Here is a 72,089-nt window from a genome sequence, read left to right as displayed (position 1 = left end):
TAAATTTCAATATCCAATTCTTCATTTATAGCATGTATACACAGACCTGAATTTTTATACATACATGTGTTTTCTAATCCTGCTAAATTCCAACACAAGTTCTAGGAGCTCCTAGAGATTTCTTAGTACTTTCTCTGTAGATGATCATTTCATCTACATAAAAAGATTTTGGTTCTATTTTGCCAAACCTATCCTAATTGTGTCATTTTTTATTGCCAGACTTTTTTTGTTGGGCCTAGGTTTCAAAGTTTAATGGCCAGATAAAGAGTAAGCATATCTGCCCTTGTTCCCCACCTTAAGGAGAAAGCATTGTATCTTCTCCATTCATATAAGGTGTTCTCACTGGAAGTATGGAGTACATGTCTTTAATCTGTTGAGAAGGTTCTGTTCTACTTCTAGTCTCCTGATAGCTTTTACCATGAACAACTGTAGAATTTAGTCCAATACTTTTTCTCCAACTAGTGAAAGGATCATATGGGTTTTTCCTTTCCTCTGTTAAAATGATGACTTTTGGGAGTGGATCTCCCAATGCTGAACCAACACTGCCATCCTAATAAAACCACTTTCTACATACTGCCACATCTGACCTCTAATAGTTTGTTTTGTTAACCAAATTTCTATCTATGTTCATACTTTTTTCTATTACCTTTATCCAATTTTAGGATTAGCACAATGTCAATTTCCTAAAATGAGGGGAGAAGTGTTCCTTCGTTTTTCTGCTTTAATTGTTTGATATAATTTATCAATTAAAATTTATATGAGCCTGCTGTTTTCATATAGGTAGGTTTTCAAGCTAGGAATATAATTTCTTTAATAGGTGCTATTCAAATTTTATATTTCCTCCAGAGTTAGTTTCATTAATTTGTCTTCCAAGATACTTCTTAGAAGTTGTCAAATTTATTTCAAAACAGATTCTTGTAATATGCTTTCTATATCCTTTTAAATTCTGTAAAATCTGTGGTAATGCCCTCTAAAATTTTGATATTGTAATTTTAAAAATGTATAATTGATATGTATAATAGGGAGAAAAGGTCTAAAGGAGCTAGGGAAGTGGGAGGGGTAGGGGAAAGGAGAAAAGGAAAAAGAAAAAATATGAGAAAAGGAAAAAAAGGAAAAAAACTCTTTGGAAATAGAGAAGGGTGGAGAAGGTGAAGGGAGGTCAGGGGAATGGGGAAAAAAATAAGAACCAAGATACTCATGTAATGGTACAACATCCCAATGATGAATGTACCTGTATTTTATACCTAAAATGTACCAATAATCTTAATGGGGAAAAATACAAGAAAACATTTATTATAAGCAATTAAAACTTATAAACAAAGTAAGGGAAGTATAATAGGCTAAGTATAAGATTACAATATTGTTTATTGAGAAGAGAGCTAAATTATTAAGAGATGATACTATAAAGTCAATACTTTAGGATAACATTTCAATGATAAATATTTGAAGAAAAGAACGTGAATATGATCTTTCAAAATAACTGGGGGGATCAGAATTTGAAAAGTAGTTAAATTCAAAGTATGCCATAATTGAGGACAAAAAAAAAAAAAAAAGAAATAGCATGTCAGGAATCACAAAATAAAATGATAGAAATAATAACAAACAGTAGTCCCTATATATAAATCTCTCCCTCTCCATAGATATATGAATATATAAAATATATATGTTTAGAAAGCATAGATTATCAGACTAGTGAACACATACAAATTCCAATATATATATACATGCATTTATATATAATCTCCACATATATTTCCACATATGTATATTTTTAAATCATAAATTATCAGGCTAGTGAACATACAGACATCCACAGCTACACACACACACACACACACACACACACACACACACACATTCAAACATGAAGACATATGCTAAAACCAAAGAGGAAGATTTACATTAAAAGGATGAAAAAATGTACCAGAAAAATGCTTTTAAATCTGTTTTGTTTTATATTTATTTATTATTAGTTTTTTAAAAATTAATTTTATTGGTACATGTTAGGTGTACAATATAATGACATTCATCGATGGAAATTTGTACCTTTATGTAATCTATCTTTGTTCTTATTTTTTTTCCTATTCCTGGCCCTCCCTTCAACCCCTTGTCCTCTCCCTATTTACAAAGATTTTGTTTCCATTTTTTCCTTTTCTCATACTGATTTCATTCCCTTCTTTCCTTTCCCCTAACCCTCCCACTTCCCCTTCCCCTTTGCCCCTTTTCTTCCTATTTCAAGTATCTATTATAACTTAGCCTTTATTTGCACTATCAGTTTCTCACACCAGAGAAACTATTTGGTATTTGCAGATGTACGTCCTATTTATTTCACTTAAAAGTATAGACTCAATGTGCATCCATTTAGCAATAAATGTCTTTAATTTCTCATTCTTTAAGGCTGAGTATTAGTCTATTTGATAAAAAAAGGACTACATTTTCTTTGTCCAGTCTCCAGTTGATGGGAAATTGCACTGTTTCCAAGTTTTAGCTATTATAAACTGTGCTGCTATAAACATGGGTGCACATATATCACTGTGGTATGATTCTTTTAATTCTTTTGGGAAGATACCCAGGAGGGGAATACCTGGGTCAGATGGGACTTCCAATTCTAATTCTTTGAGGTATCTCCATACTGATTTCCACAGTGGTTGCACCAATCTACGCTCTCACCAGGAGTGGAGCAGGGTTCCTTACTCCCCACAGACACACCAGCATTTGTTATTGGTTTATTTTATGATAGTAGTCATTCTTTCTGGGGTGAGGTGGAATCTCAGTGTTGTTTTCATTTGCACCTCTTGAATGACCAGTGATGGTGAAGATTTTTTTCATATGTGTATTTACTGTTTCTACTTTTTTGTCTGAGACATGTCTGTTCATTTCAGATGCCCATTTTGGGATTGGATGTTTAAATTTGGGAGGTCTGATTTTTTTAAGTTCTTTATAGATTCTAGATAACTGGCCTTTGTCTGGGGGGACAGCTGGTGAAAAATTTTTACCACATTGAGGGTTGTCTTTTCACTCTGCTGGTGATTTCTCTTGCTGTACAGAGGCTTTTTAGTAAGAAGAGATCCCACTTGTTGATTGTTTGTGCTACTTCAGGGGCAACTGAGGGTTTGTTCATAAAGTCTTTTCCTACACAAGTATCTTCAAGAGTTCTAGCTAACCTCTCTTCCAGCTGGTTTAGTGTTTCTGTTTTAATATTTAGATCTTTAATCCATTTTGATTTTAGTTAGTGCATGATGAGAGATGTAGGTCTAGTTTTAATCTCTAGCAAGTTGAAATCCAGTTTTTACAGTACCATTTATTAAAGATGCTACTTTTCCTCCAGTGAGGTTGTTTGGCTCCTTTGTCAAAGATGAGGTAGCAGAGTGTGCCTGGAGTTGTTTCTACATCTTTTAATCTGTTCCACTGGTCCTCAGGTCTGTTTCTTTGCCAGTACCATGCTATTTTTATCGCAGTAGCTTTGTAGTGTAGTTTCAAGTTGGGGATTGTGATACCCCCTGCCATGTTTCTATTGCCTAGAATTGCTTTTGCTATCCTAAGTCTCTTCTGGTTCCAAATGAATTTATGGATTGTTTTCCCTTGTTTTTGGAAGTATGGACATTTTCACTATATTGGTTCTTCCTATCCATGAACAAGAGATGTCTTTCCATTTTCTTATATCCTCTTTCTTTTCAGAGTGCTATAGTTTTCAGTGTAGAGGTCTTTGCTTCCTTTGTTAGATTGATTCCTAGATATTTCATTATTTTGGATGCTATTTTAAAAGGAATTGCTTCCCGAATTTCTCTCTCAGTGAGTCTGTTATTTGTGTACAAGAAGGATATTGCTTTTTGAGTGTTGACCTTGTATCCAGCTAGTTTACTGAATTTGGTTATTAAGTCTAGGAGACTGTTGATGGAGTTCTTGGGGTCTTCTATATAGGTATCATGTTGTCTGCAAATAGTGACAATTTAACTTATTCATTTCCTAAATTTCTAAATTTATTCCTTTTATTTCTTTTTTCTTGTCTAATTGCTATGGCTACTGTTTGAAAAAATATTGAACAGGATTGGTGATAGTGGACATCCTTGTTTTGTTCTTGATTTTAGTGTGAAGGATTTCAGATTTTGACCATTTAGTATGATATTGGTGGTTGGTTTTTCATAGATAGCTTTTATCAGTTTGAGGTAGAGACCATTTTTTGCAATTTTTTGTAGGGTTTTTATCATAAATGCATGTTGGATTTTGTCACATGTTTTTTCTGCAATTATGGAGATAATCATATGGTTTTTGTCCTTGGATCTATTGATATATTACAGTATATTACATTGCTTGATTTGCATATGTTGAACCATCCCTGCATCCCTGGAATGAATCCCACTTGATCAGGGTGTATGAGCTTCTTAATGATCTTCTACATTCCATTTGCCAGTATCTTAGTAAGGATTTTTGCATCTATGTTCATTAGGGTGATTTTATTATAGTTCTCTTTTTCAGTCAGGACTTTCTCTGGTTTGGGCATCAAGGTGATGCTTGCTTCCAGGAGTGAATTCGGGAGTATTGCTTCCCTTTCCATTTCATTGAAGAGTTTAAACAGTAGTGGCAGTAGGCCCTCTCTAAGTCTTGTAGAATTCAGCAGTGAAGACATCAGGACTCAGGCTTTTCATAGTTGGTAAGTTTTTAATTCTGTTTTTGATGTCATTGATTGATATTGTGTTCTTTAGAATTTTTAGGTCTTCTTTATTCAACTTCAATAATTCATACATTTTTAGGAATCTGTCCATTTCTTCTGTGTTTTCCATCTTACTGGTATACAGGTTCTCAAAGTAAGCATTGATGATCCTTTGGATTTCTGCCAGGTCCATTGTAATGTCAACATTTTTATTCTTAATTGCATGGATTTGGGCCTTTTCTTTCCTTTTTCTGATAAGGTTGGCTAAGGGTTTGTCAATTTTGTTTATTCTTTTGAAGAACCAAGTTTTTGCTTTATTGATGTTTTGTACTATTCTCTTAGTCTCCCTTGAATTGATTTCTGCTCTGAGCTTTATAATTTTTTCCCTTCTATGAGCTTTGGCTTTGTCCTGCTCTTCTTTCTCTACAGGCTTGAGTTTTAGCATCAGGTTGTTCAATTGAGTTCACTATGTTTTCCTAATATGAGTATTCATTGCTATGAATTTCTTTTGTAAGACTGCTTTCATTGTGTCCCATAAATTCAGATATGTTGTATTGACATTGTAATTTAATGGTAGAAACTGTCTGCTTTCCTCTTTAATTTCCTCTATGACTCATTGCTTATTTAGAAGTGTGTTGTTCAGTTTCCAAGTGTTTATCAAATTCTTGTGGTTTCTTTTGCTATTGATCTCCAATTACATTGCACTAAGATCTGATAACATACAGGGGATAACTTCAACTATTTTGCACTTTATTAAACATGTTCTCAGAGTATGTGGTCTATTTTGGAGAATGATATGTGTGCAGCTGAATAGAATGTGTACTTGGTTGCCATTCCACCACTTCCAGCCAAGAGGAAGGGGCTTCCCGGTCACCATTCCTCTGCTCCCAGCCCAGAGATAGGGGATTCTGGGCCACCTTTCCACCATTCCCAGCCCAGAGGGAGGGTTTTTTGGGTTACCTTTCCACCATTCCAAGCATAGAGGAGGTGAGCCGCATGGCACCAACAGAACACCCCCCCACACACATTGAAATAAGAAGACATATAAACAAATCTCAAAACCAAACTTTCAGATCACCTACAGCAACCCCAAAGAGAAAGGAGACGGAACACTCTGATACTCAACCACCTGGACTCCCTAAACTGGCAACAAAAGAGTATCTGGAAAAAATGAAATCAGAAATAATTTCTTAGGTAACAGCAGAGACTGTTCTCATAGTGCAAAAGATGATTAATAAATCTAGAGAGGAGCTGAGGAACATGACAGAATGCCAACATAGGAAAAAATGCAATCCATAAAACAGATGCAAACAGATTTCCAGGAGATCAAAAACTCCATGGAAAGTCTACACAGCAGAATGAGCCAATCTGAGGACAGAATTTCAGATATAGAAGACAAGATTGAAATTAGTGACCAGGAAAAGAAAAATTGCTTCAACATTGTAAGGGACCATGAAAAATCAATCCAGCAGCTGCTAGATGATGCAAAGGAGAATAACATAAGACTGATCAGAGTCAATGAGGAAACAAGAGAGGGTGCAGACAACATAAAAAAATTCAGAGACGTAATGGCAGAAAACTTCCCAGGTAGGGGAAAAAAACATGACATAGAGATAAATGAGGCATATAGGATTTCAACTAGCATTGATCAAAAAATATCTACACATAGGCATATAATTGTTAAGGTTCCAGAACCCAATAGAAGAACAAAATTCTACAAGCAGTTAGAGAAAAGCAACAAATCACATACAAAGAAAATCCCATTAGAGTCACAGCAGACTTCTCAACAGAAGCCCACAAGGCAAGAAGAGGTTGGAGTGACATATTCCAATCCCTAAGGGAAACTGCCTCCAACCCAGATTGATGTACTCTGAAAAACTTTCAAAACTGATGTAGAAATAAGATATTTTCATGACAAAGAGTACCTCAGGTACTTCATGAATACAAACCATCACTACAAAAAATTACAGACAATATTCTAGGAACAGACAATGTGGATCATAACCCCAGGAAGCACAGCAGAATGAACCCATTGGGCATGACAAGAAATTAAATGGAAAGGGCGATAATCCAACAAAAAGAAAAAGTCATGACAATCATAAGTCAATACATATCAGTTATAACCATCAATGTTAATGGTCTAAATTTACCAAGAAAAAGAAATAGACTGGCAGAATGGGTTAAGAAGCAAAAGCCAACATTATGCTGCATACAAGAAACACACTTAATTCAAAATGAAACTCTTAGACAGAAAGATAAAGAGTGGAAAAAAATACTCCATGTGATGGGAACATGAAAAAAAGCAGGAGTAGCTATCTGTTTTGCAGATGAAATGGATTTCAAACCAACACTGATTAAGGGAGACAAAGGACACTACATCCTTGTGAAGGCAACAATCCAAGAGGAAGAGATGACAATCATAAATATCTATGCACCAAACACTAGTGCGCCCAACTCTATAAAACAAATACTAACAGACATGAAAAGTCATATATGAACTAATGCATTTGCAGTGGGGGACTTCCATACCCAACTGTCACAAATAGATAGATCAACTAGACAAAAAATAAGTAAGGAAATATTAGAAATCAATCTAACTCTTGATCAAATGAACTTAACAGATGTTTAGAGAGTCTTCCACCCCACAAAATCAGAATACACATTCTTTTTAGCTGAACATGGGTTGTTCCCCAAAATAGACCACATACTCGCTCATAGACCATGTTCAAGTAAGTGAAAAGGAATTAAAGTTATCCCCTGTATATTATCAGACCATAGTGCAATGAAATTGGATCCATAGCAAAAGAAACCGCAAAAATTTCATTAAAACATGGAAATTGAACAACACATTTCTGCATAACTCATGGGTCACAGAGGAAATTAAAGAAGAAGTCAGATAGTTCCTTCTATTAAATAACAATAATAATACAACATATTGGAATCTATAGGAAACAAAGCAGTCTTATGAGGGAAATATGAGTGAGTACTCATATTCAGAAAACAGAGCAAGCCCAATTACACAACCTGATGCTGAACGTCAAACTTCTACAAAAAGAAGAGCAGGACAAACACAAAGCTCATAGAAGGGAAAAAATTATAAAGATCAGAGCAGAAATCAATTTAACGGAGACTAAGTGAACAATATACAACATCAATAAAGCAAAAACTTGGTTCTTCAAAAGAATCAACAAAATTGACAAACCCTTAGCCAACCTTATCAGAAAAAGGAAAGAAAAGGCCCAAATCCATGAAATTAGGAATGAAAAGAATGAAATTACAATGAACACAGCAGAAATCCAGAGGATCATCAATACCTACTTTGAGAACCTATATGCCAATATGATGGAAAACACAGAAGAAATGGATAGATTCCTAGAAATGTATGAATTACTGAACTTGAACAAAGAAGACCTAAAAATTCTGAACAGCCCAATATCAACCGATGAAATTGAAAACATAATTAAAAACTTACCAACTAAGAAAAGCCCAGGTCCTGATGGCTTCACCACTGAATTGTACAAGACATTTACAGAGGAACTCCTGATACTGCTGTTTAAACTCTTCAATGAAATGGAAAGAGAAGCAATACTCCTGAATTCACTCCTGGAAGCAAGCATCACCTTCGTCCCCACAGCAGAGAAAGACCCACCCGAAAAAGAGAACTATAGGCCAATAACACTAATGAACACAGATGCAAAAATCCTTAATTAAATACTGGCCAATAGAATGAAGAAGATCATCAAGAAGATCATACACCCTGATCAACTGGGATTCATCCCAGGGATGCAGGGATGGTTCAACATATGCAAATCAATCAATGTAATCAATGTAATACAGTATATCAACAGAGCCAAGGACAAAAACCATATGATCATCTCCATAGATGCAGAAAAAGCATTTGACAAAATCCAACATGCATTTATGATAAAAATCTTACAAAGAATTGGAATAGATGATCTCTACCTCAAACTGATAAAAGCCATCTATGAAAAACCAAAAGCCAATATCCCACTAAATGGTCAAAATCTGAAATCCTTCACACTAAAATCAGGAGCACGACAAGGATGTCCACTATCATGACTCTTGTTCAATATAGTTTTGGAAATATTAGGCATGGCAATTAGACAACAAAAAGCAATAAAAGGAATAATGCTAGGAATTGAAGAAGTCAAATTGTAATTATTTGCAGATGACATGTTACTTTATATAGAAGACCCCAAGAACACCACCAAAAGTCTTCTAGACTTAATAACCAAATTCAGTAAAGTAGCTGGATACAAGGTTATCACACAAAAATCAATAGCTTTTCTCTACATGAACAACAGACTCACTGAGAGAGAAATAGGTCAAACAATTCCTTTCATAATAGCATCCAAAAAAGTGAAATACCTAGGAATCAACCTAACAAAAGAAATCAAAGACCTCTTCTCTGAAAACTATAGCATTTTGAAAAGAGAGATTGAAGAAAATATCAGAAAATGGAAAGACATCCCCTGCTCCTGTGTAGGAAGGATCAACATAGTGAAAATGGCCATACTTCCAAAGCTGCTATATAGATTCAATGAAATCCCAATTGAAATCCCAGAAGCATACTTCACAGACTTTTAGAAAACAATCCACAATTTCATTTGGAACAAGAAGAGACCTAGAATAGCAAAAGCAATCCTAGGTGTCAGAGACATGGCAGGGGGTATCACAATCCCCATCTTGAAATTATACTACAAAGCTACTGTGAAAAAACAGCATGCTACTGGCAAAGAAACAGATCAGAGGATCAGTGGAACAGATTAGAAGATGCAGAAACAATTCTAGACAAACTCAGACATCTCATGTTAGATTAAGGAGCCAAACACCCTCACTGGAGATAAGATAGCCTCTTTAAGAAATAGAGCTGGAAAAATTGGGCTTCAACTTTTCAAAGACTAAAAGTAGACATATATCTCTCACCATCCACTAAAGTAAAATCAAAATGGGTTAAAGATCTAAATTTTAAAATATAAATGCTGAATCAGCTGGACCAGAGGATAGGTAGATCTCTTGAGGACATTGGTGCAGGAAAAATTTCATGAACAAAACCTCAGTTGCCATGAACTAGCACAATAAAGAAGCGGTATCTCTTCTTACTAAAAAACTTCTTCACAGCAAGAGAAACCACCAGCAGTGTGAAGAGACATCCTACAGTGTGGGACAAAAATCTTCACCTGCTCTTCCTCAGAAAAAGACCTACTGTCTCAAATCTCTAAAGAAATTAAAAAGATCAGACCTCCCAAATAAAGACCCAATCCAAAAATGGGCATCTAAAATGAACAGATATTTCTCAGACAAAGAAGTAGAAATAGCAAATAAACATATGAAAAAATTTTCAACATCACTCATCTTTCAAGAGATGCAAATGAAAACAACACTGAGATTCCATCTCACTCCATAAAGAATGGCTGCTATCATGAAATAAACCAATAACAAATGCTGGCAGGGCTGTGGGGAAAGAGGAACCCTGCTCCACTGCTGGTGGGAGTGTAGACTAGTGCAACCACTATCAAAATCAGCATGGAGATACGTCAGAGAACTAGGACTGGAAGTTCCTTTTGATCCAGCTATTTTCCTGCTGGGTATCCTTCCCAAATAATTAAAAGAATCATATCACAGTGATATATGTGCACCTATGTTCATAGCAGCATAATTTGCAGTAGCTAAAACTTGGAAGTAGCCCAAATGCCCATCAACTGGAGACTGCATAAAGAAAATGTGTTTTTTTTAATAAAGTGGAATACTACTCAGTCATAAAAAATGAGAAAATGAGAAACTAGAGACATTTATAGCTAAATGGATGCACATTGAGGTGATACTCTTAAGTGAAACAAATAGGACACACATGTGTAAATACCAAATAGTTTCTCTAGTGTGCAAAACTGAAAGTGTAAATAAGGACTAAAACATATAATAGATAATGTGAAATAGGAAGAAAAGGGGCAAAGCAGAAGTGAAGTAGGAGGGGTAGGGGAAAGGAAAGAAGGGAATGGAATTAATATGAGAGAATGAAAAACTGGAAACAAAGTCTTTGTAAATAGGGAGGCATGGAGGGATTGAAGGAAGGGCAGGGGAAGGGGGAAAAATAAGAACCAAGAGAGATTATGTAAAGGTGCAAATTTCCAATGATGAATGTCATTATATTGTATACTTAAAATGTAGCAATGGTTAAAATGAATAATTGATAATGTTAAATAGGAAGAAAAGTTCCAAAGGGTTAGAGGAAGTGCTAGGGGAAAGGGAAAGTAATGAAGGGAAAGGAAAAAGTATGACAAATAGAAAAAATGGAAACAAAATATTCCTCAATAGGGATGGGTGGAGGGTGTGAAGAGAGGGCAGGGAATGGGGAAAAAATAACAACCAAGTTACATCACTTAAAGGTACACGTTCCCAATGATAAATGTAAATGTATTGTATATCTAAAATGTACCAATAAAAGAATTGAAGGAAAAAAATGTGTGTTCTGATTTTGTGAGGTCAGATACTCTATAAATATCTGTTAAGTACATTTGTTCAAGAGTTTGAGTTCTAGTAATTGTTTATCTTTTGTCTAGTTGATGTATCTGTTTGTCCCCCACTACTACTGTATTAGTGCTTATTTGATTTTTCATGTCTGTTAGTATTTGTTTTATATAGTTGGGTGAACCAGTGTTTGGTGCATATATATTTATGATTGTCGTCTCTTCATCTTGGATTTTTCCCTTTACAAGGATGTAGTGTCCTTCTTTGTCTCTCTCAATCAGTGTTGGTTTGAAATCCATTTGATCTGCAAAGAGGATAGCTACTCCTGCCTTTTTTTTTTTTTTTTTTTTTGGTTTGCCACATGGAGTACATTTTTCCACCCTTTAACTTTAAGTTTATGGGTTTTTAAAAAAAATTAATTGTGTTTCTTATATGCAAAATATTGTTGGATCTTTCTTCTTGTCCCATTCTTCCAGACTATTTCTTTTGATTGGTGAATTGAGACCATTAACATCAACGGTTATAACTTATCCATGTCATACCTTTTTCTTTTTGTTGGATTCTCCCTTAGTGTTTAATTTTTTGTTGTGCTTGATGGATTCATTTTTCTGGTCTTTCTGGGGTTGTGATTCTCATTGTTTTTCCTAGGATACTGTTTTAAATGTTGTGGAGGACTGGTTTGGTATTCACAAAGTTCTTCAGATGCTCTTTGTCATGAAAGTATCTTATTTTTTTCATCAATTCTGATAGACAATTTTGCAGGATACATTAACCTGGGTTGGAAGCTGTTTTCCTTTAGGGCTTGAAATATGTCACTCCAAGCTCTTCTTGCCTTGAGGGTTTGCATTGAAAAGTCTGCTGTGATTCTGATGGGCTTTCCTTTGTATGTGATTTGTTGCTTTTCTCTAACTGCTTGTAGAATTTTGTTTTTCTGTTGGGTTTCTGGAATCTTAACTATTATATGCTTATGTGTAGATATTTTTAATCATGGATATTTGGAGTCCTATATGCCTCATTTATCTCTATGTCAAGTTTTTTTCCCTTATCTGGGAAGTTTTCTACCATTACTTCTCTGAAGTTTTTTTTTTTTTATGTTGTCTGCACTCTCTCTTGTTTCCTCATTGACTCTTATCAGTCTTATGTTATCCTTCTTTGCATCATCTAGCAGCTGCTGGATTGATTTTTCATGGTCCCTTACTGCTTTGTAGAAATTGTTTTTCCTTGTCACTAATTTCAATCTTATCTTCTATATCTGAAATACTGTCCTCACAACAGCTCCTTCTGCTGCATAAACTTTCAATGGAGTTTTTAATCTCCTGGAAATCTGTTTGGATCTGTTTTATGGATTCCATTTGTTTCCTATGTTGGGATTCCATCATGTTTCTCAGCTCCTATATATTTTTTTCTTCTTAAATTCTTTTATTGGTACATTTTAGGTATACAATACATTTACATTTATCATTGGGTTCTTGTACCTGTACATGATGTATCTTGGTTTTTATTTTTTCCCCCATTACCTGTGTGCCCTTCACCCCCTCCATCCTTCCCTATTTACATAGACTTCATTTCCATTTTTTTCTCTTCTTATAATTTTTCCTTTCTCTTCTTTCAGCTCCTCTATTTTTTAAATCTTTGTCTGCTCTAGATTTATTAATCATGTCTTGCACTTTGGGCACAATCTCTGCTGTTATCTGAGAAATTATTTCTGATTTCATTTTTTCCAGATCTTCTTTCATTGCCAGTTCATTGATTCCAGGTGATTGAGAATAAGATTGTTCCATCTTATAGCCCTTTGGGGTTGCCTTAGGTGATCTAGAAGTCCTATTTTGAGACTTGTTTAAGTGTCTTCTCATTTCAACAGATGCAACCTGTTGCACCTTTGTTGAGACAACTTTTTGCTTTTTTCCTGTGGTCTTCAATTTTCAGCAAGCCACCGAGTAGCCTTTTTTCTCCTGCTCAGAAGTGCACCAATTCCTGGGTTCAGAATGGTTGTCTTTTGGATCCCAGAGTTGACCTGTTATCTGGTCAGGCTTCTGGCTGTGGCCTGTGCCCACTTGGGATGGTATCTAGGCTTACCTCTGGCTAGGGCCTGCCTCCCTATGTAGCTGTTGTCTGGGAAAGTCTTTGGCTGGGGGCATGCAACCCAGCCCCTGATGTCTAAGCAGGCTTCTGGAGAGGATCTCCGTGTACTTACTGATGGTATTGGGGTGAGCCTCTGGCTGTTGCTTCTGTGCCTGTGCAGCTCTTTTCCAGGTGGGTTCAGGGTAGGTGCCTGGGTGGAACTGCCTGAAGCCATGCCAGTCTGGTCCACACTGCTGCTTGCTGGGATCTGATCACACTTAACGATGGTATCAAGGCAGGCCTCTCTCTTTGATATTTATTTTTCCACTCAGAAGGTTTCAGTTCAATAGTAGGATATAGTCATTTTATATTTTTATGAATTTAAGTAAGAAAACTTTTCAATATATAAAATATATCAGATAATTACTGTAAAAATGTGATGAACTTGCTGTCATATGTAAACATTTTATGCATGTCTCAGCATTTTATGAAGCAAATACATATTAACTATAACATACAATAATCAACACATGTGATACATTGATATACAGAATCTCCAACAATTACAAAATGCACACTTTAAAAATTTGCACTCTAGAGACGTTGACTATGTCTCATGAATATGAGCCATTTAATTCTAAAGAAGAGATTTTTGTATTCACCAAAGATTATTAACCAAAATGTTTCTGTTATGAAAACCAAAACAGTGGTAAAAATAAATTTTTAAACTCATCCTATCATATACTTTCCTAAATAATATTTGAGTTCAGATGAAATAAAAATGGAAATTAATGATCATAATGAAAATACTAATTATTAAACCTTTGAGGTGATGGTGGAGCCATAGTGGAGGAAAATTTAGCCTAAGATGCAAAAATTGAAAAGAATAAAGATGAAATAAAAAACAAAACACATGCCTTAAGCATTTAGAAAATGAACACCAAAATACACAAGAAAAATAGGAAGTTTAACAGTTCATGAATAGGAGGCAAAGATATTACAAGATTATTTCCCATTCTGTAGGTTGTCTCTTTACTCTGCTGGTTGTTTCTTTTGCTAGACAGAAGTTTTTAATTTAATACAATCCCATTTGTTGTTATTTATTTCTTGTGTATATGAGGTTCTATTCAGAAAGCCTGGACTAAGCCTATGCCTTCAAGGGTTTTACCTGATTTATCTTCCAGCAGATTAAGTGTTTCTGTTTTAAAATTTAGATTTTTCATCCATTTTGACCGTGGTTTAGTACACGGTGAGAGATACAGGTCTAGATGCAATCTTCTGTATGGGGACAGCTAGTTTTCTTGTCACCATTCATTAAGGAAGATATCTTTTCTGTAGTGCATTTTTGATCTCTTTGTCAAATATGAGGTAGTTGAAAGTTCCTTGGGTGATTCCTGCATTCTCTATTCTGTTCCCTTGATCCGTAAGTATGTTTTTGTGCCAGTCCCATGCTGGTTTTATCACTGTATATTTGCAGTATAACTTGAAACCTGGAATTTTGATGTTTAGTGCAGCACAACTCATAATAGCTAAAACTTGGAGGAGGATATATGTCCATCAGAAGATGCATTGGTAAAGAAAATGTGGCATTTATACAAAATGGGGTACTACTTTGTCATAAAAAGTATACACTTGAATCATTTGTAGAAAAATATATGCATCTTGACATCATAATGTTAAGTGAAATAAACGAGACACACAAGTTTAAATCTCACTTTGTTCATCTATATGAGAAATTTAAATTATAAATATAAAACAAATTAAAAAATGGATAATAGGAAATAGATACATTTCTTATAAATGGGAGTGGAATGAAGAGATAGAGGGAGAGGGTGGAAGAGGGGGAAAGATGATAAAAAAGAATTAAGATGTGTTATGTATATGTACCAACTTCCCAAAAGTAATATAATCATTATGTAGCACAAACATGTACTAATAAAATTAAAAATAAATAAAATAAAATATGATAAGATTTAAAAACTCACAAAAGGTGATTCTTTCAAAAGATTAATAAAATAGAGAATGAGTAAAGTTAAATTAAGTAACATAACGCCACAAAAAGTATTATAATTTAAAAGTAGTAACATTAATGATGATTAAAATGTAATAATATAAACTTAGATGATTCATACACTTTCCTTGAAAATATAAGTGACCAGACTTTATAAGGCTAAATACAAGTAATTCCTACAATCAATAAACAATTATTTCAGAAATTTTAAGTTTTCACAGACAGAAAGAACAAGTTGTAGATGCTAGTTATCTCTGGTATTGCTATCAGATAATTAAGAAGTAGATAATGGCTGTGGTATGGATGTTGTTATGTTTCCATGTTCATATGTTGGAACCCAGTGTTCAGTGTAAGGGGATGTGGATGATGGAATTTAGGCAATGATGTGGTCACACTGGCAGAGCCCTTATGAAGGAATTGAGTTCCCTTATCAAGGGGTTTCATGCATGAAGCTGCACACAACAGAGCCACTTGCTGCTCCCTGAGCAAGGCATCTGAGAGAGAAGTACACCTGTGTACAATCAGTATGGAAGTCAAAAGAGTTTTAGAAGTCAATATTTAAAGTGGTACCCTATCATTTTGCAATTTTGTAATTCATTAACAAGTGACAGTCAAGCCCACAGAGAAGAGAATTTTACTAGAAGTCAGACAATTCACTGGAGACCATTTTAAAGGCTGCCTACCATACTTGCTAAAGAATTATGCCTTAAAAAAGAAGGACACAAAATTTCTTAACAAAGTGACAGCACATTAGTGTTTCAAAATAATGCACTTTTACCAAATTGAGCGTATCTATGACTACAAGGTTGTTTGAAGATAGAAAAAAAGACTACATTACAATTAACAATATTTGACAGTCCTGTGGGGGAAAATATGATTAAGTGAATAGATGACACAAAATTATTATGCCAAAACTTAACATCCTTTCATGAGAGAAATAGCAAATTAAGACAAGGAGAGAGCGTCCATAAGTTTACAAACAATGTTCATCAGAAATTTTCAGTAAAAATTATATTGAATGGACTTTTAAACATCATTCTTGTAACATCAAGAAATACAGAGGGATAACCCTTATCACTGCGTTTACTTATTCAACATTTTCTTGAAGATCTTAACCAACTCAATAAGATAAGAAAAATAATTAAAAATACATAAAGACACAAGACAAGAAAAATAATTAAAAATATATAAAGACACAAAAATTAAAAATAGCATTATCATATTATGTGATTATCCATAGATAGAGATAAAATTTTACAGTTAAGAGTTTAGTAATTTTTTGATAGTTTACCAATAGAAATTGCATTTTTAAATCAGAGAGTTCTAGTAAATGTAATAAAAAATAAGATATTCATCACCAAACAATAAATAAAGTGTATAAAAATTAATGTTTGTGAAATATGGAAGAATGCTTAAAAACTTCAGCTTTAATAAAGATTACAGAAAATTATCCATGTAAATGGAGAGACAGTATGTACAAAAAAAGCAAGTTTAAAGAAAAAATTATATCATTTAATGTGGAAACATCACTATTTTCTCTCTTCATTGATTTAGTGTTTAATAACATTAGTGTTAAGCAGTCTAGATTAGAAAAATGCATTCTTTCTTATAAATAAAAAGAGTAAAAATCCAGTTAGTTGAAGAGATAAATTAGAATTAGAAACAGAATGGGTGACATTTTTATGAAAACAAAAATTATTTTCAATGCTGATTTCAAGTATAATAGTAATGAAATATTTAAAAGAAGTCCTGCTGGTCATAAATACTAAAGGAGATCAAATTCTGTGGTATAAAAGACATCTCATTAGTGAAAAGGCTAAATTAAAATACATCTTGATTTTGCTCTTAGTTTTCAATTGCCATCAGTTTCCCCTGTTTGACAATCAAAAGAAAAAAATCTGGAATTGCATTTTCATACCTGTTGCCCTCCATTCAGTGGAAGAAGTTAATAGCCTGCTCTGAATTAGGGCCCATTACTTTCTATCCTCTACTTTCCTCTTTTGTCCTTGCCATTACCTATAATGCTTTGTCATAGACAAGGAAAAAAAGTCTTTTGTGAAGTGGAATGGAAGAGATTTACACTGTTATGTGTTAGGAAGTGTGAACAGGGTGATTTAGCCCTAAGGATTTGTGCAGCGAACCATGACAGATTGACCTCACTTTGAAGGTGGCAAAATATAAAACAGTGCGCTTTTAGATTTATGATAATATCGCATAGCAAATTGATAAAATTAAGTAAAGTATAAACTTCAGCATTGACTCCTTTTAAATTCTGATTTTTATCCTTTTTTATATGGATTTTCTTCTTTATGTACACAACTAACACTGTTTAAACCCAGATGTTACTGTGTGTTAAATGAAGCAAGAACAATTGACTTCTGATAGACACGGACATTTCTACAGAGGATTTTCTTGCAGAGACTAAGTCCCTGTTACACTCTCTTCATACTTATGATAAACTAAGATTGTATGTTACTTCTCTTTGATTTTCCTTGTTATATTATGATAATTGTTAAATGGTAATGAGCAAATTATGTATTTGTTCACCAGTTTTAATTAATTTTGAATTTAAGTGCAAGAACAGGTTAGCCTGTTGTATGACACACAATCCCCATAACAGCATTACTAGGAAAAGGAATTAGATGAATGTGCACATAAAGTTGCTTGGAACACTTAATTTTATTTCAGTTTTTGAGAAGGGGGCAATAATTTATCTTCTCTTGGTAGAGATTTCCATTTCTGAAGGTAAGGTTGAATTAAATTAAACTGACCATTACTATGGAAAGATGTTTAATTTATAGACAGTTTCATGCATTTCAATAGATTTACAATATATACCATAAGAAGATTGTCTTTACTAACATTCTATAAAATCCTTGCCTTTTTTAATGCAGAATATGTCTACACAAATATTTTATTCAATGTACTTGTAGGTTTATCAGCATTTCATTATTATTTTATGTATAAGAATAGAACTGTTAAAAGTTCTGCAGACTAAAACTTCTGTTATTTTACTAAAACTAAATTTTAAGAATAAAACTGGTTTTTTTAACATCTTTATACACAGACAAAAATACCTGGTATGTGGTAGACATGCAATTAGGAAAAAAATAAACACATAAGTGGATGAATGTCATTCTAGGTAACCATAAAGATTCTGTCTGTTTTAGCTATTTGCTGTTGTTTTAGCATGCTTAAATTCCACAGTGTACATAGAATGACAATTTTAGATTGTTTTGAGGTTGAATGTGCTGAAAGAAATGTGTGATCTCTAGGTGACCAGTCACACATTATAATGGGATAGCATAAAATGATGCAAAGAAATAAAGCAAGGGTCTCGGCAACCTGTCCCACTTATCATGCACCAATTCTTTTCCCTTCAGGAAGCCTGTTTTGGGACAGGGCAGTCCAGCTGGCAATGGAGTTTGATTTGTGATGGAAGAGGGGTGCTCATGTTTGGGTACCAACATAATCACCTAGAAGGGAAGTAGATCTGTCATAGAGACACATAACAAAACCTGATGTGTACACAAAGGCCCTTGGCACAGAGGCTCCAGTCCTTACAGCCAAGCAACCTCTGCAGTAAAATGGCATAAGACAGAATGTGATGCTTTTTATTCCTTTGTTTGGCATAATCAAGCTTCTGTCTAAAGGTAATTGATGCCCTTAAAAACATAAATAGCCATTTATCTTGGATTGATTTAGGTCTTTGTTGTAGCTCTCCATTCTTCTTTGAATTTATTTATTAGATTTGATTTTCTTTTTTTCTCCCTTTAACATAGTAAAGGATTCCACATAAAAGTGTTGTGATTGGGTCTGTTCCATTAAAGAGAAAGACCGTGACTTGACTTGTGACCTACATGAGGCCTGGAATATTTTGTTTTGGAAGAGATTAATGAGTGTTAAGAAGAGCTGCCTGACTTCTTTTGGTGGAAAATTTAACAGGTTTTAGAATGAAGTAATACCAAATGAACATAGTTTTATTAAACATGGTTTTATTAAATACTGCACTGGTCTCTGCAGAACTCTTGTACTCTTGCAACCTGTAAATGAGACTACTATAGTTGGAATGTTGACTGTCCCCCAAATGTCTATGTGTTGAAGGATTGGGCCCCAAGATGATCAAGTCGGGAGGTAGAAAAGTTATAGGAGATGGAGCATAATGGGGGGCCTTAGATCATCAGGGTCCTAACAATGGAACTGCAGAAGAACTGTCTGTTCTCTTTCTTGTGCATCCTGGCTAATGAGGTGAGCACTTTTGCCCTGACAACTCGCCTGCCATGCTGTGCTGCCTTGGTGTAGGCTCCAAGTGATAGGGCCTTTCGATCTTGCACTGGAGCCTCCCAAACTGTGAGCAAAAATTTACCTTTTCTCTTTATAAGCAAAAAAAGTTCCATGCATTTTGTTATAGGAATGGGAAGCTAACAAGTGATTTTGTTTGAAAACAGGATGTTGACAAATGTAATCAAGTTAAAGATAATATCATACTATATTTGGGCAAGTGCTAAATACTAGGTAATTTTTTTCCTTATAGGAAGTGGAAAATTTGGATAAAGAGACAAAGAATCACAAAAATTAAGGCCAGAGGAAAATTAAACACCAATGATTCCCGACAACGAAGAGAAGGTAGCAGAAACAGAATTCTCCCCTGCAGACATCATAGTCTTGCTTAAAATCAAAACTGTGAACCAAAAATGTCTCTTGTTTAAACCACTATGTTAGTGGTAATCTCTTATGGTAACCCTAGGAAAATAACTCCAATTTGGGTACTGGAAAGTTAGAGGATACTGTAACAAATGCCTAAAAATGTGAATGTGGCTGTACAGTGGGTTCCCTATCCATAGCTCTACTTTCCTCAGTCACTGGTTAACTGCCAAGTGGAAGTGGGAAATTCCAGATGTAAACAGTTCATAAGGTTTAAATTGTGAGTCATTCCAGGGTGTGTTGCACTGTCGCCTCCATCCTATCTGAAATATCCCTTTGTATAGCAAATGCAAACTGTATGAAACACACATGTACTAAGGTCACTGAGTCACCTTACTGGTTATTGGACTGAGTGCTATGCCATTACAAGAGCTTGCATTCAAGTAACTCTTATTTTACTTAATTATATCCCTAAGTAGAAGTGTAGTGGTGATGGCAATTCAGAGGTACCACAGAGAAGCCAAAGTGTTTTCTAGTGAAGAAAATTTCTTGACTTAATAAGGAAAGAAATAAATCATATGTTGAGGTTGCTAAGATCTATGATAAGTAACTGTTAATCTTTTCCTATACCTAATTTGTAAATTAAACATTATTACAGATATTTATATATAGGAACGCATGGATATATAGAGTTAGGTACCTGTAGTTTCAGGTATCAATTGGGAGTCTTTGAACTTTCTCCCACAGATAAGGGAAAATTACTCTATTAAACGCATGGAGATATTTTTCTTTTATACAAAGAAATACATTTTTTTCAAAAGTAATGAGTAGAGGCTGGAAGTGTTTGGAGACATATGATAAGAACAGTTTAAACTACCATGAAGGAACTATTATTTGTGAGGGCTCTGACAAAAAGTAAAACTGGATAGAAAACCTCTACCATCTTAAAGAATACATACCCTCATTACATGAAAATAAGACCCAGCCAACACTATTCTCTCTGTTGGTGTTTACTCTGTAAGGGAAGTAAGGCAAGGATAATCTGAGTGGGGCTGGCACTTGTGATCTCTAGTTTTCAAGGCTGATTATTTTCCAACTAGGTCTTCAGAAAGGCATGTATATTGTCATGAACAGAATATTGCTAAATAGTGTAAAGGTGCTAATGGGTTTTCTGGTAAGATCTAAGAAGGAAATGGAAAGTGTGCTATTTAAAACTGGAGGAAAGGTTACCCTTTTATAGAGTGGTAGAAAACATAGCTAAACAGTTTTCTGCTGTTGAATGGGAAGTAGAGATTGTAAATGATTAACTTGGATACTTAGCTCAGGCAGTCTCTGAGGCAAATGTGGAAGGTTCACATGGTTTCTACTTGCTACTTATAGTAAATTACTAAAAGAAAGATATCAATTAAGGAATAAACTGCTAAGTGAAAAGGAACCAGTGTTCAATGATTTGGGGAATCCTCAACACATCCAGATAGCATGGTCTCTAGACAGAGTCTAGGATATAGCTGAATGGCCGTGTTTTTTTTCCTTAAATTATTTTATTGGTACATTTTAGGTATATAATATGTTTACATTTATCATCGAGTGCTTTTACCTGTACATGATGTATCTTGGTTCTTATTTTTTACCCATTATCTGTGTGCCCTTCACCCCCTCCACCCTTCCCTATTTACATAGACTTTGTTTCCATTTTTTTCTTTTCTCATAATTTTTCCTTTCCCTTCTTTCCTTTCTCCTTCCCCTCCCACTTCCCCTACCCCTTTGGACCTTTTCTTCCTATTTCAAATTATCAATTATTCGGATGTTTACTTAGGTTGAGTAGACATATAACTTACCACTGCAACTCTTGTCTCAGCAGAAGTCACCAATAGACACAGAGTTATACAGGAAGCAAGGTGGAGAACTTGGTGTTTAGTCACATGTTCTCTTCGACATTGACAGAGGACAAACAAGGTTTTTGAGAATCTGATACTTGTATAAATACTGCCAGCCTAACTGAAAGTGTTAGAGATGCAACAGCTTTCTGCTTTCTTAAGCTATCAACTGTTTGATAATTTATCATGTAGCTGGAGAAAATAAATACAGTCTCTAAAGGAAGAAAAATTTGGTTGAAAAGCTTCACACCTAAGAAAAAAATATTTCTTCTAGAATGGAGAGCAGGTGCCCCGGATAAGCTGTATGGGCTTCTTTAAATCTTTTGAAAAAGTAGCTATAATGTCTTTATTAAGAAATCAAGAATAATAAATAGGTGAGATCACAAGTAGAAACCAATTGAAAATTTATACAGTTATGGGGTATACAGGCAAATTGAGTGAAATAAATAAAGAAATAAATATATGGATTTTGCCAAAAAAATGTACACACTCCAGCAGTTCACCATACTAATAAATGTCTAGAAGCTAATGGCCACCACTTTGAGCATCTCTTGTAATTGTAGAGGCCAAATATAATTTGTATTAATGTCATGACATCTCAATAAATTTAGTATTAAAATATTTATGTTTTACTTTTCCTGATGTATACACATTTTTGACTCTCTCTCTCTCTCTCTCTTCCTCTGTCTTTCTCCCAGAGAGAGTTATTTTTTATTATTTATACAAAATAACATTTCCTTAACATTTTGGGTGAGACTGTCATTTCAAAGGGTTACTGATTCCATCACAAAAACTTTTTCTACTTTTGCAAAGACACTGGATTACCATATGGTGTGCAGTGTGGTGTCTGCCCTTATGTTCAAAGTCTAGATAGCATGGAAAAGCAGTATGGTAGTAGGTGCTTCATTAGGTAAGGTACATATATTTCCAGCTCTGATCCTTTTTCCACACCAGCATACTTGAAATACAGTTCTGAACACGCTGGCTTCCTGCACACACAGCTTCATGGTTGTTAGCAATAATAGTAGAAGAATGTTCAAACTCCAGGCTCCTTGTCTCCAAATTTCCTTCATATTACCTCCCATTGTTCCTCTTAACACAACTCACTAAACTGAAACATTGCTGTCTTGTAGCCTCCTTCCCTTTGTTCATTCTATTCCCTCTAACTTGATACATCATTCATATCCTCAACTACATCAAATGTCATTATCCTTCTATGTTCTAAAAAAACAAAAAAACAAACTATTCTCACCTTCCAAGTAGATATCAGCCCTGTTAGAACTCCTACAGGATTTATTTTATTTATGCTTTCTTACAACATTTCATCATTGCATCTTGCGCTTATTCTTTGTGCAATACATTAACTCTTTTACTATAATAAGATCTTTGAAGATAGGGCTGATGTCTGACTCATCCTTGTTTGTTCCTAGCATACCTCCCTGCAAGCCAAATGAGTTCTGTGTCTCTGAATTAATCCACAAAGGAAAACTGTGACACAGATATTTTTGGGATATTAGACTATATATATTTTTATTTATAGACCTTTGCTAAATCATCCTGTTTTACATATAACAAATAATTCTTGAGGATTTTTTACTGTAGCTATTATATACATAATATGTATATGCATATATACACTTATTTGTTACTTTCTATTTTTGAAAACATTTTATTAAGCTGGGGATCATTAGAGAAGAAAGAATCTGTTCAGAATAAAATGAGGGAATATTCAAAAACAGGACTGCTAGAGTCAGAGATCTTGGTTTTTAATCTATTTTTTTTTACTTTTGTTAGTAAATATTTGCAGTATGTGATGATCACATTCATTATAGGGAATAGGTATATATCAATTCTTTTTAACCCCTTTCCATCACCTACTTTTATTTTGCCAGCATCATATTCATATTTCTTATAAGATCTTATAAAGTTAATTATCATATATACAAGTTAAAAATCAGAGTAATAGGCCAAAAAACATATAAAACATGTAAGACATTTGTACTCTTAATGCTTCAGTTTCTCTGCTGACTGGCCTCTTATGTTCTGAGTTTTAACTTTTAAATCTGTAAAGCACAGATTATAATATCCTCTACCTTGACAGGCATGGTGGGGCATGCCTATAATCCCAGCACTCAAGAGTCTGAAGCAGGATTGCCATGCCTTCTAGGCCAGCCTGGGCTACATAGTGAGTTCAAGGACAGCCTGAACTACATAAAGAAATAATAATAATAATAATAATAATAATAATAATAATAATAAAAATAATAATAAACAAATCCTCTACCTCATACAGTGTTTATTTGGACAAAATAGTTAAGATAGATGAAGTATCTCATTGATTCTTCAATTAATTTTGGTTTTAATGTCATTAATCAATAGTAAGTAGCAGCCACATATATAAAGAGAATGCTGCCTGTGCTTCTAGATTCATGTCATTGTCATTAATATCATTGTAATAATCTTGACATTTTAACCAGCTTAAGGTAGATCTCCATTTGCACTGAACTTTGGCCCATGGCAACAGCCCTTGACAACCCCAGTAGTGCTATCACAGCAGATGCCACACGCAGCCCCTCTGGGGAAATCCACAGTGACTTCTAAATGCTTTAATTTGCATATTGCTATAGTTAACTGAGCAATTTAAGAATAACATAAGCTATAATAAATCAATGTTGCTATTTTTACTGAGTAATTTGTACTGGAATGCAAGGAAGATTAAAAAATATATGAAAAATATTAAAAAATTCATGAACATTATCACAATCAATTTTCAGTGAAGAAATACCATAATGTTTCACAGTTTTTTCTTTTTAAAATAAAGCAATATATTTTTTATAATTCTATGGCTTTACATTTTCTGAAATTGGAAAAAATGATTTAATTAATATTTAAAACATTGGAGCTACTTTGATTCCTAAACATGTCACTATTAAATAAAGCATTATAAGCTACAAAAATAGAAACAGGACATACTGAATGTCTGGAAAATTATTCCATTATCTTTCTATACTTAGGCATTTAATAATTATTTTTTTCATTGAATAACACAAACTTTCAATTCCAAATATGAATATCTTGGGTTTTGGGACTTAGCTGAATCGGTTTCTGGCTTGTGAAGTCACTACTTCTGTAGGGAAACAACTGTAGGCTCTACAGTAACTTTATAAGGCCACTGGTTGAGATTGTAACCCACAAAGCCTGGAAACAGGACATGTAGAGGTAAAATTTGAATTCTGTAGTAGCTTAGTGTGCATTAGTTTAATTGTATTAGTCTGTTTTGTGTGCTATAACACAGAGTAGGTGATAAATTAAGAGGAATAAATTTATGTTTTCCAATTCTGAGCTTTGGGATTTTTAAGGTCCAGGGACTGTATCCAGAGAGTGCCTCAGTACTGCTTCCTAATACAGCATCATACAGAGAGTGTGAGCACCAGACAGACTGAACTTGTTTTGTAAGAACCCACTCTCCTGATAAGAACTCACTTTCTGATAACTGACCCACTCCCTGCCCAACAGGATTAATCCACTCCTGAGGCAGAAGGCTCATTACCAATTCACCTGTTCAAGTTCTCACTTCCCAACACTGCTGCATTTGGGGTGGTTTCCAAACTGCCGATTTTGGGGGCCACGATCAAACCGCAACAAATTGTAAAGCACATTCTCTACCATACTGAAATGAGAGAAGCTTCTCTATACATGGCATAAACGAGCATTTCATAAGTTAATTTTACAAATGGCCAACTTTAAATATAAACTAAATGAAAACTATTGCTTTTAAATAAGCTAGACAATAGATGAGGCTGTTGTACAGCCTCAGAGTTTTCAATGGAGAAATATTCACATAAAAGATAAAGAAAAACTGTAAATACTAAGGGGGATCATTGTGGGCTCAGTATGCAGAAATTCCAGTGTAGGCCAAAATTGAAGGACTAGTAGCCTATGTATTGCAAAGCCAAACAGAACACCCTGAAAGGATTATAGTCCTGAATCATGGACTGGTCAAATACAATTTCAGCGGCCCTCCTAGAATTTGTAGTATTATGAGGCAAGAGATCTCATGTCAAAAATTAATATTTTCTGATTCAGACATTTTAATTTAGCCAGTGAAGTCAAATCTGCTTATTTATCCCTATATTTAATGGCTAGCTGTGTAAGTGGTTCTCAATTGTCTTTGATCAACCAGATGTTCTGAGTGCTCAGGGGATTAGGCATTTGGTCTTGGAGAATTCACTCTACTGTTGTCACCTGCAGGAAAATTTTATACTATAGTGTTTTCAAAAAAACTCAAGAAATGACATTCACAAATACTAAAAATATGAATTTGTGTGTGTATAAATATATGAAGTTATGGAAGTACACCCACATTATTTGGAATAAGATATTTGCAATTAAATAAAATAGTTTCTCAGTGAACTGGAAACAGCTAATTGCATATACATTTGTGTTACATTTTTCTTTGCTCTAAATAATATTCTAGCATTTATCATAGTTGTGGCGAGAGAAAGAGAAGTTGTGTGGCAAGGGGCAAAAACAGTACAGAGGAAGAAAAACTATCTTAATAACACACCATGACAATTATGACTCTCTTAATGTAGTCATAATGATATGATTAAGAGCAGAGCTAGAGGTCAGTTGCTATTGTTAAAATAGATTCTAGAAAACACGCCTTCTGTTAGCTTGAGTTTCTCCATTAATGACCTAAGAGTTTTATTTCTAAAAGAAGCTCTAAGAACAGTTTTGAAGTTTGATAGTTTGATTAAATCTCCCTCTTACTTTAAGTTTTGCTTGCTTGACCGAATTCATTAAATAATTTGAGTTTTGTTTTGTTCAGTTGTAAAACTTGAATCTTACTTATCTTAAAGAATTTTTAGGAAAATTAAATAAAAAATAGATATTGGAAGCTGTGAACAAAATAACATAGTGTGCAGCATACAATGTTTTTAATGTTGATGCTCCTCACTTTTTCTCTGAAAATGTAACAATTAGAAATATACACAGAATTCAAGTTTTATTTTATAATCTCATAGTCAAAGTTATCATTTGTTGAGTTTATAATAATTCTCTTAGTCACTTTCTCTTCACTGGGACACAATATCTGACACCCACAACTCAAAGAAAGAGAAGTTTATTTGGCTAATGTTTTCAGTCCATGGTCAGCTGACTCCAAGGCAGAAAAGGAATGATGGAGGGGCAGTGGTAGAGGAAAGGAGATCATGTCATGGCAGAAAGGAAGCAGAGACAGAAGAGAGTAGCCTGGGAAGGGAGGTGCAGCCTTCAAGATCTTGAACCTCATTGACCTGGCACTAACCAGGCGCCACCTCCTAAGCTCACAGTCAGCTGCTGAAAACAATAGTGGATGAATCCATTGCCCCCATTATCCAATCATCTTCCAGAAGCACTGCCTCTAAGCACCTGAGAGTTTTGGGAGGCATTCTAAACCTAAAGTATATCAATAATCCTCTTGTGCACCCAGCAGATCTATGAGCAGTTCTTTCATAACACTTCTTCCTACTAGTTTAGTTACTATTTCTAGCTAACTGAAACCTCAGTTTCTCTCACAACAGTTGCAGCGGTGAGTTACCATTCTCCTCATCCTGGAATGTTGCTACTTAAATATAAGATTTATTATTTATGCTTTTATCTTCAAGAATGTGTATCATCCAAATAATAAGTCTTTTGGATTTCTGACTTTGTCTTCTTTTCTATTAGTCATTATCCTTAAAAGTGATAAGTATCACATCTATATCATTGTATAAAATATGTAAAAATGTTTCATGGAACTTTGGAATGGGTGGAACTATAGTGCTTCACATTTCCAGTTGACTTAATATTGTTTGAATTATTTTTGTGTGGAGTTTCCAACCTTGCCATCATCTTTGTCTGACATTCATCTTGCACAAATGATTACTATGAGACATCTGAATATTTTGTTGAAATTCTGATGTATTCTGTCTAGGGGGGTACCTGATGTGGAATTCTAATATATGAATCATTAAAGGAACTGATGTTAGAGTAACATACTAATATGGTGGCATGTAAGTGCCACCAGAATTTCCCTTTTGAAACAGGCACAAATATTTCCTTAAATAATCAATCTGAAAATTTGGTTTGATTACAGGTTTACTGGTCTGTAATTTTTTCATAATTTTGTTCCTGCAAAATTGGAATATCATTGTCCTATATCTTTTTTTCATCACTTCCGGGGTAATCCTGATTACCTAAAAATTACTACTGATGCCACCATAGTCTTGCTATGACTTTTCTCAGTAGCCTGGTAAGAATTGTTTCTGTAGATGAAAGTTGGATTCACTGAAGATCATACATATGTTCTTTTAATGTCCCATAAACAACTGAAGCCTCTGTTGAAAACAATACATTTATTCTACATTTTGTAGTCTAAAGATTATGCTCATTGGCAGAATTAAGGGAAGTAAATTTCAGGTTTCTTCACTTCCTCTTCTATTAAGTTTATGTCCAAGTTGTGAATACATCCTTTCTTTGTTCTGACTCTGGCATAACTAGCAACACGTCACTGACTTCACCACACTCCTCTTTAGATCTTATCATTCTGGGCAGGGAATTCTGGGCAGTTATTCTTGATCCCAGACACATTTCATATGTTCTTTCACAAAGGAATGAGTCCTTTAGCTTAACATCTAAATTTTAAAATTAATTTTATTGGTACATTTAAGGTACCAATATAATGACATTCATCATTACAAATTTGCACCCTTACATAATCCATCTCGGTTCTTATTTTTTTCGCATTCCCCTGGCCTCCCTTTAACCCCTCCACTCCTCCCTATCTATAGAGACTTTGTTTCCATTTTTTCTTTTTCTCACATTAAGTCCATTCCCTTCTTACTTTACCCCTACCCCTGCCACTTCCCCTTCCCCTTTGCACCTTTTCTTCCTATTTCACATTATCTATTATACCTTTTAGTCTTTATTTACATTTTCAGTTTCTCACACTAGAGAAACTGTTCTGTATTCACATGTGTGTGTCCTATTAATTTCACTTAAGAATATTGCCTCAATGTACATCCATTTAGCTATAAATGTCTCTAGTTTCTTATTCTTTATGGCTGAGTAATACTCCATTTTATTAAAAAAAAACACCACATTTTCTTTATACAGCCTCCAGTTGACAGGCAATTGGGTTGTTTCCAAATTTTAGCTATCACAAATTGTGCTGCTATGAACATGGGTGCACACATATCACTGTGGTATGATTCTTTTAATTCTTTGGGGAAGATACCCAACAGTGGAATAGCTGGATCAAATGGGACTTACAGTCCTAGTTCTTTGAGGTATCTCCATACTGATTTCCACAGTGGTTGCACCAGTCTACACTCCCACCAGCAGTGGAGCAGGGTTCCTCTTTCCCACAGCCCCACCAGCATTTGTTACATCAATTTTAATTATGGCCAGGACACAAATACTTATTCTCTGATGGCTCCTGAAAATGTTGGGTAAACTTTGTGTTAGAGAAAACATTATTTGAACTTGGTTTGCTGGAATACTGTGGAAAGGATTTATAATGCATTAATATACTGTAAATTGCAAGATGTCAGATCCAGTGAATAAGTTGGATAAGAACATACTAACATTTTTACCATCCTGCCTTTTCAGAGGATGACGTTCAGCAGCAGCATTCACCTTATCACACTTTGTAAAAACTCTCATAAAAGATTTCCAGAAGGAATTCAGAAAGTGGCAAGAACAGTGGATTAATGTATTAAAAGAAGGGGAGTATTTTGAAGGAGATTAATGGTAATGTGTCTTTAGCAGTAATAATTTTTCAAAAAATTTAAACATTGACTCTGTATTTTGATCTTCATAAAATCTGAAAATTGCTTCAATGTCTTTGACATTTTTAGGAGTCAGATGCTCTAAATTCCCAGATATTCAACTTTGATTTAGTTTTATTTAATAGATTAACACCTTTTTTGGTTCTTATAGTCGCTGTTTTCTATTAATCATCTCCCTATGTGTGTCTCAAATGGCAGTGGCTGCCATCTTAGGAAGCCACTCATCCATTAAGTATGTTTGACTTTTTATGACTCCATTTGTTTCTACTTTTAGGGGACTCTTCTAAAAACTGTCTCCTGCCCTCAATTATAGCCTACAGAGGACAGCCCTTATTGATTTTCTCAATCATGTCTTGAATCTCCCTGGAGCATTTCTTATTCTGTAGTAAAAGGAATGTCCTCTGACCCTTTTATGGATATTAGTCAGCTGGTATGTTTTCTGGCCTTATATTTCATATTCATTCTAGCATGCCTTCTTCTTTGAACTTATTATCTCTTTTTCCACTCTGTGCTGAAGCAGTTGTAGCAATTCTACATCACATTGTGTGGGTCATCAATCTCTGCTTGAATCTAAGAGGCATTCTAGCTATTTATTAGCCCTTCTCCTGGATCCATGCCAGGTTATTCAATTCTGTATCATGAGAGAGAGCTTCCACATTGATAGAGTTTTATTAATACAACTTTATAAACTGCTTTCCTTGATCCAGCAATTTTAAGAAACATTTCCAAGCATACTGTCTTATATCTGCTGGCACATATATTTCAATTATTTTAGAGAATAGTGTCTTTTTTCCCTTAACAGATATGATATATTCTTGACTAACTTATTTTATTGCTAAATTCTAGGTGTTAGTCTAGGGATCAGAATGGAAGGTGAGATTAGTGACTGAGGTGGGTGGCATGTAGTCTGTTAGAGCAATGTTCTGTGCATCATTTTGAAGAAAGGAGAGACTACTAGGGTTAATTCACAGAAATGAGTCCCTTCTACAAGCCCAGAGGGACCTGGAATTTCAAATTTTGAATGTGAGAAACTGACTCCTCCATCCAAAATTCTGAGAAGTTCTTTGCTTTGTAATAAAGTCTTGATAATAATCTATTAGTTTACTATTATTATAATAAATTCTTGAACAAACCCTTTGTGTTTTCCTCTATTCTGATTGAAAGAGATAATAGGCCCTTCAATAAGTATTCAAACTACCATCATATTTTATCTTAAATTGGAGAATAGATACCCTCATTTTTTCACTCTATACAGATAAAGATATAGGCATATAGATATGGATACATATAGATATGACTGCAAAGTAATCATTCAGTTCCACAGAGGTTTGATCTCTCAAACCTCATAAACATTCTCAAAACATTACACATGCCAGTGCATTCCTTTATACTGGTATACACAAATGCATCCTCTTCTTTACCAGTGAAGTCTTCAGCTATTTAACCATGACTGCTTGGAAGGGGGATTAGCACTCTACCTCTTTTAGTCAGCCAATCATTACTGTGAGTTGACTACCTGGCAACCCGATTTCCAAAACCCACTTTAGAATCAGCTTTCTAGGATATTTGTTTTAGGCACCCACTATATAAATTACCTCCTTCAGAAGTCAGAATCTGCAAATGAGTGGATTATTTGAATATGCTCTGAGGAATAACACTAGTGAGGAAAGCAGGATTGAAGTGAGAATTCCAATCTTGATACAAAGAGAACGAAGGGTATCAGCCAACCCCCCCCTCCCCCAGGAATCACTGAAATGTGGAGAGTTCTGAAATTTTCTGCATCAAATTAATGGATGCAAGAGCTGCCATCTACTGCTGAGGCGTGCCATGGAGGAGTAAGTTCTTTTTGGTCCAGGTTCACTATAAGCTATCATCTGACCTTCTGCAGCTCTCCCAGCAGTGCAGGGACCAAGTGTCTCAAGTATGCAAATTGTCTTCTAGGTAGTGTACCTGGTCTCATGAAGCATACAGCAAATGAATGAAACTTACCTCCATGGGAGTAGGGTGAGAAATCTGACTTAATAGGGCAAAATTGAAATTTAATATTACGACTCAGGTCTTCAGCCAACATAGTAATGTTTCACTAAATAAAATATTTGAAAATTTAAAAATATTCTTACAGATATTTAATATTTTTGTGAAAATTTTCTCTTTTCTAAATGGATTTTAAAAGATACTGAAATAATATCAACAATTGTGCTTTCAATTTGGGGTAAGAGACTACCCCAAAATGACTAGAATAATATGACTTAACGGTTAAATGTGAGGTAGGCATCTTACAGGGTTCATTCAGAAACTCAGTCATGCCTACAGGGGGCTAGGTTTAGGTCCTTTTATATTTTTACTCAGTACTCAATGATATTCAAAGCATTGCTTTCTAACATAACTATTTCATAAACAGAAAGAACAGGGAATAGTTTGTCCATCTTTTCTCCATTATGACAGAGATAGAAATCCTTCCTAAGCTTCTTCTTCCCTTGCCCAGAAATTTTTCACTTGATTACTCCTAGAACTGCAAAGTGGGATGACATTACTAGAGTTGCCTTAATCAATTGTTCACCTGGGACAGGGTATGTCTCCCATTCCATCTAAATTGCATCTATAAGCAAGGAAAAAGGAGAAATGGATGATGAATGGGCAGTTGAGATATTTTGTTGGTTTCCACAGTGGGATTAGGCTGATATATGGATCAGGATGTGGAGGATCTGATCTCCACATCTGTGTAGTGACGGAAGAGTAGTGTGATTATGTTACATCATATTTACTTACTCAGGAGCAGTTTTTAAAATGCTTTTGGAGAGCTTGATCGTCATTATATGGCATCATTTTTAATTTTTGCATTAAATATATTTTGAGGCTTGTTATTTCAAGGTAAAGCATATCACTATTTCAATTGAAAATTATGATAGACAAGTTTTATTACAGAATTGCTTTCTACTGAAGTATCTAAAATATGCTCTTATTTCAGGAAGTTGTTAGAGTACAAGAGCATACAATTCTTCCTGTTCCCTGTCGGCCCAAACCCATGTACACACACAGGCTCACGCAGTATCCTGTGTCGGAAGCATAGCCTTCAACAGGTCATGTACATTTTAAAGGGAACAATACCTTTCAGATGTATTTATAAATGAATGAGTCTGCTGTCTGCTTTTTAATCTTTTCTCTCACCTTTTTGTTACAACCCTCTGACACAGGTTGGTTTTACTCTCTATTAAATGTTGACAACATTTGACCTGTGTTTCCTAGTAACTCTCCATTCTTTTAACACCAGTTCCTATTTTTCTTTTTGACTTTGGCTGCATTTCTGTGCTTTGGTAACTAAAGCAACACTCACTGGGCTGTGACTGCAGCTTTCTCACCCATAGTCTTCTCGCAGTTTATGTTGTCAGCTGAGCAGCCCAGAGGTTCAAGTTCAACTTCTTCTACCCTGAAATTTTCAGCCCCACCACTCATATTTAATACTGTTAACAAATAATCTAAATTTTAAAAGGTTCAGAAGTTTAGTATTGAGAGGTATTTGGTTATCTTTGCAAAGTCTGAGAGAAATGTCTATGTATGCTTAAACTTTTTTTTTGAACAAAAAGAAATTGCCATTTTATATTTTTTCCATTTTCTCTTCCATGGTAACTTGTTAAGACCTTCTATAATTTTATTTTTAAAGGGACTATTCAATAATTATATTTCACTTCATAATATTGGTTTAAATTTATACATGGGTATATCACATATAATCTGAACACTAATACAAGTTATAATATGAACACCAATACAAGTTATAATATGAACATCAATACATGTTTTTAGATTCAGAAATTTATTATATTTTAAATACTTCACTAAGCTATTCAACACCCACACACCATGTGAATACTGGAAATACAAGAGATAATTTAACAATAAGTAAATTATTGTGGTAGCTTCCATTGTAAGAATCATCAATTTATCTGCTCTGCACCCTAGCAGCCTTAAATGTTTTAAACTTATGAAATAATAGTTGCCATAGTTTTATCAGGTAGTCTTTTAAAATATTATGATCATTTCCATCCACAGCTCATTCTCAATAATTATTCTTAAATATCAGTGTGAATCATTGAAGAATTTAAGCAAGAATAATATAATTAGCTAAATTATTCCTATGACATGCTAAGGGATGAATCAGAGAAAAGGGATACATGGCAAGGAGAAATTTTAGGGGGGAGGGAGAGAGAGAGAGAGAGCTTTTAGAAAGGAATCTGCATCTAACAATGACTGGTTAATCCAAAATATAGGTGCCTGCCTAGGAGATGCCTTAACCTTTTTAAAATTTATAATATCAAAGGAAGATTAACAAATAATATCAAATACGCTGTCAGTATTCTTCATTGACTTGGGAGAAGCAATATATATGATCAGTTAGGAACAGAATACTCTGGCAACATTTTAAAGTTTCCTGTTCTCTTCCCCTTGCTGGAATCACAAGAGAATTTTCTCTGATCATTGGGAGATTCTCAATCACAAAACTGTCCTTCTCATTCTTCCCCTGTGAAAGAGTCTTCTTGGATTTTTAAACTCTCAGACTCTGTCTACCGGAAGGAAAGGTCCAGCAATTTGTCAAGTACACTTTAAGAGAGCTTCTTTTCCAGTACTGGCTCCCCTGGAGGTTTGTGTTAATCAGTGTCTGCACCTGCTTGTTGCTGTTGCCTGTAAGCTCCGCACCCAGGGAGGAAGGATTTGTGCTATGACAGGACTTTTCTCACAGGTCCAATATTTGTTGAAGTTTTGATTTTTCCATTTTTTTTTCTTTTGGTTAGGATAAAGTGATGTCTTCCAAGCTCTTTATATACCTGACTGCAAAGTGAATATCCATCCTTTTATTTTTAGTCAGTTATGGTGACTCATTGGAGCTACTGCATCTGAATGGAATTTAAATGGGAAGGCAAGATTAGTCAGATTGAAAAAGTAAAACATGATGGAATTTGTCAGTAATACAGAACATGTAGTAGTGAAAACACAAGAAATGTTTAAGGTAAAAGGATTAGAAGGAATAAATGGAAGCTGCAAGCATATGAATTTGTTCATGTTAAAAAATAATCCTCATTTATCAAACCACTTACTGTGACATATTACTAGATTCCAGCATCCATTTCATTGATCTCTACCAGCATTTGAACAAAGTTAAAAACATCAAAAAGCTAATAATTTATGATAGATATGTGACAGCTATAAAATTTAATTTTGAAATTATAATATCTAGCAAATCATTGATTTCATGATTATGCAAATGCATATTCATTAAGTTGGTGATAGAACTAGGAATTAAACCAAAGACTTCTCATTTTGAGTCTCTATTTTAATTTAAAATGACGTATTAGTATTTGTGAATTTTAAATATATGTTTAGTGAGCTACATAAAGTTGTTTTTCTGGAATTTGAAATAAAGTTATCAATTCTGTTCCAATTTTGACTTCCTAAATAGATTATTATTTATCAAATGAGGGTTAATTATTAACAGAATATTTTTCACTTCATAATCTCAAATACTCTATTGATTTTTGTAAGGTTAACTTTATAATTATTTGAATGTAATTTGAGAGATTTAATTGGAAAAAGTGTAAGAATTTAGCCCATATTAAATGAATCAATGAAACAGCCATATGGAATTAATTATATAATAGTTTTAAAACTTAATTTTAAACAATGACTCATAGTATGTAGCAATTTAGCATTCCCTGGAAACCCAAGGATTATCTTAACCACAATGCTCATTTAACAAGAAGTCACTGCAGAATAAAACACTCACTTTAGCACAGATTTCCATTTTTCCAAAATATAATGAGTAATACTCCCCACTATGTTAATTTAGTTTGCTCGTTTAATCATCAAGTACGTAATTATATTTCCAAGTCAACAGATCTGAACTAATTTTGGTAGTGGCACAGCTAGAAATAGCATGCACAAAAGACAAAACTAAATCCAGAAATGAGGACCAGGCATGCCCTCTTGGAGTGGATTGGCCATGTGCCCCACTTTTCCTATTTTAGTGCTCTTTTATCCACCAAACATTCTGCTGGTTGCCTGGGCTGCAAATGAAATGCACAATAGTAAAGTAAGTCTTGCAAGGGCAATCTTGAAATAGCAGATTTTCTTACTAGTACTTTATATCCAGCTGTGGCATCTAAAAGAAACTGAACACAGTTGCTAATTGGGCTGGGTGAATACCTGCACATAGGACCCTTTGGTGTCTGTAGTTGCAAGCATGTGTAACTTCATTAACAGCTGCTTGTTCGTAGCATTTTTGATAAAATGGTGTGAAGGTCTTTTAAAATGACACTTAAGAACAAATTTCTACCTAATGAAAAATTTTTTGTCTTCATTTAGAACAGATCTTAGAATAGGCTATTTGAATTTATTTTCTTGGGATTTCTAAGATAATGTAGGTGATTTGTTTTTGCATTAGAAATAGGATAATGGTGACAACTAAGCTTTGGAAGACATGGAAACTGTAAGTTAATATTATCCACCAGTGTTTTCAGAAAGTCTTTGTGTAATGACTTTATGTAATGTAATGACATTATGTAATGACATTATAATAAATATCTAGGCATAACTCACGAGAAATTAAAATACAATACTGAATACATGACTGAGGAAATTTTCTCTAGGGGAAAAAACATTTAAACAGTGTTCTATTTACATAGCTTGCTGGAAAGGTACTGCTTGCCTAAGAAATCTGTTAATTTGTTGTGCCTTTAAAGTAGAAGGACATGGAATAAATGACTTTTATTTCTCAGAGGACGTTAAGGTTTTGTGCCAATACATAAAAATCTAAAGTAGGATTTGTATTGGAGAGTGACAAACTAGCTGTTATGCATATTGAAGAATTAGGTTTGTCACTTTGCTTTCACTATGTAATATGACATAAAAAATGTAGGGATTTAAGACAACTGTAATTTATTTTGTGTTCTATAGATTGGTAATTAGTATTGGATTCACATAGACAATTTTTTTTCTTACCTAGGCTAGGTATGGCTGATCTTGCCCATGTAGCTTTGCTGGATTGGTTAACTGTTGAATAAGATTCACTCATTTATAAAGGCTGCAGTTAGGAATGCTGAGATGATTGAGACCTCTTTCCAGCAGAACAGCCAGGGGTTATTTATGGGGAAGGTTATACAGTGACTATAACAGTCAAAAGATAGGTTCCTATATAGAAGCCCTTAATATCAGCTTGCTTCACACTGCTACCTCCAAGGCAGGTTGCATAGTGGAATCTAGAAAGTGTATAGGAGGACCTAAGCAAGAACATGGTCATGGAAGAGAGAGAGGTCATCACTTCAATTAGTCTCCTGCAGTGGTCTATGATTTAGGATGAGCATAAGAGCTTCATTCCACAGGACCAAAACAACCTGAGCCCTAAGCAGAGATAGGCATACATATATTCACCATAAAAGTACAGAAAATTTATTTGTGAAATAGTATCATAATATTTTTATTTATGTTTCTGCCCACTCTGCAGTGAAACAATTTCACTAATTCTCCCAAATTTCAACAAAACGTTTTAGGCTTTTTCCCTTTTCTTTGCACAATGACACTTTGTTAGTGGGTGCTCTGACAAAATTAATGAGCTGTGATGGTATCCATTATGGGAAATATTGAAGCAAAAAATGAATAAAGACATTTGAAGCCAGTATGAAAAGGAAAGTCTGAAAATTCACCATGAACAAGAAGTTTGGGTCAGAAGTGCTTAGAAAAACCAGGATTTTCATAAACTTTTGGAGATGGTAGAATTATGATAATTTCCCTTCTGAAAGTGGACTGAGTATTTAATAATATTAAGGGATAATCTTTTTCAAGTACTAAATCCTTTGTGTATTAGTTTATTTAATCTTCAAAATATTCTTATGCAGACTGCCATGGCTACCCTAAGCAGGAAGGACAGCAACAGTCAAGCGGTTTACCTTCTAGAGGCTGACAATGCTTTCTCAGTGGAGGACACAGCCATAGAGAAAGACTGCCAGCCTACCAAGATGAAATGTCTTGAAGGCCCACATTTATGCCAAAGGCCAGGCAAGTTCTGTGGCCCCTTGATTCCTAAGGAAGAAAAGAAAAACAAAGTGGCAGAGGAGAAGGATTTAGATCCATATTTGGTCACAGACCCCGATGAAGAAGAGAATGATCTTGGGGATCTAGCTGCACTTGACACCACTCATTACATGCAGAGAGGTCTATTCAGCTCTCCTGGAGACAAGACCCCTGGTGTGCTGGGGATGTCACCTGCCTCCTTGCACTTTCTGTGGCAGCCTATATTTCCCAACACCAGCTCTCCAGCTCAGCATTTTGGACCTCAACAGCCCCTGCTAGACTCATCTCTCTTCTGCAACCCACTGCCCTCATGGCCTTCTAGGGTCTGTCATCTGACCCAGCTCCACCCTCCTCACCAAAGGATCCTACAGCAGGAACAGAGTCAAACACCAAGTTCCTCAGCCAAGAAGACTTGGTTTCAGCAGCCAAACCCTTATGCTAACCTCATGACCCAAAAAGAGAAGGACTGGGTAATAAAAGTGCTGATGGCTCAGCTGCAAAGCAAGAGCCCCCATCTGGATGACTATTACTATCAGAAATATTATGAGAAGCTAGAGAAGAAGGCAGATGAAGAACTACATGGACAAAGGAACAGGGTTCAGTCTCCTAAGTTGGTGACACCTTATGTTCAGAAGGCAGAGACTTAAGAATCAGTGGCTCATATTGAGGTTTCCCTGGGCCAGGTAGCTGTATCAACATGTTTTAGTCCTCGCCAAGCTATTGATGCTGTATCTCATGGAACTCAAGAGCAGAATCCAGCAGAGGCAAACAGTCAGAAGCTTCAGGTATTATGCAAGATTGAGAGGATGTTCCTTCAGTTACTAGAGATAGAGGAGGGCCAGAAGGATGGACTTCCACAGCCCTGCCACTTTGGGCAGCAGAACAACCAGGTTGAGAAGCTCTTCCAAGCCTTAAAGACCCAGGAGCAGAACAACCTAGAGGAGATAGCAGATAGCTTCCTGCAGGTGCTCTCTGTGAGGAAGGGGAAAACCTTGGTGGCCCGGCCACTGCCCTTTCTGCTACCTGATCAGGCTGTTAGCCTTCTTCTGGTTATTACCCAGCATCTGCCCCTCCTGATCCGGAGGGATGTGACTGACCAGGCCCTACACATGTTATTCAAGCCTCTGGGAAAATATATCAGTCATTTGACCTTCCATAAACTCCTCTAAGGGCTTCAGGGGCTACTGTTGCTACCACCTCGCTCCGCAGAGCACCCGGTCATTGTCGTACTTCAGAACCAGTTTGGAATATCTTTGCTATATGCCCTGCTGAGTCATGGGGAGCAGCTGGTGTCCCTGGATTCTTCCCTAAAGGAACCCAACAGGGACCACACAGCTTGGACAGACATGGTAGTTCTGGTTCCCCGGGAGATAGCTCGAATGCCTACAGCCTCTCTGGCAGAACCCCTAGCCTTCCCTAGCAACCTGCTGCCCCTGTTCTGTCATCTCATGGACAAACAACTGGTTCAGCGGCTGAAGGCCAGAATGGAGGTTGTCTTATCTACTGATCAGTTTGTTTTGGAATACCTCTACTGGTATGTAGGAGGCTTAATCATCGACAAAAAGTTGTATGAGTGCTCTACATCAATCCAGATAGTCTGAAGATATTTCTCATGCCTTGGGATATTGGAAAGCTCTGCCTCAAATATTTTCATTTCCTTTCTTAAAATATAAATGTTCCTAAAAGCATGGATTAATAAGATAATTAAAAAGGTAATCAAGTGAAAAAAATTCTTATGCAGTGTACTTTATTGTTATTCCTCATTATGTGAAAGACAAAATGAAGTGAGTGTAAAATTTTGTGATCTCTAAATGATTGTCTATAAGGCAGGTAGATGACAAACTGTTGAGAAAATAGAAATAGATTTTCCATTGACATTAAACTCTTAGCTGTCCTATTTATGAACTATTGTGGAAAATGAAAAATAAAAAATAATTTGATGATTTAGATAAATGAAGTTGATAAAGATTGCAATAAGATTGTTTAAACTTTTGAGGAAATCTTATTTTTAATTCTGTATTTTGGAATCTATTTAAAGCTAACATATCTTTAATATTTCTCTAATCATTGCTTATTTTTCTTCTGTTTACATATTTGATGTTTACTATGACTCAAAAGTTGTGCTTTCTTCACTTTTCCTAAAGTTTTGGAAGGCAATCTTTCTTTGTAACAATCTTGTTGATTTACCCTCACTTACTTTATATATGTGTACTTAAGCCATTTTATTTTAATATAACATAAAGCAAAACTGTAAGCTGTACACTGCTTTGTTTCATTAACTGACCTTGATTCTTTATAAGTTATAATTTGCTTTCTGAGGAATCACTGAACTATCTATTTTTACCAAAAAAATTTTATGTGTTTCCTTCATTTCCTCATTTTTATTCATGATCTAGAGAGAATATGTGCCATATTATTTTAACATTAAGTAAAATGTAACTATTCTTCTCAAAGGCCAAAAGACTTGGACAGTTGAATCTATTGATCCTGGATTACTCTAGAGTCCTTGAGACACCACTTCCTAGTACAGAATAAAGCAGTTGTTCCCATTAGTGAAATTCAGGTAATAACAGCTTAAGTGGCGTGTGTAGACTGCCATAACAAAATGTCACGGACTGGATATCTTAAACAATCCTCTTATTCAGTTCTAAAGGCTGAAGTTTGAGATGAAAGTGCTCCGATTTGGTTTCATCTGAGACCTCTCTCTGGTTTGCCTATGGTTGACTTGCTTTTGTGTATGCACACTCTTGGAGTCTCTTCCTTTAAAAGGATGCCAGCTCTACTGGATTAGGGCCCATCCTACAACCTCATTAAACTGTAATTATGTTTTAAAAGTCCTAGCTAAAAATACAGTTATATTGGTGCCAAAGTTTTAACCTATGATTTGATGGGACGCACTTTATTGCATAAAACCACATTGTGAGGACTTATAAAATCCATAGTGTGATAACAAAAACCTAGAACTACTCAAGACACATTACCATTATTATGCAATTATTAAATAGAATTGTTCACATAGCAAATCATCAATGCTCTCTCAAATACAGATCACATTTATAAATTACATGGTAATATATAATTACTTATAAAGAATGCATCATAGAAACAACACACAAAATGCATGGGTTAGCATGTAGGAGAAAATATTTGAGGAAAAAGGACAGAAAGACTACCTGGAAAATACTTTTAAATGTGTTTTGAAGTGAAGGAGTAGGGTTATCTTCTCCTTGTTCTCAAAAGCAGAGTTTGAATAATTTGGTGGATGTACCAAGTAGGGACATTATGATTCAATATGTAAAAAGCAAATCTTGCCAATTAGTGAGTAGGTTTCTTTAAAAAAAAACAGTGGGATTTCCAATCTCAGTATATTTTAAGCAATGAGTGGACTTCACTTTCTAGGATGTGATTGGAAGGTAAGTTTTTCTCAATGACTTTGAAGGTCAATTCGTTCCAGGTCTCACTGATCTAAGTTGATTTAATATTTGCATTTTCTCAGGAAGATTTTTCCGTACAGTGTAGGAAAGAAAAGTTCAGAATTTGAAGGAAAGAAGTAATTTTAAGTGAAAATTGATATAGTTACTTAGATAAAAGAATGTTGTTAGAGAAATAAAAAAAAAAACAAGTGGTCATTGTAAGGCAATGTGGGGTGTGAGTGGTGTGGGTGTGGGAGACAGAGAGCTGAAGGGACACATTGGGAGGTGGGGTTACCTAGCATGAGGTCATTTGGAATGATGCAGCACATAGACAGAGATGTTTTTGAACGCAATCTAAATTGAGTCAAGCTTAGCAATTGCCTGTAATTTGTTTGAGAGACTCTTTATCACAAATTCTTTGAAATTGGATTGAGTATTATGATTAACTAGACATAATGGATTTTTGATAGGACCTACAGGATAATTGGCCGAGAGTATAATTCTGAGATATCAGTGATCAACAGGGCTCAGGAAAAAAAAATTTTCTTTTCAAGAACAAATTGAAACCACAATGAAGTCTATACATATTTATTGTCTTGATGTAGGTTGAAGCTCTTCAGTAGCCTGGATATCCTTTGATTTCTCTAGGAGAAGTTTAAAATTCTCTAGGGGAAATTGAAATACAAGTTTTTCTGAAATTAACACATTCTGTGTAATGCTTATTTTTTTAACCTTGATTATTTTAATGTAATATCAGTTTTATGTTTAAAGGCTTAAATTTGGTAAAAAATGTAAAATAAAAAATGTGAAATAATTTTATTCTACAAAAACAAGATGTTGCCCCTCTTTTTTCATGGCTAATATCATTCCAATGATCTCATTCCAATTTTTCTCTTGATTAATTTTCACACATTATTAGGCACAGTTAAGATAGTTTGTATTGCAAGAACAAACTGGAAATTCAGGAATGAACTCCATGTGCTTTTATTGCTCACATTGTACTTGGATTTAGTGTCTCTCCTTGAAATCCCTCCTCATTTGGAAATTCTCAATATCCTTAATGTTGCTATCAATTTTAGGGTGTTTGCTTCTCAAATACTGGCTCCTTAGTATTATGACAGAGGAAATTTTGAGCCCAAGCCTCCACATGCTGAATATTCCCTTAGATATGTCATCTTCCAGAACTTTATTACAGAGTCACAACCTAACTGCAAGCACCAGAGCTGAAAACTCTATAGTGTTGTTTTGTGACCAGGAAGGAAATTAAATAAGAATTGGTAAAACATACAGCATGGTCTCCCTTATGATATGTCAAATATTCTGAGAAACAAGGAGAGAGGAGATCAAACAGAACTTCTTTGATGAGTGATCTCAAGTGGGAGAGGCTGATAAAGGACCAAGTTTACCAAGTTGTAGCAGAAACTAAAATTAAGGAAATATGTACTAATGAGAATTCAGCAACAACCTCAGTTTTGTAAACCAGAAAGGGGAGAATTAATGGCTTATTAAAATTGAGGTGCCAGAGCACTTCTTACAGAATGATGTAGGGCCTAAATTCCTAGAGGGACAAGGAACACATGTGCTGAAGGATGATGTGTAGGAGAGTCAACAGTGGGAGATTTTATTAATTTTCAAAGATGCATTTGATGCTCTCCCTGAAGTGAGATTATTCATTTCCACGTTTGTACTCTGAAATGGAAGTATAATTTGTTTTGACCAAAGAAATATGAATGCAAGTGACAGGTTTACTTCCAGGTAGGTTTAGAGACAAAGCAGGGTCTTTCATGAAGTGTTTTCCCCATTCAATGAAGATGAAATCCTTTTTTTTTTTAGATACAGATGTTTTAAGTGACTGAAATGACCCGATTCTTCTTAGTACAAAGTAAGCTCGCAGGGTAAACTAGAAACAATCTTTATAATTTTAAGCCTTTGGTAATTTCAGGACAGCTTTTTCCCTCCTGATTGGGAAAGAAATTGAGTAAAGAAATGGGGACCTGATGTACCAGAAAACTACATTATGTGTTTTGTAATCTAATAGTGCACAGGAAGTTCATTATTGAATACTAGAAAATATATTATGAAAAATAAAAAGTTTCAGTTAAACATCTCCTTACATAACTTGGAAGTTTGAGGAGATATTAAACAAATAAAAGAATCCAAATCTCACAAAAATCTGATAAGCCCAGCATTAATTCCTACTGTAACTGTTCTATAGACACAGTAGCTATGCAGATATGGACAAAGGATTCTGGAGTAAGGGACATAAAGTTGATACACACATATAAGTCTGTTTATCTCATTGACTGTTATTATTCCAAGCACCCAGCAAATGCCTGGAATGTATTACTGTTTTCATAAGTGTTGCACATTTCCAATTTGTAAAATTCCTTTTTCTAGAGAAGGAGAGAAACAATAAATAAAATAATGCTGCCCGTTATTAGGTGTTATGATTGTTATTCACCTTTTTTCTTCCAAACATTTTTACTGTTTACTTTTTTTACCAATAGAAATAAGAGAAAGACAGAAAAACAGAGATACAGAGAGAGAGACACAGAGAGAGGCAGAGATACAGAGAAATACAGAAAAAAAGGAACTTCATATATGCAGTTCTTTTTTACATTATTTTACCAAATTTTATTTACAAAGTAAAACTTTTACTTTATTCCAACATTTTCTTCAGAGGTAGACTTTGTTTTTATTTCAATGAGTTCTTCTACTCGAGCTAGAACACTTTCAATCAAATCAAATGTGAAAAGAGCTGAATGTAGGACCTTAAACTGCATTTCAGGAGGCATATTGGGGATCCCTTCTCTACCTACTGTTACAGAACAAAGGTCCTTAGACTTTTGAACTACTTGGTTATTTTCTTGGCTATTTTTAATTTCTGCTTCATAGTGTGGTTTTGACATATTAAGTCCTATATGAAGTGGCTTTAAGAAATTATTCTCAATCTTTCCAAGTTCTGTCCACAATCTAGTTTGATTGTCATTTTCATTATCTTTGATAACCAAAAACCTCAATAAGTTCAGTGCAGCCATAATCCTATCTGAGTTTTGTAGTAAATTTATTTTAACAACCTCTGGGAGAAACAGTACCAAATCTAAAAGAGAAATCAGCTGTGGTCCTGTAAACCATTTGTTAGGCGTTTTCTTAAATGACATATCAATTTGATTTTTGATATTTTGAATAATAAAGGCCTCCACACCTGAGTGATCACTTGTATTCAAAAAGCACCTAAATAATGTATATTTGCCTTGGTGAATCCAACTTGTTAATATACAACTGAAGCATGGCTGAACCTTTTTTTTTCAATGTCTCAATGGGGCAAAGTGTCATTACTTTCACTAAGCTCTGAGGTACAGTAAGGAAACTCTTGATTTCTAAGTACTTGTAAAGTAGACTGTCATCTTCTATTCTCAATAAACCATTCTTCAGTAGTTCCAATCCTTTGGACAAAACAGACTCTTCTGTTCTCAAAAAGACTTCAGTATGCCCCATATTAAACTACAAAATGTATGAGGGGCTTAAAACCACTGGCAGCTGATCAGTTTTGATCCCTTGAACAAATACTAGATATGCCAGAGAGGCCATAGAGTCTGCTAATTGTTTGTCTTCTTCCTCAAATTCAAGGTAATTCCATATCCTAGTTTTCCTTCCATGGTTAAAAATAATTTTTGGAAAAGGGTATCCAATTGCTGATAAAAAACATTATTTCAGATGCAAAACACCTTAAAGGATCATTTCCTGCTTCTTCAGATTGTTCAAGGAATTGTGCTGTCAGCAAAGGTCAAGCTTTTAAAACAAAATTTCAGTAATTCATCCTTTAATTTTTTTGTTTTCATTTTCCTTGTTTTCTTTATCATCAATGACTTCTTCCACAAAGGTTTACTGAACTCTGTTAAGGCCTTGCAACACTGACAAAGGCCATAGTCATCTGTTTGTATTTGTACTTTTGAGTGAGGAACAGGAAGAAGAGACAGTGGACTCCAAAGGGTGGATGATGCTAATCCAACTGAATATGCCTTATTAGGAAGTTTCTGAATCACTGTTTGTAATGGCTGAAGTAAAAGAAGAATAATTTGGGATATCTGTTTTCCAGAGGGCTCTTCAATCAGTTTGAGCAAACCTAATAATAATTCCTTTGGATTACATAACTTTACCAGTAACTGAAGAACTAGAAAATATTTTTTTCTTTTATCATTTTCTTTATCATTCCTTAAAAGGCACCAAACAGCAGGAGCAACAAAGTTCTAGCCCATGGTTTTGATGATGGCCCTATTCTTTTCATTTTGAATAATTTCTAATAACTGATCTATGTGCCCTTCTTCTATGCATTTTTGGCCTGCTAACTGAAACAAGCCAAAATCTTCTTCTTTAAAGTCATGCTCTTCTAAGATTTGACATTTATTATGAACTGAAGTTCTTCCACACCCTTTCCTAATTATTTTATTTTTTTTTTTCTTTCCTAATTATTTTTCCAAGTTTTGATTCTGAAATATTTAGAGCGCTGGAGAGCTGCATCCAGGGGAAGCCATTTCTTCGTATTCCGGCTCCTAGGCGATCCGGCCATTTTCCTGCAGGAGGCCTAGTCGACCCACAGCGCCGCCCTCAGCGTCTACTTAGCCCTGTATGCAGTTTTTTGAGTCCTGTAAAATACAGACACTCGTCTCCTGGAAGATACTGGTGATCACCTGAACTTTGGCTTCTCCAGATTAGTATTCTGGTAATACTGAAGTTGTTGACATTGTTCTTCATCTGTTTTTCCTAAAATTCTTTCACTGGTACCTTCTCTATTATTATTAGATTCTCAAATTTTGTTAAATTTTCTTTTCCTACAAATTGACTATTATCCTGTTCTCTTTCTATTATGGAAGACTTATCATGTGCAAAATTTTCTACATGGGTTTGGATTTCTCTCTTGCTGATACCTTTTAAAATGCTTTAGTTCCTTTTCTGTTTTATGTTTATTTTCTTCTAATGAATTTGAAAACACTCTAATTTCTGTTACTTAACATAACAAATGCAATGCTTTTGTCTGTTAGAAATCTTGATCTTGCTAACTTCTGTTTGAAATCTTCATTTTATTCATCTGTCACCCTTTATTTTATACCCCTTTGAAGAGAAAATTGCATATTTTCCTTTGTTTATCCCTCCAACAATTAAAATATTTTATTCCTTCTCCAAATTCTCTGAAAATTTCCAAATTCTATTTATTTAGATAGTGAGAAAAGTACATACTTAAAAAATTGCCAATAGTATGTTTTTTAAAAATTTTTATTTTATGTTTTACATTGAGTGAGTAGTTTGTTTGAAGAAGGTGTATCTCACACAAAGGCATGAAAACCCAATCATGTTTATGAACCAAGAAAGAGACTGATAAGACTTTATAGGTAACTTCATAGCATTTTTCAACTCTGCTGATCCATTTATGTCTTCTATTAGTATGTTGTAGTGTTTGTATTTGTATTCAAACATATTCAACCCTTATTCTTATTGACTACATCTATTATCTGATATCATAGGCTTTTATTTATTTTTTTACTTTTCTCTGTTTTATATAATGAGTTGAAATACATTTTTAATATTTAAAATATTTTACCTGTAGAAATGGCATCATATCTTTCAATTTTCTTTCACATTTGTCCTTGATATAATATAGAAGTCTATAGTTCTGATATTCTTCCATGAATTCTTCTGAAATTTTGTAAAATGTTAAATAAATATTGCATATATTTCAAACAGATATACACATACAAACTATTCTGGGCTAAAGCTCCAGTAATTGCTATGGTCCCTGGTAGAAAGGTAACTCTTGAGAAAGAACTTTTAATGTGTCTTTGTGGAGGTTAAAGAAACACACATATTTCCCCTTTTATCACTTGACACAATCATAATGACTTTTTAAAAAAATCTTCTCAGGTGAATTCCATCAAGGATGAATCTTGTCTACTTTGCTGTATTCCAAGGGCCTTGCATATTGTCACGTAGAATTGTTTTGGGGTGAAAGTAGGCCAATAAGAGTTATTCAGGGGTTGAAAAGGGGCCTTTTAGACACAAGGCACAGTTTGGAGGTGGGATTCTCAAGACACACGGTGCCCTCCTCTTTGTCATGATGGCATTGAGCTAAAGATCATTAATATGCCTTTTCTTTCTTTAAACTATAGATGTAAAACACTATTTTCTTTCTAGTCAGCTAAAAATTATGCTTAATTATTCCTCTTTTGGCAGTTTCTAAGCAAGTGCTTTCCTTTGGAATTAAGGCAGCATTACTTGTTCTTCTCAGCCTATGTCTCACTGAGAGAAGTCAACTATTTTTGCTTCAGGTGACCTATGTGGATGCCTCAAGGCTGGCTCTAGCTTGCACTCTGTCCTGAGCTCCAGGCCCATAAATACACCAAATCCTAAGTAACATCACTTAACCTGTCAGTAAGTCTTTAGAATGTAATGTGTTTTGTTCCATTTTTGATTTGGCATCAAGAACTTGGGGGACAAAATGGTTAAAATTCTCAGAACCCAAACTTCTTTGACAACACACTGCCCAGCGTGACCTGGACAGTAGTAAAAGACTACACCAAGGTGGATTAAAAAACAGCACAAGATAAAAATAAATACAAAACCCAGTGAGGAATGTAACCATTATGTACCAAAAATATGTATTAATAAAAATAAAAATTGAAAAAAAAGTAAATATGAAAACTATCCTTTTGTCCCCCGACTTAATGTTGTATCGTTCCCCAAAAGGTAAAACCTACAGATACCTTTATCTTAATCTAAAGAGTCTTTTCTGAGGCATAAGCAAGAAACCATCACAATTGAATCTTTGATATACAACTTTAGTTACAATAAAGGTGTTCCCGAAAGATTAGCAAAGAACAGAATGCCCTGGAAAATGCGTTTCTAAGATAGCTACGTTTGCCAACTCAGACCCTTTCCCACATCTTCATTCCCTTATAAAAACTCCAATCTTTCATCCTGGCTGCATGATTCCTCTCTTGGAAACTCCCTTCTGTCCTTCTTGACAGTGTACTCAGGGATCTAAATAAGCTCTGGCTTTTCCTGTCTTTCCTGTCTATTGATAAATTCATTCACTGCCTGTGTCATTGGCACAGCAAAAGCCACTCAGTCTCTTGCACAAGTGAACTGAGATTTAGGTTTTCTTCTCCTTCTTCATACGTACTTTCATCACTTTTCAGTCAAGCTGTGCATTCTGGTTATAGATGGATGGTGAATTAGCCACTTCTTTCTATCCCCATTGCCAATTTTCTTGCAGTCCACAAGCAATTCCACCCAAATTTATCTTGAGATCATAGTATTTTTCCTCCGATTTCATCATCCTCCACATTTATTTCATTGCAGAATGTTTGCAAAATGCTAACCTGATGTTGGCCTGAATTCATTCTATAGTTTCTTATAGAAGAACTTTTTTAATGACTATACTGTATCCATTACCTCCTTCCTTCTTAAAATAACCTAAGAACATTTTACTAGGCCCTTAATAATTTGATATTTGTTTGGATTTCCAGATTTTTCTCTCTCCAATTGCAATATAATTCTGCTATTCCACTGAATGATGATCACTGTCCCTATGTCCCTACACAATGCCTAGTGAGCTAACTTCACTTTACCTTCTTCATCTGGTTAATGCTTATTCACGCTGAATGTTTCAGCTCTGTGGTCATTTTTTCCTGAGCCATTTCTCCATCTTTCTAAGCTAATGTAGATTCTCCTGACATGAACTTACAAGAAACTTATACTTCTAGCTTATGTACTCACAAAATGTATCATTACATTTCATTCTACATATAACTCTACTGTAATGATTGTGAATAAAGCATGGCTTCCATGTGCCAATTTGTATACTTAGCACTTAAGACATTCTATGAAACATAGAGGCTATTCAGACATTTACTATTGAGTGTTGAATGAAAAAAACTTTTAGATGTGGAAGCTTCTAAATTTTATTTCCTAGAAAATATTCACATTTATTTTGCAGACAGATCTGAATATTGAAGGTAAAATGGAGAAACAAACAGAAACAAATATTTAGCTATTAAGAGACAGAGTGTTAAATGCCAAGAAGTTCATAGTAAACATTCTTTTTTTTTCTTATTTATTTATTTATTTATCTATTTATTGGTACATTTTAGGTATGAAATACATTTACATTTAACATTGGGTGCTTGTACTTGTACATGATGTATCTTGCTTCTTGATTTTCCCCCATTACCTGGGTGCCCTTTACCCCCTCCACCCTTCCCTATTTACATAAACTTTGTTTCCATTTTTTTTTCTTTCTCACAATTTTTTCCATTACTTTCTTCCCTTTCAACTTCCCATCCTGCCACCCCTACACCTTTGGACATTTTCCTACTTCAAATTATCAATTATTTCCTTTAATCATTTTCATCCTTATTTACACTTTCAGTTTCTCATGCTAGAGATACTATTCGGTATTTACACATGTGGGTCCTATTTATTTCACTTAAGAGTAAGGCCTCAATATGCATCCATTTAGCTATAAATGTCTCTAGTTTCTTGTTCTTAGTACTCCATTTTATAAAAAGACCACATTTTCTTTATCCAGTTTCCAGTTGATGGCACATGGGCTGTTTCCAAGCTTTAGCTATTACAAACTGTGCCCCTATAAACATAGGTGCACATATATCGGTGTGGTATTATTCTTTCAATTCTTTGGGGAAGATACCCAGCAGTGGAATAGCTGGGTCAAATGGGACCTGTAGTCCTAGTTCTTTGAGGTATCTCCATACTGGTTTCCACAGTGGTTGCACCAGTCTGCACTCCCACCAACAACGGAGCAGTGTTCCTTTCTCTCCATACCCCCACCAGCACTTGTTATTGATTGATTTCTTGATAGCAGCCATTCTTTCTGGGTTGAGGTGGAATCTCAGTATTGTTTTCACCTGCATCTCTTGAATGTGATGTTGAACATTTTGAACATTTTTTGTTTAACATTTTTTCATATGTTTATTTGCTATTTCTACTTCTTTGTCTGAGAAATGTCTGTTAATTTCAGATGCCCATTTTTGGATTGGGTCTTTAAATCTGGGAGGTCTGATTTTTTTCAATTCTTTATATATTCTCCATAGTAGACCTTTTTTTGAGGTACAGCTGCTAAAAATTTCTTCCCACATTGTAGGTTGTCTCTTAGCACTGTTGGTAGTTTCTCTTGCAGTGCAGAAGCTTTTTAATATGATGAGATCCCAGTTGTTGATTCTTTGTGCTAGCTCCTGTGCTACTGAAGATTTGTTCATAAAGTCTTTTCCTATGCCAATGTCTTCAAGAATTCTACCTACCTTATCTTCCAACCAGTTTAGTGTTTCTGTCTTAATATTTAGATCTTTAATCCACTTCGATCTTAGTTTAGAGCATGGTGATAGGTATGGGTCTAGTTTTAATGTTTAGCAGGTTGAAATCCAGTTTTTCCAACACCATTTATTAAATAGGCTATCTTTCCTCCAATGAGGGTGGTTGGCTCCTTTGTCAAAGATGAGGTGGCTGAGTATGTCTGGAGTTGTTTCTACATCTTCTAATCTATTCCACTGATCTTCAGGTCTGTTTCTTTGCAAGTACCATGCTGTTTTTATCAAAGTAGCATTGTAGTATAGTTTCAAGTTGGGGATTGTGATACCCCCAGCCATGTCTCTGTTGCCTTGAATTGCTTTTGCTATTCTATGTTTCTTCTGCTTTGAAATGAATTTTTGGAGTTTTTTCTCTAATTCTGTGAAGTATATTGTTGGAATTTCAAATGGCATTGCATTAAATCTATATAGTAGTTTTGGAAGTATAGGCATTTTCACTATATTGGTTCTTCCTACCCAGGAACAGGAATATCTTTCCATTTTCTTATATCCTCTTCTATCTCCTTCTTCAGAGTGCTGTAGTTTTCTGTGTAGAGGTCTTTTGGTTCCTTTGTTGGGTTGATTCCTAGATATTTCATTTTTTTAGATGCTATTGTAAAAGGAGTTTTTTCCTGAATTTCTCTCTCAATGGGTCTTCTATTTGCATATAAGAAGGCTATTGAGTTTTGAGTGTTGACTTTGTATCCAGCTACTCTACCAAATCTGACAAGTAGGTCTAGAAGACTTTTGGCTGAGGTTTTTGGGTCTTCGTATCATATCATCAGCAAATAATGACAGTTTCAATTCTTCCTTTCCTATCTTTATTCCTTTCATTTCTTTCTCTTTTGTAATTGCTGTGGCTAATGTTTCCAGAACAATATTGAACAGGAGTGGTGATAGTGGGCATCCTTGTCTTGTTCCTGATTTTAGCATGAAAGTTTTCAGTTTTTGACCATTTAGTATGATGTTGGTTGTTGATTTTTCATAGATAGCCTTAATCAGGTCGAGATAAAGACCTTCTATTCCAATTTTCTGTAGTGTTTTTTATCATGAATGCATGTTGGATTTCGTCAAATGCCTTTTCTGCATGTATTGAGATGATCATATGGTTTTTGTTCTTGGCTCTGTTAATATAGTGTATTACATTTGTTGATTTACGAAGGTTGAACCACCCTTGCTTCCCTGGGATAAATCCAACTTGGTCAGGGTGTAAGATCTTCTTGGATGACACTCTGTATTCTGTTTGCCAATATCTTGTTGAGGATTTTTGCATCTATGTTCATTAGGGAGATTGGCCTGTAGTTCTATTTTTGGGATGGGTCTTTCGCTGGTTTTGGAATCAAAGCAACACTTGCTTCCAGGAATGAATTTGGAAGCCTTGCTTCCCTTTCAATTCCCTTGATGAGTTTAAAGAGTAATGGCAATAATTCTATTTTAAATGTCTTGTAGAATTCAGCAGTGAAGCCATCGGGACCTGGGGTTTTCTTTGTTGGTAAATTTTTTATTACATTTTCAATTTCACTCATTGTAATTGGGGTGTTTAGAATTTCTATATCTTCTTCATTTAACTTTGGCAATTTATATGTATCTAGGAATCTGTCCAATTCTCCTGTGTTTTCCATTTTATTAGAGTATAGGTTCTCAAAGTACATATTGATGATCCTCTGGATTTCTTCTGGATCTGTTGTGGCTTCACCTTTTTCTTTCTTAATTGAATGGATTTGAACCTTTTCTTTCCTTTTTTTGATAAGGTTGGCTGAAGGTTTATCGATTTTATTTATTTTTTCAAAAAACCAACTCTTTGTTTCATTGATTTTTTGTTTCATTCTCTTAGTCTCCATTGCATTGATTTCTACTCAGATCTTTATAATTTCCTTTCTTGTATGAGCTTTGGGTTTGTTATGCTCTTTTTCTAGGAGCTTGAGGTTCTGCATTAGGTTATTTAACTGAGTTCTCTCTGTTTTCCTAATATGGGCATTCACTGCTATGAATTTCCCACATAGAACTGCTTTCATTGTGTCCCACAGATTCCTGTATGTTGTAGTTACATTATCATTTACTTGTAGAAACTAATTTCTTCTTTAATTTTCTCTGTAACCCATTTGTTGTTCAAGAGGGTGTTATTCAATTTTCGTGTGTTTGTGGGAGTTTTGCGGTTTCTTATGTTATTGACCTCCAATTTTATTGCACTATGGTCTGATAATATACAGGGGATAACTTTAATTCTTTTACATTTACTTAGATATGTCCTATGAGCTAACGTGATCTATTTTGGAGAATCACCCGTGTGCAGCTGAAAAGAATGTGTATTCTGATTTTGTGGGGAGGAACAGTCTGTAAACATCTATTAAATTCATTTGCTCAATAGCTTGGTTAAATTGTAGAATTTCATTGTTAATTTTTTTCTAGATGATCTGTCTATTTGTGAGAGAGGGTTGTTGAAGTTCCCCACTACAATTGTATTAGTGGTTATTTGGTTTTTCATGTCCATTAATATTTGTTTTTAATAGTTGGGGGCAATGGTATTTGGTGCATATATATTTATGATTGTCATCTCTTCCTCTTGGATTGTTCCCTTCTCAAGTATGTAGTGACCATCTTTGTCTCTCTGAATTAGTTTTGTTTTGAAGTCTACTTTGTTTGCAAATAAGATTGCTACCCCTGCTTTTTTCTGGGTTCGTTTTCGCGTGGAGAACTGTTTTCCATTCTTTTACTTTCAGTCTATGAATTTCCATTTGAGTTAGGTGTGTTTCTTGTATACAGCATATTGCTGGGTTTTGCTTCTTAATCCATTCTGTCAGTCCATTTCTTTTGATTGGTGAATTGAGGCCATTAACATTGATAGTTGTAATTCAGAGATATTGACTCATCCTTGTCAGGATGTTTTACTGTTGTTGGCTCTTTTATTTCTTATTTTCCCTGCTTTCCCTTTAGTGTCTTACCTTGCATGGTGTCTTCTCTCTGTTGGGCCTCATGGAGTTGTGACCTTCATTGTCTTTTTCTAGAATATTGCTTAAAACTGTTTGGAGTGCTGGTTTGGTGTTCATGAAATTTCTCAGGTGTTCTTTGTCATGAAAGTATCTAATTTCCCCATTGATTTTGAAAGATAATTTTGCAGGATACAACAGTCTAGGTTGGAAGTTATTTTCTTTCAGGGCTTGAAATACTTCACTCCAGGCTCTCCTTGATTTGAGGGTTTGTGTTGAGAAATCTGCCGTGATTCTGATGGGCTTTCCTTTGTAGGTGATTAGTTTCTTTTCTCTGACTGCCTGTAGAATTTTGTTCTTCTTTTGGGTTTCTGAGATCTTGACAATTATATGTCTAGGTGTACATTCTTTTTTTATTATGGCTAGTTGGAGTTCTAAATGCCTCACTTATCTGTATGTTCAATTCTCTACCTCTGTCTGGGAAGTTTTCTACTATTACTTCTGTGAACAGATTTGTTATGTCAGTTGTACTTTCTCCTGTTTTTTTGTGGAGTCCTATGTGTCTTATATTATTCTTCTTTGCAACATCTAGCAGCTGCTGGATTGATTTCTCATGGTCCCTTGCTATCTTTAGGAAATCTCTGTTTTCATAGTCCTTAACCACAGTCCTTCTATATCTGATATTCTGTCTTCAGATTCTCTTCGTCTGCTCTGCATGCTTTCATTGGAGTTTTTAATCTCTTGAATATCTGTTTGAATCTGTTTTATGGATTCCATTTGTTTCTTATGTTGGGTGATCATGGTTTCCATTTCTTTCTTATGCTGGGCATTCATGGATTCCTGCATGTTTCTGATCTCATCTATTTTCTTATCTGTTTCTGCTCTAGAGCCTCTAGTCATGTCTTTCACTCTGCTCACCATCTCTGTATGTATCTGGGAGATTATTTCTGCTTTGAATTTTTCTAGAGCCTCATTCATCTGTTTTGTTACTTCCTGTGTTATTAGTTCAGGGTGTCCAGGTGGTTGATTATCTGACTTTTCCACCTCATTTCCCCCAGAATTTCCCTTTTGTCGCATGGAAGCCTGCGTTTGTGCCTTGCTTAAATGACTTCTCATTTTTTTCTTTTGGTACTGTCCTTGGTTTAATTCCTGGGTTGATATTTCAAAATTGCTTAATGTATGTATCTTTGTTGCTTATGTTTAAAACCCTTGTGGACTGATTGCTTTTCAGAGGTGTCTTCTAGATATGGTTTGTGTTTAGGTTTTGAGGCTCTAATGACTCTGAGGCTATTTTATTTTTCTTATACCAGGAAGGAAAACTGATTAGATCAATCACAACATGTTAGCCCAAACGATACAATCAGCAATACCATAGCATCTAGTGCAGCTTAGGAAATGACAATTTGTGGTAGTTATTAATCTATCACATTTAACTATGTGAATTAAATTAAAATCGAGGACCAACCCAACATATGTTTATAGTGAATAAACTCTTCAATATAGCATCTTTCCCCTTCAGGGTAGGGAGTTAAAAGGAGTTGGAGAGGGGAGGGACAGGTAGAAAGAACAGGTAAGATTAGCGGTGAGGCCAGAAGACACAGAAAGATCACACAAACTCTAAGAAGTTGTTAAAGCCAAGAGAAAAAGGCAAAATTAAAGAACAAAGATGTGAATAGAATCACCTAACAGCAATAGGGAGGCTAGATACTGAATTTACTTTTCTTTAAACCTAATGATAAGAGAAGGAAAAAGAGAAGAAAAGAACAATAAAGGAGAAATCCATGCAGAAAGGAACAAATGGGGAAATGAAGAGCAATATGTGACAGTGACAGAACGAGTGAGAGAGAGAAAGAAAAGATGAAAGAAAAGAAAGAAAAGTAAAAATTTGAAAAGAGTAGAAAAAAGTAAAAATTAAGAATTAAAAATAAGAGAAAAGATTTTTTTTTTCTTTTTTGCAAATAGCAAAAAATAAAAATGATGGGCCACCTTCAGGGTATGTCTCTGCTGTCATAATAGGCAACATAGGCATCCATGTGCATGTACGATTCAGTGAGTCTCAGCAGCAGACCTGTGAGATTCAAGCAAATATCTGGCTGCTAGTCCCAAGCTGAGCTCCCCGTCCTCCTGCAGGGTTGAACTCTGCAAAGTTCTACTGCAGGTTTCAGTTGCCCTTCCCCTGAAGATCATGCAGGTTTTGATGGGAGGTTATGGTCCCAGGTGATGATCCCTCCAGCTTTCCAAGCATGGTGGTCTGGTGTGCCTTTCTTGTAGAGATTCTATTTACTTTTCCGCTGAGCTTCAGTCTTCACTGAGGAGCCTGAGAAGCCCTCTTTCTGTTACTAATTGCTGCTCTATGTCGTGGCGCTCAGGACAAGGGCCTTTATAATCCCCTGTGCCTCTGTAGTGTGGGACCAGGTAGCAGAAGAGCCAGAAGGCCAGAGGCGAGGTGGGGGTGGGGGTGGGGCGTGAGGGGTGGGATGGGGGAGTGGAACTGGGCTTTGGAGGCGCGGCTCAGCGGAGCTCCATATGGGGGCAGGGCTCCAAGCCTCGCCTGGGACCTCACCATGGCATGGGCGGGTGCCCAGGATGGAGCTTTTGAGCTTCACGCTGGCTGCTGGCTAGTGGAGCAGCTCCATAGTAAACATTAAGTTTAATGAGACACAAAAGAAACAGTGTGTTCACAGTTGTAATACTGAACATGCAGGATATAATAATAGCTTATGAGGCATTTAACATCTAAAACAAAAAAACTTGGTTTAACATTTTAAAAATGTGGTATATAATTAAAAATAGAATTTAGTTATACATCGTGGCATACTGGGAGGATGAGACAGGAGGACTGTAAATTTGAACCCAGCCTGGGCAACTTAATGACTTAGTGATACCCTGTCTCAAAAAATAAAATAAAACAAAACAAAATAAAATAAAATAAAGAAAATGGCTGGAGATGTAGTTCAATGCAAAGGCCCTGGGTTCAATTCCCAGTACCGAAAAAAAAATGTTCAAGGATTTTTTGATTCTCATATTCATTTAAGAAGTATTTGTGAGCTGGGCATGGTGGTGCATACCTATAACCCTAGCACGTGGGAAGCTGAGGCAGGAGTATAGCTTCAAGTTTGAGGCCAGCCTAGGCTACATAGTGAGTTCAAGGTTAGTCTGAACTATACAGTGAAACCCTGACTCCCTCAAAAAAGAGGGGTTTTTGGTCTACACTAATGTCTTTTGTATCTAGATAAATATACCATGAACTGCACAAGTTTGGGAGGTCTTATGGAAAGAATGAAAGCCACTGTGGGCCCACCCTGACATTGCTCAAAAGAGTTAGAAATTACAGATCCAGCAGAAGTCACTGGCCAAATCTTACTGTTACAAGCGCATGGAAGCAATACTCTTTGTCTAGGTATGTGAGATCACTTTATAACTTTAAGTAGATTATTTTCATGACATAAAATAATAGATATGTCATTACTTACTGAATTGGCTACACCTATGAAGTGAATTGGTTCAGCTAGAAAAAAGATGATTTTTCTCTGTCATTAAAACATAACACTTAGGGACTGGCTGTCCTGATTTCCTAATAAAATTTCAAATATTTTCAAAATAACTATTGAAATTATATTTTTAGTTAAGCATGGAGCTGTTGTTGGCAAGCATGGGTCTTTGTTTTCAGTACTAGTGGAAATTAATCTAAAGCACAAATTTACAGAAAAAAGCTCCCGTTAACTCACTTCCTTTCAGTCTTATTTAACTTTCAGTTGCCCAAGTGCATTGCTTTCTTTCCTTCTCCATTCATTTGATTTTTCTTTATGTTTAGTGGACCCTTTGCTTTAACTTTGGTGCTTTCTCCTTTCATATGTGATGTCTCTCCTCACTCACATCTTTGCCTTTTCCTGTTGAGAATCCAGGAAAATGCCTTTATGTACTGGATACCTGCCTCTTTTCTTGCTCAAAATATTGCCTTCTGTTTCTCTTTTTTCATACTTATTCCTTGCCACCTTGTTTTTCACTTGCTTTTCCTGAAGCATTTAAAAAAATTCCTCTGCTATTAAATCTTTCTTCTTGTCTCCTTCTAATTTCAGTCCACCCTTTTTATCTTTGTGAGATTGAGGCAGTGCCATAGAAAGTTTCTCTGACTGGGACCCAGTTTGCTAGATTCATGCAAGCCTTGTTTCTTACTCTCTGCCTAATTTTGTGCAAGTAATTGGGCTTCTTTGAGCTCAGTGTCCCTCTCAGTGAAACTGAGGTAATAATCAGCACCTTGTGAGATTATTTTCAGATTAGAGATAATGAAAATTAAGTGCCAGTCTGGTGCAGCACTCTGTATTAGAAGGCTCTTCTTGTCCTCGTTGTTCTTACTGCTGTCTCAGTAGGATCTCTATTCATTAACGCAGACATTAACCATTTTGTTGATTCATTTTCCTTTCTAACTTACACCCTTGAAGATGCAGCCAGACCTGCTTTCATTTAAACTTGCCAAGTTACCTTTAATCACCTACTTCCTAAATAAGCACTAATATATACACCTGTTCTCTACATAGAAAACCTTATGTCTAATTACCTTCTGGACTGTGTTTTGGCTGCCATTAGTGCATTACAATCTATTTCTGTCCCTAAGATTTATAGATATTATTAGATTAAAAGCTCTTTTTTGACAGAATGTATTACATTTTTATGTCACATTTTAAACTAGAAGTAAATATCCCTATTTTTCCTGGACATCTGATGACATTTTTTTCCTATTAGTTCTTAATATTTACCATGACTGTGTGGATATTATTAGGCATTTCTGTTGTTGAAGAACTGGGTTCTGGATTTAGGTAGTTTAAAAAGAGAAATATCCACAACTAATGTTAGAGAACTGCACAAGAAGAAAAGATATTTGGGTTAATTTGTAACCTTAAATTCTACAATCAAAGAAAAACTACTGTCTTTTAGTTTCCCTTTACTAAAAAGGAAGTCTAAGAGCTTGTTGTATTGTTGGGTATTAAAGATAATAATTTCCCACATGGGCATGTTTCTAGGTCTTTTTGATGGACTAAATTAGAAACAAATTCATTTGAGTAGCCCCTAAATTTGTTGTGTGCAAGAAATATGTTCCATCAAGCCATGACACACTTTTAGGAACAAATCTCAAATGGTCTTTTCATCTCCAAGTAGGCAGTTTCCACCAGGAGATGATCCTGAGGGCTTGAGATTTGTTATGTCTCCTACAGATATCGTTCCATCAAATACATTTGTTTGAAAAAGCAGTTATCAGCCTATATATTAGTCAGCTCTGAGTGCAAATAACAAGAACTGTAGACTCGGTAATTAAATAATAGAAAAAATAATATTTTGTACAGGTTTTGGGAACTGAAAGTCCAAGATCAAAATGTCACCAAAGTCAGTTTTATGAAAGGCTCTCCCTTCAAACTGAAGACAGTCCCCTTCTCACTGTATCCTGACATGATAGAGAGAGAGAGAACAAGAGAGATCTCTGAGTCCTTTGTTATAAGAATACTAATCTTATTGTGAAGATTATCTCACCCTCATGAACCTGTCTAACTCTAATGCTTTTCCAAAGGCCTCATCTACAAACATTATCACATTAACAAATGAACTTGGGAGGAACACAAACAGGTGGTTCATAATGACCTGCTACAAGGCTCTGGTCAACACTGACACTTTACTCAACACTGTGTTGTGATAGGGAAAATGGATCAAGTCAGTCATATTGCTCTCAAGTAGTCTTTCTATTCTAGTCAACTTTATGTTATTATAATGAAATACCCGACACAGGTTATATATGAAGTAAAAGGAAATTTACTTCATAGTTTTTGAGTTCAAAGTCTGAGATCAGATGGCCTTATCTGGTAACATCTGCAGATAGTAGATAATAGCACACCTAGGAACAAGGAAATTATTATGTCATGAATCAGGAACAAGAGAGAGCCTGAGGCTCTTCAGTTTTTCCCGAGGACATACTTCTAATGGCCAAAAGACCTCCCTGTAGGCCGCACTTCTCAAAGTTTCCATTACCTCCCAAGAATATCACCTAGGAGATGAAATCTTAATCACCATGGACCATGTGTGAGTGGGGGTAGACAAACCATATTCATACCAAAGCACCTTCCAGTGACTTGATTCAATTATCCTGAAAGATCTGGGAATACAAAGGATTATCAGCCATCTGAGGGACCATGTTGAAACCAACTCAGGTACCACAACAGTTGTAGGTCCCCTGTGAAATGAGGGGCCAGGTACTGTAGCAACACTTTCCTTCCAGGTGATCTGCACGTACATCCTGCAGAAATGAGACATTTATTGGCTTGGCTCTAAGATCATGGCAGCTTTTACCTAGAGACAGCTGTAAGAGACTTTCAAGCATGGAAGTGAACACTACAAGTAGATAAAGAAAACCTCTACAAAATAGTCTGGATCAGGCCACTAACCAATGTACAAGAGGGATCCCTACAAAGATAACAAACTTACTGTTTATGCATCCAAAATATGGTTTTCCCTATCATGAGAGTCATCTAATTTGAAACGGTGCTATGGAATGTGGTCCTGACGGTTAGAGGTCAAATTCCTTAATGTATACTTTTTAATTTTTTCTCTTTTTCTGCAGACCACACTATTTTTTCTTGTTATATTGAGATTTCTTACCTTTCCTATCCTTCCTACTTAGTTGCTCAGTATGTTTCCAAACTCCCTTGTCTTTCCATTACATTTTTTCCTTTTTTTTTCCTATTTACTTCTCTAACTTCATCTATCAATTATATCCAATTGTTGTTACTCTAATTTTAGCTTAAATGTTTTTTTCTAAGGTCTTTTATAAACATCTCTTTTATAACTTTTATAAACATCCCTTTTATATCTTTTATAAACATCTCATTTAATCTTCAAGCTTACCCTGTAAGAAAGCTATTTTGTTCCCATTTTACAGATAATAAAAATTAGATGTAAAGTGATTGTATAAAAAAGTGGCAAGACCTAATTTTGAACCTGTCAGTTAAACACTGTGTTCTTTTTCCACTTTTATGTTTGCCTGGAAAATTTAAAAAAGTACAGTGGGAATACTCTTCTTAAGACTCATAATGAGTTCTCCATTCTTTACAGAAAAATATTTAGATTTTGTTCTGGACACAAGGGACTCTATGATAGCAACCTAAATAGTTTCCCTGGTATTCCTCAATGAATACTTGGGATGGGAGAATATTGAACTACTTATATTTTTTTTCCTGAAAATGCATGCCTTTCTTAACTTTTGCCTTTGTACATTTAGTATTTTTTTCTGAAATGCCTATTTATTCCTTATTAAACTAGAAATTCCTCGTATTAGCTACTTTCCCAGAGCTAAAAACAAAATGTCTGACACAACTTAAAGGAGGAGAGGTTTATTTTGTGCTGTGGTTTCAGAGGGTTCAATCTATGGGTATCCGGCAGAAACAGATTGTGGAAGAAAGTTACTCAACTCATAGCAACTATGAAGGAGGGGAGAGAGAGAGAGAGAGAAAATATGAATCTCAAAAGCACACCATCCCTGGTGATCCATCTCTTCCAGCTTGACCCCACTTCCCAGTACCACATCCAGCTATGAACTCATCAGTGGATCAATCCACTTAAGAATATAGCATTCCTTGATATAATCACCCTCCACATGCTCTGTCTCTGAACATATGATGAACATATGAGACTTTGGGGGGACATTTTAGATCTAAACCATACCACTTATATTCATAGTTTAATCCTTTATTCTCTTCCTTTATCCAGTATCCTTTGATTCATACTCATATTTTAGCAGTTTTGCATGGTGTATATACGTGTGTCTATCCTTTTATAGTTTGTGTTCACTAAGGATAGGGATGTTTTCATAATTACATTCTTAATTTAATATCTAGATGTTTTTAACTATCCTTTAATAAATCAAATAATCAAGTTGTTAGATTATAACTGGGAAATGTGTTAAATATACTACTGTTTATGTGTTATTAGCAAAGCTGTTATTTTTCTCTATATATGTTCATTTGATAATGATGTTTATTTAAATTTCTCTACTTTTATCTAGAATTTCATTGAAATTTTAGATTTATATATAATCAGCTCATACTACTTTCTCTATCTGTTTGGTATTAGCTGAAAAATAGACATGGATCCAAAGCTAGGATCTGTTCTGTAGTAAAAAAGACTGGATTTCAGACAGGCTCACCCTACTTGCTTCTAGTTTCTGGCCTCAAAATAGCTAATGCAGACATCTCACTTACTGTTATCAGAGATCGTAAGGTTATAACAAGAGTGAAGGAGTTGGAAACCTAAATCTTTCCTCTGGGCAAGAAACCAGTTAATACTACAAAAAACAATAAAAAATAACAAAAGATCCATATCTACCAATTTAATTAGTGTTTCTTGTCTTCTAAGTTGCCTCTACTTAACTGTAAATATATGGTGTTAAAATTTTTCCATGGTTCTAACACTAGAAACTTCATTGATGGATTTTTTGTTGTGTTGTTTTAAATAATTTCCGTGATTATAGTTTCAACTGGTTCTTCCTACAGTCAGCCCTGAGATAGACATGTATTTCATGATAGCAAATATAAAACATGGGCTCTTGACACTGAAGGATTGGATTTTAATCCATTGCATTGTCAAAGTTCTTTACTGGGAATATTTTTGATGCAGTCTTCCCAAATACACTACTTTTAACAAATATTCTTTCAGAAGTGACAGGTATTAAAATCACCCTGGGGTATTCTCTGAATCTTTCTATTACAGTACCCAGCTAACAGATTTGAAACTTACTACCCACACATGTTTCTGCTACAGCAACCTCTACGTTAATAATATGTAAGAAATTGTATTTCTTTTTTATTTCTCTTTATTTATTTCTATTTTATTTATTGAATTTATTGGTACAAACGCATATCACATCTTGATTCTTTTTATTTATGCACTCCCAGCCTCCTGTCTCTCCTACTGCTGATAATCATATGATCATTTTAATCATAGTTAAAATGTAAGAAAACAGTCACTATTAAGTACATGGCATTTGAGCTAGTAATTGGAAATTTAACATTTCATTTACATTTTTCCAGAAGAAGAATTTTCAGCAATTTGGTGAGAAATTATTGCTTCCAGGAGTAGTTAGCTGTTCATATATATTTTATATTTAAGGAGGTGAGTTGCTGGATGCTATTATTTTAGTTGCTTAATGTTGCACATAAATAGTATACTTTTCAAAAGTAGTTTATCTGTATATATTACAGCTAAATAGACATTTAATAGACAAATATTTAAATATTCACTGAAATTTTAAAAACCTGCTTTAATAAAAGCTAAAATATTTCAAAGGTGAATTTTAGATGAAAATTGTTAAAAGCGGGTACTATTTTTTCCTTTTATTACAAAGAAACTCAGTATCACCTGACAACTCTGCATTTTTCCTTATATAACACGAGAGCCTTGCTACGCAATTATTTCACAGGTCAGAGACTTTTTGTCTACCTTTATTCATTGCTGTAAGTCTAAAGGGTCTCAAAATAATCTCTGATATATAGTAGACAGTCAAAAACATTTCTTGAAATGATAAATATAGCATCACGTCTTGACTATCAGGTCAATAGAAATTAAAGTTTGGAACTTCTATCCCACATTTTTATATGATTCCCTTTGCTCTTTATTAACTACACAGTGACCTCATGAAATAGAAGTTACTTCATCTTTAAATAAAAAAAGAAAGAGCTGAAATAAGGTTTTCAGGGATTACTTTTTAAGGGAACAAACAATAACAATGAGGATAAGAACATATATGAAGGTTTCTCTTGTTGAATTTTGCAACTAAAATTGTTGTTCTGTTCCCTTAATTTTTTTCTTACAAAAATATCAAAGTAATGAAATGGAAAAATTATTGAAGTAAATATTCACACACTCTTTTGGAGTGGTTTGAGTAGAGTGTGGAAATCTAGTCTGAATAGCAAACCTGAAGAATCTTCTTGGCCAGTCACCATCATACCTTCTTGTCTCCTTGTTTTCTACATTTTATCCCCCTCTTAAGCCACCCCAACCACATTCATACCATCAAAATGGATCATACCTTACTTTATACTTGGGGTTTTTGAGAACTATGTTTTAAAATTTTCAATCTGTAAAATTGTTCTTAAAATCTATAATTGTATGAAATACTTCCACTTCAAGAAGTCTAAAAATCCTTGGGAATTTTAAAAAATAAATACTAATTTAGCCAAGATTATTTACTATGTCTGTAAAAAAAAAAAGAGTTTTCTTCTTAATTGATATTTACATACCTTTGGAGGTTACTTCCCTTGATATATGGCTGACTAGGTTGGAAGGTACTGCATAGACATGGAATGAGGATTCTCATCTTCTGACAATGAAACTGAACATTCAGCAAAATCTTTTGTTATCTCTGGCTGCTTGTAATCTGACCAACTGTCACAAATCATTGTCTCTTTAGTTTGACAAGTTGTAAAATACCCTGAGGAATGCTGTTTTGTACTGATCTGGCAAAACAATGATTAGAATAATGTGTTGGAGTCAATGTATGTGTAAACCCCTTTTAAACTCTGTACATGTGAGCTATTTTCATTACCCATAATTGAAGTTGTCATGACTTATTGCTTTCTGAGCTGGGTGAGAAAGTCTTTATCTAATTCGGGCTTCCTTTTGCATTGCCTGGGAATGGATGTCTTGTGGACATTAACTGTGACAGCTTCCTGGAAAGATTCTTGTCTATAGTATCTCTGTAGAAGATTTCTTAAGGTTACAGAGTCAGCTTTGGAATGTGGCATTTTAGTTGGTCAATGAATTATTTGTGAAGGGAGGTCACTGAGAAATGTATTATTGAAAACACTGAAGATGATGCAGTTTTCTGACTTTTTCAGAAAATGACGATTCATGCATATTTTAATATTAATTACACTTAGAATTTGTAGTGGAAAAAGTTCAGAAAGTGAAAGAAAAGAATTAGAGTTTAATGAGGAAATGCTAGCAGGCATACTCATTAAAGCCACTGGAACTTTAACCCACAAGAATATAAATGCCTGTTCTCAGTGTCAATACTAATTCACATATTCATGTCTTGCCTTACAAAAGGACAGAAAAGTGAATCCTCTCTCTAGTTATCCTCATTTCACTTGGTTTCTGTGTGTGAGTGTAAATGTATGTGTGTGTTTATATGCTGCAAACATATGAGTGCCTCAGGTGTTTTAATAGTATTTCAATATATACATTGACATTTTTAGTTGCAGAAAATGAGAGATGATCCACCCAGCAGGAAACAACACTGGCATCTTGGGAGGAATCCTTCTCTGTGATCTTCCCCTATTTGATATATGCCTATAGCTTAGCTCAAAGAATCTCAGCTATCCATCTGGTCAGCACCAGAATGAATATTAACTTACATGATGAGCAAAGGAGACAATCTCTCTGAACACAGTGATTTTTAACTTACATAGCTGTCATACTCCAGTTATATGGATTAATACATTAATACAATCCACTTTTATCTAATTTTGTATTAACTTTGAGAAGTCACAAAAATTCTTATTATTTTCAGGAAGAGTTACATAAAACTCTATCTTTTTATTCTAAAATCACTTTGAAGTGTTAGATTTGCAGACTTTCTTAGAGGGCAGAGTAAATGGAGGAGCAAACCAAGGATTTTGTTTAATTTGAGTTAATTTTTGCTCAAATATGTGCTGTCAAAGGTGTTTTATACAGTTTCTAAACTGACCCTATGGGCGAGTCTGTTAGGATTACATCTCTTTTTTTAAGAGCCTGCCATGTGCTTTGAGGACAGAATCCTCAAATGGTGGGGGTTGGCCTTGTTACAAAGGGTGATTTTCCAACAATTTCTATACAAGGGCACATTTGAATATTTTTCTGCAGCTAGAAAAAACACAAGTTTGCAGTAAAATTTAAGTCATCAAGGAACTGCTATTCTCCTATTCGACCTGTTACAAAAAGTCTACCTGTTACATGGAAAGTTCAGGGATAGACAAAGACACTAAAATGCTAGAACTCTGCTTCATTGAGTTCCTAGAACTCAAATACATGACTATAAGGGAAGTATGCTCAGTTTTAGCTTTTAAAATTTTTATTAATGTGTATGAACAAAATTCCATCTTTTGTAGTCAAAATACCCTTGTTCTCTTTGCTATTTGAGAGACACCGACTCATTTGGAAAGCAGGAATTTGTCCTTGAGTAGAAATACCCAGGAAAAATTGAAGACAAGATACAGAAAAATAGCACATATGGTGGACCTTCAAGTTACAATTACCCTGACATACAAACAATTTGGGTTAATTAGGTTAATGGAAGATTCATCTCCCTCTTGTTTTCTATAATGTGTACCTAGGTAAACATCCAAATCACGGCTGTATTGACTTACAACCAACTTGAATTGCAACCAGTCCTCAGGAGCCAATAGAGTTCATAAGTCAAGGGACAACTGTATATAATAACTTCATTTATGAAAATGAAACATATGTGGGACAAAAAGAAAGATATAATTCTGTAATGTTGGAAGTGATCATCACCGTGGAACATCGAGAGAGGATTTGTGTACAATTTGAAATTATGTGTCCTTAAAGACCTACATAACAGTAGTCTCACTCTGTGTCCTTTCTGGGGCAGTTCTCCAACTATTGTCTAGAACACTGAAATGCTTTCAAGCCAATGAAAATTTTATACTTATGAGAACCAGAGAACAAGGCTCATTAATTTACTTACAAAACCTACAAAGGGGCTGATGATGTGTCTCTTATTTCCCCACTGAGAAATCCATCAGATTTTTGTTCGAGAGCTCAATTGTCAAATCCTTTTCTCTCTATTTCTGCGTGTTAGTTCTTCTGTAGTGATAAAAGAATAACAGTTGTAAACATTTATCTAAAATATTCATCCTGTTGTTTATTATTGTCATAGGCTTTAAAAATATCTTTGCTTCTGTGTGGCCTTTTATTATAGTGAAGTTCCATAGAATACTATATTTGTGAAGATATGTATATATATATGTGTATATATATGTGTATATATATGTGTATATATATGTGTATATATATGTGTATATATATATGTGTATATATATGTGTGTATATATATATATGTGTGTGTATATATATATATATTTTTTTGTACTGGGGATCCAACTCAGGACCTTGTCATTGCAATCCAGGAGCAGTGCCACTGAGCTAAATCCCAGCCCTGTATGTATAATTTTAAAACAAAGATTTTCAAAACTAGAATTAACTTCAGGTTAAATTCTTGCAAGTTTTCCTGAATTTAGGTAGGTAAGAAAATTTTATACTCATTTGAAAGAAGACGACATCTGAAATAATGAGTTACTTCTTCTATAGTTGGTATATGGGAGAAAATCTTCAAATGATCGTTGAGAGAAAGTGAAGAGAAAGTGATATTATGCAGTCCTAGAAGTTAAGTCAGCAACGAGCTAGTTGTTGGACTTCCAGGCAGGAGTTATGAAGGCATTTATTTTATAGCTCCTTAATAAAAAGAATGTGGGCAAGTGGTTCTCAGTGAGGTGCAGCAAATAATCCTTTATTGTGTATTGTATGCATCATAAATGATTTAATGAAACATTGACTGTCTGACTGATAGAATGAATGAATGAATGAATGAATGAAAAAGACTGCAAATAGCAACAAAGTTTCAGAGATGATCCCCATTCCAAGTGCCAAGAGCAAACTATTGCCAAGAGGTTATGGAATTGGGGTGCAGACAAGTCTGTGTGAGAGGGACCTAGTTACTCAGACTACAGTATTCATTTGTTTTTAAGTCGTGAACATTTAAAGACTCCTATTTACAAGAGGGACATAGCGAAACATTCTCATTTAAAATCCAGGGTATCAGCTCAAATAAATGGATATTTCTATGTTGTGGGTAGATTTCCATGCTAGAAAGAAGAAATTGGTGACATTCTTAATCCCAGAAAAATATGCAAGATCTCTTTTTGCTTAAAAAGACTACACAAGGATGCAAGAAGGGTGAAAGGCTACTGGAAACCCAACACGGATTAATTCTACTGGGGTAGACTTACTCAAGGATGGCTGGACCAGAAGGTGGAGCTTGATTCTATCGGCCATAGAGGTGATGAGAAAACAAAAGTAGCAGAGGCTTAGAGCCAAGATAAGGACGTGGATTCCTGTGCCTGGTCAATACTTGTTCTCACACCTATTTTTCTCCCATGCTCCCAATAGTAAGTACATTAATGTTATTGTCCAGTATTTACATTTTTATTTCCATGTAAATGTCACACACAATCAAGCCCTTTAGTGTAAAAAAATTATATTTCCTTTCTTATTCAATCTTTTTTTGGCCACAGGTAAAGGTAATCTGATTTTTCATTTGTTTCTTCTCTATTTCTATCACTAATTTATTTTCAAACTCAAAAGTGTCAATGAATGTTTTAAAAAAACATTGATTATAATTTCACTTCTCAGCATTATTCTTTATGGAGCTTTCCTTCCTTACTATCTTTTCATGTGTGTTTTCTAAGGCTGCCATATCAAAATGCCATACCTCAAATGATTTAGTTTGCAGAATTTTATTTTGTCTTAGCACTGTGTCTGAAAGTCCAAAATCAGGGTGCTGTAGGTTTCATGTCTTCTGAGACTTCTGTCCTCACCGATGCCTGCCTCCTTCCACCCTCAGTCTTCATCATGAACGTGCTGTGGTATGCCTTCGTGTGTCCACATTTCCTCTTTGTATCAAGTCACTAGTTAGATTGAATTAGGATCGGTCAAACTACCTCCTTTACATTTAATCTCCCCTTTAAAGGCTGCACATCCAAGCGGCCAGTAAGGTCTATCCAGTCATAATCTGTGGTAGTGTGGAACAGGCTTTCACATAGATATTTGGGGTATAATTCAGCCCTTAATACTTGGGTAACCTCTTCAGTTCTGAAATATTTTCTTAAATTATTATTAATTTAATAATTTAATTGATATCAATTATACCTAGCTGGCATTTGTTGAAAACTTTTCCTGCACAAGGAATATACATTTATTTATCTGTTAATCTACTTAATATAATCTACCATTGTGGTGGATATCATTTCCAATATAAGGAACGTGAGAATTCTCAGGAACTTATGGACTAAGTGACTAGGTGTTGTACAATAATTAAGTTATTTCATCACCTTCCTTTGAATTCAGACCTCTACCTTTGTTAAGAAATAACAAAATCTCTTGTTATTTTTCAGTCCAGAGTGTCCATGGTTCGACATCTTCACAATAAACCCTATTCTTCTGGATGTTTATATGACTTGATCTTAGAGACTCGTTGGTTCATACAAAGGTTTTCATATGGTGCTTTCCATAGTGTAGTGGTTATCACATTTGCCTCACAAAGGTTTTCAAATCATCTTCCTTGCCATTTCCCTGTTATTTTGCACATTATCACTTTTTTGAGTTATCTTATTGAGGCTTTTATGAGAAAGTGGGGAAAACATGGATGTTTAATCCGTGATAGTTAATCAGAATTCTTTGGTCAGGTTCTGATTAGGGACAGAATTAATTCAAGGACAGTGACTCTCAACCAGGGAAACTGGGCAACACTTGAAACTATTTTTGGTGTTTGTAACTGTGTATCTATTGAGTACAAGTCAGAAATATGGCTAAATGTCACAAGGAGACCAAGGCATAGAAAGAATATATGCATTCTAGAGGCCATGTAGCATATGCTAGCAAAATCCATGAACTCTAACTCAGGATACGATATTCTTAACTATTATATTCCTGACTTGACTTTCTTAATGTAACATATAGAGTAAAATTATTGAGAAAAATGCCAGCAAAAGTAAACACTTTAAAAAAATACTTCATATTTTATATTTTACTTTAATAAGCATTTGACATTTTTATAATGGAAAATAGTTAACATGATTTCTCCCAGATAAATTAAAAACTGTATAACATTTATTTATTTAAAAGTATATATGTAATGCTATTGGCTATTTGAATATCTTTTTCCATGTATGGTATTTTCAGGGAATTTCATCAAATGTTTATAGGTAAAAATTAAAAATATGGACATTTATTAAGTTATTGTTGATTGGCTTATTTATTATTAGGAAAACTATACCATATTTCATCTATAATTATTAAAAATGATAAACTTTTTTAGAATGGACTCTATGGAAAATTCACAATTCTATTTCTACTAGTCTTTCATGCTAAAATACCTGTGTTCTTGGGCTTTCTCTCCTTTGTCAAGAGACAGTAGGAAGAGAAATAGTTTGGGGGATCAGACCTATCCAAGATTCAGTGTAAGATCAACACTTCCCGGCTCAATGTTAACAAGTGCTTAATGTTTCTGATTATTAAATTTGCTCTCCTTTAAAATGAGCACAGCAACCTAACCCTGTTGTGCAGAGCATCAAATTAGAATGGAATAATGGCCCAGCACAAGCTTCCAAAATGTTGCATCTACTCTAATCTCTGCCCCTCAACTCAATACACACCCCAACCCCACCCACAGCAGCAGCCAACTCACATTCCTAAAACAAAATGGTCTTTGGAGTCTCTTGCTTTCCCTTTAAATTTATTTGTCCAACATTCTCAGCCAAGAGGATATAAAATATCCACTTTTCAGAAGACTCCAAACGATGTGATCAGAGACTGCAGAGTTGTCTTAGGAGAGTGAAGTGGGGTTGAGTGCCTAAAGAAACAAGTGGTACAGACAAGTGCCTTGGGGTTTCATCATCTTTATTTCTCCTAGTGAATAGAGAACATAAAGTATGTGAAAGGAACCAGATATCCCTGAAGTTAACATTTCACACTTCCTTCTTTAGTTGAGAGTGTTTAGCTTTACCTTTTAGGGGAGTCATTCTCTATTACAAAAATCCTCAGCTTACTCTGTCTGAAAGATTTACAAATTATCTTTGCAGAAGCTTTATTTTCCCAGGGCTTTATTTTCCCAGTCAATCACTCAGTGGAATGAAATATACCATAATCACCTCGATACCAGCTTAAAATTCAAGGAATTCTCAAATCAGAAGTCAAAGTGAGGTAGAAACTATTGGAGGTCTAACCACTTACCCTTTGATCCTACTCTGATGATAACCCATGGGTAGACCCAAGCTGCTCTACTAGACTGACTTAAAGCCTGACATATAGTTAGTTTCCTTGCTTGAGATTCCATCTTCCATGTACTCATATCTAGGTGGAGTCATATAATCAAAAGTGTCCAAATAGGAAGACCATTTAGTAGACCTCTTGTCTTTATCTGTTTGTGCTGCTATAACAAAATACCTGAGACTTAGAATTTATAAATGAGAGCAAGTTATATTTTTTCATGGTTTTGCAGGTTGAGAAGTCTAGAATCAAAGCTCTGGCAAGTTCGAGATCTGGTCAAAGTCTATTATTCTTAGATAGAAGAAAGCCAAAGGGATTATCTTAGTCCCATTAGATCTTTTATAAGGGGATTATTTCATTCATGAAATCAGAATCTCAGGCCTAATAATCACCTAAACAGCTCTTCCAATGTTTTACTTAGATTAATTCAGTAAATTGTTATAACCTGTGCACACTTGTTAAAACATTCAAACTAACAAATTTTTACTACTTCTCAATAAACTTCGTAATAATAGTGCAATACGATTTCTATTAGTACATGTGGGCAGTTCATGAAGTTTACATTCCTTATGCTTAGTCGGTACATGCACATGAAACAGCCTATCTCCTTTTATCACCTCCTATCCCTCCCATCCCCTCCATTTCTTATTCCTCTTCCCCTTCAAGAAAGATCTACCTCCCTACTTCCTGTTATCTATTTTTTAGTTTACTCTTTATTTATATTTTGGATTTCTCATATAAAAGAATCCATGTGATAGTTAAACTGTGTGTCTGATTTACTTCACTTAACATAATGATCTGAAGGTGCATCCATTTTCCTACCAATGACTCAGGTTTGTCTTTCTTTGTGGCAGAGTAGTACTCCATTGTGTGTAAAACCTACATTTTCTTTACTCATTCATCTGTTGTTGGATATATAGGCCACTTCCTAGATTTAGCTATTCTGAGTTTTGCTGCTATAAACATGGATGTGTATGTATCATTGCAAAATGATGTCTTTAACTCTTTTGGACAGTTGCCACAATGGGTAGTCTATCAAATTGAAACATATTCTAAACTACTTTTCTAATTCAGTAATAATTTTTCTATTATTATCTAAAAATTTAATTTTATCTAAAAATGCATAGAAGTTAGTTAACATTTTAGAAAGCAGAAAGGATTGACCTGATTTTTAAGTGCATTGAATATAGTATACTATGAGTTACAGATATTTAGGGACTAGAGTAAGTTATATAATGACACATCAATGTAATCGGTTAAGTCATAATTGCAAAATCTTTTTGGACTTTTGCATATATCATTTAAAGTTATGAAAATGACCAACATGTGAATAAGTTAGATCAAATTAGTACAGAGTTACTGAACACAAATGCATTTTTTATGGAGACATCATATTTGTACATCTTTATCGGCTATATTATGGTAATTCAATACATGTATATAGTATGCTATAAACTTTATTTCAATGTAATACAAGTAGATATTAATAAAGAACATATTTTTTAAAAAGTCTTACTTCTATGAAAAAATAAAGAAAAAATTTCATAACAAATTAATTTAAAAATAACATTAGTTAGTACACTTTGTACCATAATCTTAAAAGAATGGCCAAAATGTTAAAGTACAAGTCATAGACAAAAACTATATAGTATGTTGAAATCAGATCACAATAATAACAATTTCTATGTTTTTAAACATTC

General features: G+C 34.8%; 2 pseudogenes; one reads left to right on the top strand and one right to left on the bottom strand.

The window, feature by feature from the left end:
* Nucleotides 1–37,535: 37,535 nt before the first annotated feature.
* Nucleotides 37,536–39,206, top strand: LOC101718906 (protein PAT1 homolog 2 pseudogene; annotated as a pseudogene).
* A 4,466-nt stretch (nt 39,207–43,672) lies between these two features.
* On the bottom strand, nt 43,673–57,888 carry LOC101719244 (glomulin pseudogene; annotated as a pseudogene).
* Between the last annotated feature and the right edge of the window lie 14,201 nt (nt 57,889–72,089).

Source organism: Heterocephalus glaber, unplaced genomic scaffold (genome assembly GCF_053883595.1).
Source record: "Heterocephalus glaber isolate CG9 unplaced genomic scaffold, H.glaber_assembly_v1.0 deba00001509, whole genome shotgun sequence".
NCBI lineage: Eukaryota > Metazoa > Chordata > Mammalia > Rodentia > Bathyergidae > Heterocephalus > Heterocephalus glaber.
The sequence above is the reverse complement of the archived record's forward strand: the minus strand, read 5'-3'. Positions and strand labels throughout refer to the sequence as shown.